General features: G+C 39.4%; 4 protein-coding genes and 1 non-coding gene across 5 annotated transcripts; 2 read left to right on the forward strand and 3 right to left on the reverse strand.

Moving 5' to 3' along the window:
• Positions 1–16587: 16587 nt before the first annotated feature.
• On the forward strand, positions 16588–27563 carry LOC103723612 (cyclin-P3-1-like). Its single transcript, XM_008814574.3, has 3 exons — positions 16588–16946; positions 17829–18249; positions 27181–27563. The coding sequence occupies exons 2-3, from the start codon at positions 17849–17851 to the stop codon at positions 27446–27448; spliced, it is 669 nt and encodes a 222-aa protein (XP_008812796.2). The 5' UTR covers positions 16588–16946; positions 17829–17848; the 3' UTR covers positions 27449–27563.
• A 1371-nt stretch (positions 27564–28934) lies between these two features.
• Positions 28935–34036, reverse strand: LOC103723611 (kinesin-like protein KIN-14J). The gene is made up of 13 exons (XM_026800168.2): positions 33822–34036; positions 33690–33740; positions 33313–33377; positions 33108–33195; positions 32638–33009; positions 31973–32252; positions 31684–31845; positions 31098–31313; positions 30979–31016; positions 30635–30798; positions 30440–30553; positions 30182–30223; positions 28935–30024 (listed from the first exon to the last, which is right to left on the reverse strand). The coding sequence occupies exons 1-13, from the start codon at positions 33919–33921 to the stop codon at positions 29194–29196; spliced, it is 2523 nt and encodes an 840-aa protein (XP_026655969.2). The 5' UTR covers positions 33922–34036; the 3' UTR covers positions 28935–29193.
• Positions 34037–38998: 4962 nt separating this feature from the next.
• On the reverse strand, positions 38999–52061 carry LOC103723610 (elongation factor Tu, mitochondrial-like). Its single transcript, XM_008814572.4, has 12 exons — positions 51746–52061; positions 49875–49950; positions 49595–49687; positions 49406–49480; positions 48170–48274; positions 47944–48034; positions 47637–47842; positions 45881–45964; positions 43410–43475; positions 43277–43339; positions 40517–40757; positions 38999–39370 (listed from the first exon to the last, which is right to left on the reverse strand). The coding sequence occupies exons 1-12, from the start codon at positions 51952–51954 to the stop codon at positions 39300–39302; spliced, it is 1380 nt and encodes a 459-aa protein (XP_008812794.2). The 5' UTR covers positions 51955–52061; the 3' UTR covers positions 38999–39299.
• Positions 52062–59723: 7662 nt separating this feature from the next.
• Positions 59724–68002, reverse strand: LOC103723609 (GDSL esterase/lipase At1g54790). The gene is made up of 5 exons (XM_039132857.1): positions 67548–68002; positions 65848–66048; positions 61505–61671; positions 60880–61150; positions 59724–60128 (listed from the first exon to the last, which is right to left on the reverse strand). Exons 1-5 carry the CDS (start codon positions 67792–67794, stop codon positions 59860–59862), a joined length of 1155 nt encoding a protein of 384 aa, XP_038988785.1. The 5' UTR covers positions 67795–68002; the 3' UTR covers positions 59724–59859.
• A 1046-nt stretch (positions 68003–69048) lies between these two features.
• On the forward strand, positions 69049–69121 carry TRNAR-CCU. Its single transcript has one exon. It is a non-coding gene; the product is annotated as a tRNA-Arg (tRNA).
• The last annotated feature ends 2968 nt before the right edge of the window (positions 69122–72089 follow it).

A 72089-nucleotide genomic window follows, 5' to 3' on the forward strand; every position in this document is an offset into this window, starting at 1 on the left:
AGGATCCGATCTTATTTGGTTGGAGAAATATATTCAAGAAAATAAATTTCAGCAATTTTTTATGAATGACAGGCAAAGTTATCTTTCTAGAGTTGTCAAAAATGGCAGGTACTAGATTTAGCTTGAACTTGATGTGAATCATAACATTAATCTATAAATATATAATTAGGGTCAGTGACATCCCATGAAGTTGGTCATTATTACGATGTCTTTAATCTATCAACCAACATGCAATTCTTCTCAAAAGAATATGATAATGAGTTGATCTACTCGTACTCTTAAAAATGTGCAACACATTGCAATTAATAGTCAAAGCCATCGGCTGTAATTGAATTATAAAAAAGTAAACATTGATAATTCAAAAATCAAAATGTATGTAGAAAATAAAACATTGAGCAATAGAGTGTTACCTTTTGAATAGTATCTAACTCATGCAGCAATACATATTTAGATTGCTTTGGCATTCAACAAAGAGGGATCGAAACAATTAGTATCACCATTGGGTCACACTGGTTGTATGCTCATTGGGAATTATTGAAAACGAGTGATAAGATTTGAGTATTCCTTGTAGCTAGCAAGTGCACAACTTAGCAACCGAAACATCCCATTCCTCTACCTAGTTAATGGCATCTTCATCAGTCATTCACGAAAAAATATAAGCAAAGCACCAAGCTCTGTAACAACCCCTTCATACTCGTGAATGCCATTTTTTTCTTTTAAAAAAGCTACACCATAACTACTCATCACAGAATAAGAGAATGTCAATTTCTTTCTCTTTTTTTTTTTGAAAAAAGGTTCATCTCAAGCTACCACCATAAGAATCCACTCAAATAGGAGAATGCCAATGTTATGGGGAAAGCAAAAGGAAGGGTCTAAGACATCTAGATAGCTAATGAAGCATATAGCATTCATCATTGTTTAAATAGTTTTTCTTAAGCTTCTCACCGTCATGGAAGAAAACTTTTGAATAGTTGATAAATTTGTTTAGCAAACTCTGAGCACTGATATGGTACATTGCATGAACCATAGTTGTATAGGACATCAATATAAGATGCAATGTAGCAAGGCTTCTTTCATCAAGTGATTACTGACCACTGGCAATGATAGTTGCTAATATATCAAAAGCAAGTTGCCTTTTTTTTTTGGATTTGAGCGTCATATCCTTTAATTCTTCACTTATAGTTTTGTCCAATCAAATAAAAAAAAGGAAATAATAGCATCATAGAAAGTTATTTGACTATTATTCGAAAATGAACTTTGGAAGATTGCAAACATGAAGTTAATAAATTTATTTCCAACACTTATTACATGAGAAGAGTGATAATAATTTGCAGTTAGTAAGTGTCTACAGTTGAGAAGAGTAATAAAGGTGTCCAATAATTATTCTGTAAGGGCACTACCAAATAGAATTATTTGAGTCTAAAACACAGAATTATACCACCAAGATTGAAACACAGAATCTCCTATCTTATAGACGGTTGCAATTACTAAACTACATAGTAGTAGTTCATAGAATGATTAATTATTCATAAGAAGAAAATGTTAGTGCTTATTATCTTTCTTTATATATATTCTTTTAATATTGATCTAAAAACATTAACCAAGATTTTGTGTCCTGAAAGCATCTCTTCATCATTTATACGAATATGCATTGTTTTATAACCATGCTTGGTTCGATCCTCTTAGTTTTTGTCATTCCTAAATGCACTTTGATGGGGGGCGAAATGGATCATCCAGTCCACAACAAAAGGCCACCCAATTTTGGCCTAATAAACGCCAACCTCGACCGGTTGAATCCTCGGTCCGGCCTAGAATCAGCTTGGCCTCAGACTCTGCCCAAAGTTCCATCGGCCTCGGATATTCGCCGACTCGCCCGACCAAGTTCGGAGCGTCTCCAATATTTGCCGACCCATCCCGACCGAGCTCGGGTCGCCCACTTCGGTAGTACGCCTCGACCCTTGAGCTCGGGGCGCTCTAATGAGCACACCTCAAAATCCGAGGAGCCGAGCTATCCTCAGCACCCGTCTAGCCGACCTCGCCAAACGCATGATATAACCTCTCAACGGGTTCGAACTCGCCAACAGCCGCACTCATGTGTGCGCCCACGCCCTCCTACGTGGCCGTACATTGCAACGCCACCGCGCCATGCTTCGATAGCTGGCCCTCGACAGTCAAAAAACAACACCATGACTACTCCGGCCATATCCTGCTACGACTGTCAACACCTTGCCGTTCTTAAGAACAGACAACACCACACGCCACCGGCCAGCCTTAGCTGCGCGCCATTCGACTCAAAGTCACCCTTTTCTCATGATGAGGGCGGACAATGCCTCTGCCACCTGGGCCTCTCCACCGGAACTATAAATAGTCCGATCAGGTAACTTCTAAGGGACTTTTGGCTGGACCCAATTGACCCCACTCTAACTTGATCGTCGGAGGACCCTCACCGGAAACACCGGTGAGGCTTTGTGCAGGTCTGCCATCGCCGCCGCGTAGAAGGTGGCCCCTGTCTTCATCCTTCAAACGACTGGCAGCTTTCTCGACTCCTCCGGCGTGGTGACCCTCGGGCCAGATTTGAACCACAACACACTTGATTTCAAGCAAGAACTGTATTAACTATTTCGGACTTATACTCTTCTCAAATAAATCCTCTATACATAAATAGGCAATATTTCACAGCTTCTTCAATTCAAATACCATCTCCAGTGTTTTTTTTCACATGATGTGGTCATATGGGTAATGCATGAACTCTTTGTTTGTTGCAATTGAATCACCTTTTTCTTTTTGTAATCGAAGTTGTGATATTTGTTGTTATCTTTAGAAGAAAGAGCTTATTTTGTAGAAAAAATCAAGAAAAAAATGTTAAGAGGGGAATATCATGAGATTAGATAAGCGCATCTTATAACCTAAAATATTATCCAAGTCAATTTCATTGAAGAAATTTAGGTAAGATATGGATAGATCAAACTTTGACTCGAAAACCTTGATATTCCAAAATAGTCCTCTATGTGTAATAAGTCAAAAAAAACTTGTAGGTTGTCAATCCCTGGCTTACTCTTTGTTAAGAAAAACTATAATATTACAATTAAACCACTATCATATTACTTCTTTCTTTTTAAAGTTTATCATACCTCTTTATCAAAAGAGAAGTTCATCACACCCTGTGTAATGTCCGGGCCCACAACCTACTAGGCCCAATAAGAAATAGGCCCAGTTAAGGGTTTGGGCCCAAATTTCACTGTGGGCAGTATTATTATAATGGTTATTATAATGGTTAAAAAAAAAAAAACGAAGGGATAAGACCGACAGGGAAGGGTTACCTCACCCCCTGCTGGCAGCCGATGCCGGCGCGCCGGAGACAGGGGGGGCGGCGGCCAGTCTCGGAGCAGGGAGGAATGGAGAGGATGGGACCTCTCAGAGGGGGGGGGTCTCATCCTCTAAACAAATTATTTAAGCCTCTGCCGGCAACCCCAAGTGACAGACCCCCTAGAATACTGAACGAGAGAGTGAGAGAGCCGAAGCCTTGGAGCCGAAGGCAAAGGAGCCCTGAAGCTCCAAGAGGAAGGAGGGACTACCAGGGGGAGAACTGCCCAACGGTAACCAGCAAAAATCCAGGTAAGTGGCCCCTTTTAATAAAATTTTAGGGAGTGGAGAAATCCTCTGTGGGGTATTCTCCCCTCTGTTTCAACTATGGGACAGAGAGGAGGAGACCGGCAGAAGGGAGAAGGGTCACGGGCCGGACCCATAGACCCCGGACCGGCCTGAGAATGGCCGCGGCCCAAGACCAGGCCTGATGACCACTCGGGCCGAGCCGCCTGCAGGGCACCGCAGCCTGGCTGCGGCTACGCTAGGGCTCGGGGGGCAGCCCGAGCCGCCGGATCTGGCCGAGCCGGCAACAGAGGTGGCCACAAGGCCACCAGCCCCGGCCGGACCGCCACCTCTTCTCCGGCAAGAGGTGGTGGCGCCGGAAGGAAGGACCAAAGAAAAGAAAAGGAAGAAGGGAAGAAAAGAAAGAAAAAAAAAGAAAAGGGGAACTCACCGGACCTTAACGCTTCTTCCCCTCCGGCCATGCCCTGCCGTGGACGGAACGGATGGAGGCTCTCGGGTATAGCCCGGACTCCGACCCATCTCCGAGCCCCTTCCCCTCTCCGGCATCACTTCGGAGAGAGGAAGGGCCGGCCTTCCTTTTCGCCGGTGCACCGGGGGGAAACCCCCGCCTCGGTCGGTGGATCGGGGGGGGGGAGCCTCGTCTCCCCGGTCGCCTGCGGGAGAAGAAGGGGAGGAGACAGTGGGTTCCGGTGGGGGGGCGAAGGGTCGGAAGCTAGGGTTCAGCGAAAACAAAGAAGAAAGAAAGAAAGACAAAGAAAGGAAGAAAGAGGGAAAGAGAAAGAAAGAGAGGGAGTGACGGAGGAAGAGAGGCCGTGGATTCGGCCGGAGAAGAAGAAGAAGGCCGAGGAATCGGCCGAAACACCCACGATTCCGGCGAGGGCGAAGAAGAGAAGAGAGAGGAAGAGCGTCGGAGGAGAGAGGGGTCGCGGAAGGTGAAGAGGCGGAAGCCTCTGGAAGGGGGGAGAAGGAAAAAACATGAGCACGGGTTCGCGGGTCGGGTCCGAACCCGAACCCGAACCCGCAACCCGTTAAGTTTAAATAAATATATATATATATATATATATATGTATATATGTGTGTGTATATATATATAATTAGAATGGGTTAGGTGAACCCAATAAAACCAGACCCAGTCTATTTGGATGAATCCGGATGAGGGATGGGCTAAACTTCAGGTAGAAAAGGAAATAACATATTATTGTTATGACATGATTGTAGGTGACTTAGGACTCGTCACCAGGACGCGGGAGACCTAGGAAAAAGGCAAATTACTGTAAGTAACTTGTTTTAATCTTGTTGTGAATCATGTATGTAAGTAGCCTGCCCTAATCTTTATGGATCATACATAAAATTTAACATGTTATGCATGTACTGTAGGCTAAGAACGATATGTGTATCTGACATGCTCTAGTTACACAAGATATGAGTTATGAAATATGAACATGGGTGGTACATGTCAGTCACATAATTCATAGTTGTGCACATATTATGTTTTCATTGCTCTTGTGATACATGCAAAATGAATTGAATTCCATATTATGATTTTTATTAGCATGAGTGTAAAGAATGATAATGATTTGCTCTAGCGGCATATTGCTTGTAAAGGGGTACCTAAGAACTCCTATTGCTACGGGCCGAATGCAACTGAGCCGGCCTTGCCAGTGGCCGATAATGACTGAGCCAGCCCCGCCAGTGGCCGACTAATAACTGAGCAGGCCCCGCCAGTGACCAATAATGAATTCGCCGTAGCATCTATGAGGTACTACCTATACGAAGCATTATTTATGAACTCTTAAGAGCTACTGACCCAATGTAACTGAGCCGGCCTTGCCAGTGGCCGAGAATGACTGAGCCAGCCCCGCCAGTGGCCGCCTAATAACTGAGCCGGTCTTGCCAGTGGCCAAGAATGACTTCGCAGTAGCATTTAAGAGCACGACCACGGCATGCCGGTGGCACGATTTTTCCTACATGTGCATATTACATGATTTCTTGACATTGTAGGATACTGTTTTATTTACTCAGCATGGATATTTTATTATGATGATTGATTTAGTAGCATACATGTCAGCTTCTCAAACCCTGATAAGCATGGTTAGCATTTTTAGTCGATTCGACAAGATTATGCAGGATTACTTACTGAGCCGTGTAGCTCATATCCGTTCATTTACTTTTTGATGTAATGTTCGGGCCCACAACCTACTAGGCCCAATAAGAAATAGGCCCAGTTAAGGGTTTGGGCCCAAATTTCACTGTGGGCAGTATTATTATAATGGTTATTATAATGGTTAAAAAAAAAAAACGAAGGGATAAGACCGACAGGGAAGGGTTACCTCACCCCCTGCTGGCAGCCGATGCCGGCGCGCCGGAGACAGGGGGGCGGCGGCCAGTCCCGGAGCAGGGAGGAATGGAGAGGATGGGACCTCTCAGAGGGGGGGGTCTCATCCTCTAAACAAATTATTTAAGCCTCTGCCGGCAACCCCAAGTGACAGACCCCCTAGAATACTGAACGAGAGAGTGAGAGAGCCGAAGCCTTGGAGCCGAAGGTAAAGGAGCCCTGAAGCTCCAAGAGGAAGGAGGGACTACCAGGGGGAGAACTGCCCAACGGTAACCAGCAAAAATCCAGGTAAGTGGCCCCTTTTAATAAAATTTTAGGGAGCGGAGAAACCCTCTATGGGGTATTCTCCCCTCTGTTTCAACTATGGGACAGAGAGGAGGAGACCGGCAGAAGGGAGAAGGGTCACGGGCCGGACCCATAGACCCCGGACCGGCCTGAGAATGGCCGCGACCCAAGACCAGGCCCGATGACCACTCGGGCCGAGCCGCCTGCAGGGCACCGCAGCCTCGGCTGCGGCTACGCTAGGGCTCGGGGGGCAGCCCGGGCCGCCGGATCTGGCCGAGCCGGCAACAGAGGTGGCCACAAGGCCACCAGCCCCGGCCGGACCGCCACCTCTTCTCCGGCAAGAGGTGGTGGCGCCGGAAGGAAGGACCAAAGAAAAGAAAAGGAAGAAGGGAAGAAAAGAATGAAAAAAAAAGAAAAGGGGAACTCACCGGACCTTAAGGCTTCTTACCCTCCGGCCATGCCTTGCCGTGGACGGAGCGGGTGGAGGCTCTCGGGTATAGCCGGATCCCGACCCATCTCCGAGCCCTTCCCCTCTCCGGCATCACTTCGAAGGGAGGAAGGGCTGGCCTTCCCTTCCGCCGGTGCACCGGGGGGGAACCCCCACCTCGGTCGGTGGATCGGGGGAGCCTCGTCTCCCCGGTTGCCGCAGGAGAAGAAGAAGGCCGAAGGACCGGCCGGAGCAACCGAGGTCGTCGGTAGAGACGAAGGAGAGAAGAGGGAGATACGAGATGTCACGCCCCGGATCCGGATCCGTGACACGGCCGTGCTATTGTCGACTACCGCCCACAATAGCACGCAGCCTCATACCTGGGTAACAGGGTAGTCAAACCAACCGAATCTTTTCATATGAAAGCATTCTTAGTACAACATGCTGGTCAGTACCCAAATACAGAGCTTCTATGTAGTTTATGTACACAAAAGTATACTTGCTTTACCCCAAAAGAAAGAAGCCCTGATACCAAATTAACGTGTCTCTGGCAGCTACCAGTGGTAAGGATCTGAAAGAAAAAGTAAATGAACGGATATGAGCTACACGGCTCAGTAAGTAATCATACATAATCTTACCGGATCGAACATAACAGTAACCATGTTTATGCAGGGTTTGAGAAGCTGACATGCATATTTATCTAATCATCATCATGGCATAATATGTATGCAATTTAAAGGAGATAGCGGTTATAGCAAAATACAACATTTCATAAGGATATATTCAAAAACCCGTTGTAAAACAATGTATGCTTTGGCCAAGCACGTTCATAAATGTCACGGCCCGCCTGCGCAGGGCACGTGACTATCGGGCCCACATGAGGGGGAAACACGGGGCTCCCCTGCCAGATGTTGGCCGATTCCGGGGCTTCACGCAAGCGTCCTTCACCCCTCACCGATTTTGCTTCTCCCCAAAAACGCATCTGCAGGATTTGGAAGCACCCGCCTCATATACCCAGGCTCTGAAACGAGCCTCATGATCATGCTTCAAATATCATTTTCATAAAGTATGCATATGAAACCATGCCCCCGGCATGCCGTGGTCCATTTTCTCGGATGCTACTGCGAAGTCCATTCGGCCACTGGCGGGGCCAGCTAGTCATTCTCGGCCACTAGCAAGGCCAGCGAAGTTATTCTCGGCCACTAGCAAGGCCAGCTCAGTTGCATTCGATCAGTAGCATCTTTGAGCCCATTATAGTGCCTCTTGGCTAGCTAAGACTTTATAAACTTACATGCATGATTAAAATATCAGCATCATCATGTTGCATACATAGCCATAGCTTCTGAGATCATGCAAGTTACTTATGCATTGTAACATATCATGCATGAAACATATATACTTAAAATAAATGCTTAGGAAACATTAATAACATGACATGATCCATAACAGGATTAGAACAGGTTACTTACTTTCTTCACAAATCATGTATACAATTCAAATTGTATGAAAAACACTGGTTCATCTTATAAAACGTAATACAAGATCTACGATAAGATTAAGATAGATTACTTACAGTGATTCGTTTTCTCTCAAGTTTCTTACGTCTTGGTGACGGATCCTGAGTCACCTAAAATCACATTATAATAAGCATATTATTTTCTTTTTACTTGTTTGGATCCTACCCGAAATTTAGCCCAAGTCTAATGTGTTCATATTGGAGCCTTGATTGGGTCCATATGGTTTAATTGGCCTTCTAATTGGTCATTAGGCTTAATCCCAAGTTTAATTGGGTCTGCTGGAATTAACTCCACTCAACTGGGTTCGGACCCAAATCAATTTGGGCCTAATTTGGTTCGAATTTGACCCAATTTGTAATTTGGGCTCGTCCAGACTTAGCCCAATTAAATTGGGCTCGGGTTCAGGTTCAATTGGGTTCAGATCCCACTCAATCCCTCATCCGGGTTCACCCAACTAGATTGGGTCCGGTTTAATTGGGTTTACTTAACCCATTTCAATTTTTAGGCTTAACGGGTTGCGGGTTCGGATGCGGATCCGACCCGCGAACCCGCTATCCGGGTTTTCCCCCCCTTCCAGAGGCTTCGCCTCTTCGTTTCCCGGCTCCCCTCTCTCTCTTCCGGCCGCTCTCTCTCTCCCTCTTCTCTCCTTCGTCTCTACCGACGACCTCGGTTGCTCCGGCCGGTCCTTCGGCCTTCTTCTTCTCCTCCGGCCGGATCTACGGCCTCTTCCTCCTTCCGACCTTTCCCTCTCCTTCTCTCTCTGTCTTTCTTTCTTTCTTCTTTGTTTTCGCCGAACCCTAGTTTCCGGCCCTTCGTCCCCCTCCGAAACCCACTCTCCTCCCCTTCTTCTCCTGCGGCAACCGGGGAGACGAGGCTCCCCCCGATCCACCGACCGAGGTGGGGGTTCCCCCCCCGGTGCACCGGCGGAAGGGAAGGCCAGCCCTTCCTCCCTCCGAAGTGATGCCGGAGAGGGGAAGGGCTCGGAGATGGGTCGGGATCCGGCTATACCCGAGAGCCTCCACCCGCTCCGTCCACGGCAAGGCATGGCCGGAGGGGATGAAGCCTCAAGGTCCGGTGAGTTCATTTTTCTCTTTTTCTTCTTCCCTTCTTCCTTTTCTTTTCTTTGGTCCTTCCCTCCGGCACCACCGCCTCTTGCCGGAGAGGAGGCAGTGGTCCGGCTGGGGCTGGCGGCCTTGTGGCCACGCCGGTTGCCGGCTCGACCTGACCAGCGGCCCGGGGCTGCCCCCCGAGCCCTAGAGTAGCCGCAGCCGAGGCTGCGGTGCCCTGCAGGCGGCTCGGCCCGAGTGGTCATCGGGCCTGGCCTTGGGCCGCGGCCGTTCTCAGGCCGGTCCGGGGTCTATGGGTCCGGCCCGTGACCCTTCTCCCTTCTGCCGGTCTCCTCCTCTCTGTCCCATAGTTGAAACAGAGGGGAGAATACCCTACAGAGGGTTTCTCCACTCCCTAAAATTTTATTAAAAGGGGCCACTTACCTGGATTTTTGCTGGTTACCGTTGGGCAGTTCTCCCCCTGGTAGTCCCTCCTTCCTCTTGGAGCTTCAGGGCTCCTTCGCCTTCGGCTCCAGGGCTTCGGCTCTCTCTCTCGTTCAGTGTTCTAGGGGGTCTGTGACTTGGGGTTGCCGGCAGAGGCTTAAATAATTTATTTAGAGGATGAGACCCCCCCTCTGAGAGGTCCCATCCTCTCCATTCCTCCCTGCTCCGGGACTGGCCGCCGCCCCCCCTGTCTCCGGCGCGCCGGCATCGGCTGCCAGCAGGGGGTGAGGTAACCCTTCCCTGTCGGTCTTATCCCTTCGTTTTTTTTAACCATTATAATAACCATTATAATAATACTGCCCACCGTGAAATTTGGGCCCAAACCCTTAACTGGGCCTATTTCTTATTGGGCCTAGTAGGTTGTGGGCCCGGACATTACATCCTACCCCCCTTAAAATAAATTTCGTCCGCGAAATTATACATACCTTAGGTGGACCGATGTATAGAGGACTCAATTTGCCGTATCGCCCGAATCGGGCAACACTCTTCGAAAAGGACATTTTTAGGTAGACAAAGTTTTCCTCCAAAAATTTCAGTTCTCATAGCTTAACAAGAATCGCCCGGTAGGGGGCCTTGATGATGGGTCGCTCTCCTAAGATCGATGGTGAATTCGATTTCTCAACCAGGGGTAATTCCGGTAATTCATCAGGGTAAATGTCTGAGTATTCCCTATTTCTTATAGCTACCTAGCAGTCAAGAGTTTAGGGTGAAACTGAAATAAATTGCTTTCTTCGACTAAGGTATTATGACAATCTTAACATATTATGATACTCTTAACTACCCGTTACCCCAAATTTTTTTTTTTTACGGTTATAGTCTTGTTAAACCTAGAGCTCTGATACCACGAGATGTCACACCCCGGATCCGGATCCGTGACACGGCCGTGCTATTGTCGACTACCGCCCACAATAGCACGCAGCCTCATACCTGGGTAACAGGGTAGTCAAACCAACCGAATCTTTTCATATGAAAGCATTCTTAGTACAACATGCTGGTCAGTACCCAAATACAGAGCTTCTATGTAGTTTATGTACACAAAAGTATACTTGCTTTACCCCAAAAGAAAGAAGCCCTGATACCAAATTAACGTGTCTCTGGCAGCTATCAGTGGTAAGGATCTGAAAGAAAAAGTAAATGAACGGATATGAGCTACACGGCTCAGTAAGTAATCATACATAATCTTACCGGATCGAACATAACGGTAACCATGTTTATGCAGGGTTTGAGAAGCTGACATGCATATTTATCTAATCATCATCATGGCATAATATGTATGCAATTTAAAGGAGATAGCGGTTATAGCAAAATACAACATTTCATAAGGATATATTCAAAAACCCGTTGTAAAACAATGTATGCTTTGGCCAGGCACGTTCATGGATGTCACGGCCCGCCTGCGCAGGGCACGTGACTATCGGGCCCACATGAGGGGGAAACACGGGGCTCCCCTGCCAGATGTTGGCCGGTTCCGGGGCTTCACGCAAGCGTCCTTCACCCCTCACCGATTTTGCTTCTCCCCAAAAACGCATCTGCAGGATTTGGAAGCACCCCCCTCATATACCCAGGCTCTGAAACGAGCCTCATGATCATGCTTCAAATATCATTTTCATAAAGTATGCATATGAAACCATGCCCCCGGCATGCCGTGGTCCATTCTCTCGGATGCTACTGCGAAGTCCATTCGGCCACTGGCGGGGCCAGCTAGTCATTCTCGGCCACTAGCAAGGCCAGCAAAGTTATTCTCGGCCACTAGCAAGGCCAGCTCAGTTGCATTCGATCAGTAGCATCTTTGAGCCCATTATAGTGCCTCTTGGCTAGCTAAGACTTTATAAACTTATATGCATGATTAAAATATCAGCATCATCATGTTGCATACATAGCCATAGCTTCTGAGATCATGCAAGTTACTTATGCATTGTAACATATCATGCATGAAACATATATACTTAAAATAAATGCTTAGGAAACATTAATAACATGACATGATCCATAACAGGACTAGAACAGGTTACTTACTTTCTTCACAAATCATGTATACAATTCAAATTGTATGAAAAATACTGGTTCATCTTATAAAACGTAATACAAGATCTACGATAAGATTAAGATAGATTACTTACAGTGATTCGTTTTCTCCCAAGTTTCTTACGTCCTGGTGACGGATCCTGAGTCACCTAAAATCACATTATAATAAGCATATTATTTCCTTTTTACTTGTTTGGATCCTACCCGAAATTTAGCCCAAGTCTAATGTGTTCATATTGGAGCCTTGATTGGGTCCATATAGTTTAATTGGCCTTCTAATTGGTCATTAGGCTTAATCCCAAGTTTAATTGGGTCTGCTGGAATTAACTCCACTCAACTGGGTTCGGACCCAAATCAATTTGGGCCTAATTTGGTTGGTTTGACTACCCTGTTACCCAGGTATGAGGCTGCGTGCTATTGTGGGCGATAGTCGGCAATAGCATGGCCGTGTCACGGATCCGGGTCCGGGGCGTGACATCTAGTGGTATCAGAGCTCTAGGTTTAACAAAACTATAACCGTAAAAAAATTTGGGGTAATGGGTAGTTGGGAGTATCATAATATGTTAAGATTGTCATAATACCTTAGTCGAAGAAAGCAATTTATTTCAGTTTCATCCTAAACTCTTGGCTGCTAGGTAGCTATAAGAAATAAAGAATACTCAGACATTTACCCTGATGAATTACCAGGAATTACCCCTGGTTGAGAAATCGAATTCACCATCGATCTTAGGAAAGGGACCCATCTTCAAGGCCCCCTACCGGGCGATTCTTGTTAAGCTATGAGAACTGAAATTTTTGGAGGGAAACTTTGTCTACCTAAAAATGTTCTTTTTAAGGGTGTTGCCCGATTTGGGCGATACGGCAAAATGAGTCCTCGCTACATCGGTCCACTTGAGGTGTATAATTTCGCGGACGAAATTTATTTTAAGGGGGGTAGGATGTAATGTCCGGGCCCACAACCTACTAGGCCCAATAAGAAATAGGCCCAGTTAAGGGTTTGGGCCCAAATTTCACTGTGGGCAGTATTATTATAATGGTTATTATAATGGTTAAAAAAAAAAAAAAACGAAGGGATAAGACCGACAGGGAAGGGTTACCTCACCCCCTGCTGGCAGCCGATGCCGGCGCGCCGGAGACAGGGGGGCGGCGGCCAGTCCCGGAGCAGGGAGGAATGGAGAGGATGGAACCTCTCAGAGGGGGGGGGGGTCTCATCCTCTAAACAAATTATTTAAGCCTCTGCCGGCAACCCCAAGTGACAGACCCCCTAGAATACTGAACGAGAGAGTGAGAGAGCCGAAGCCTTGGAGCCGAAGGCAAAGGAGCCCTGAAGCTCCAAGAGGAAGGAGGGACTACCAGGGGGAGAACTGCCCAACGGTAACCAGCAAAAATCCAGGTAAGTGGCCCCTTTTAATAAAATTTTAGGGAGTGGAGAAACCCTCTGTGGGGTATTCTCCCCTCTGTTTCAACTATGGGACAGAGAGGAGGAGACCGGCAGAAGGGAGAAGGGTCACGGGCCGGACCCATAGACCCCGGACCGGCCTGAGAATGGCCGCGGCCCAAGACCAGGCCCGATGACCACTCGGGCCGAGCCGCCTGCAGGGCACCGCAGCCTCGGCTGCGGCTACGCTAGGGCTCGGGGGGCAGCCCGGGCCGCCGGATCTGGCCGAGCCGGCAACAGAGGTGGCCACAAGGCCACCAGCCCCGGCCGGACCGCCACCTCTTCTCCGGCAAGAGGTGGTGGCGCCGGAAGGAAGGACCAAAGAAAAGAAAAGGAAGAAGGGAAGAAAAGAAAGAAAAAAAAAGAAAAGGGGAACTCACCGGACCTTAAGGCTTCTTCCCCTCCGGCCATGCCCTGCCGTGGACGGAACGGATGGAGGCTCTCGGGTATAGCCCGGACTCCGACCCATCTCCGAGCCCCTTCCCCTCTCCGGCATCACTTCGGAGAGAGGAAGGGCCGGCCTTCCTTTTCGCCGGTGCACCGGGGGAAAACCCCCGCCTCGGTCGGTGGATCGGGGGGGAGCCTCGTCTCCCCGGTCGCCTGCGGGAGAAGAAGGGGAGGAGACAGTGGGTTCCGGTGGGGGGGCGAAGGGTCGGAAGCTAGGGTTCGGCGAAAACAAAGAAGAAAGAAAGAAAGACAAAGAAAGGAAGAAAGAGGGAAAGAGAAAGAAAGAGAGGGAGTGACGGAGGAAGAGAGGCCGTGGATTCGGCCGGAGAAGAAGAAGAAGGCCGAGGAATCGGCCGAAACACCCACGATTCCGGCGAGGGCGAAGAAGAGAAGAGAGAGGAAGAGCGTCGGAGGAGAGAGGGGTCGCGGAAGGTGAAGAGGCGGAAGCCTCTGGAAGGGGGGAGAAGGAAAAAACATGAGCACGGGTTCGCGGGTCGGGTCCGAACCCGAACCCGAACCCGCAACCCGTTAAGCTTAAATAAATAAATATATATATGTATATATGTGTGTGTATATATATATATAATTTGAATGGGTTAGGTGAACCCAATAAAACCAGACCCAGTCTATTTGGATGAACCCGGATGAGGGATGGGCTAAACTTCAGGTAGAAAAGGAAATAACATATTATTATTATGACATGATTGTAGGTGACTTAGGACTCGTCACCAGGACGCGGGAGACCTAGGAAAAAGGCAAATTACTGTAAGTAACTTGTTTTAATCTTGTTGTGAATCATGTATGTAAGTAGCCTGCCCTAATCTTTATGGATCATACATGAAATTTAACATGTTATGCATGTACTGTAGGCTAAGAACGATATGTGTATCTGACATGCTCTAGTTACACAAGATATGAGTTATGAAATATGAACATGGGTGGTACATGTCAGTCACATAATTCATAGTTGTGCACATATTATGTTTTCATTGCTCTTGTGATACATGCAAAATGAATTGAATTCCATATTATGATTTTTATTAGCATGAGTGTAAAGAATGATAATGATTTGCTCTAGCGGCATATTGCTTGTAAAGGGGTACCTAAGAACTCCTATTGCTACGGGCCGAATGCAACTGAGCCGGCCTTGCCAGTGGCCGATAATGACTGAGCCAGCCCCGCCAGTGGCCGACTAATAACTGAGCAGGCCCCGCCAGTGACCAATAATGAATTCGCCGTAGCATCTATGAGGTACTACCTATACGAAGCATTATTTATGAACTCTTAAGAGCTACTGACCCAATGTAACTGAGCCGGCCTTGCCAGTGGCCGAGAATGACTGAGCCAGCCCCGCCAGTGGCCGCCTAATAACTGAGCCGGTCTCGCCAGTGGCCAAGAATGACTTCGCAGTAGCATTTAAGAGCACGACCACGGCATGCCGGTGGCACGATTTTTCCTACATGTGCATATTACATGATTTCTTGACATTGTAGGATACTGTTTTATTTACTCAGCATGGATATTTTATTATGATGATTGATTTAGTAGCATACATGTCAGCTTCTCAAACCCTGATAAGCATGGTTAGCATTTTTAGTCGATTCGACAAGATTATGCAGGATTACTTACTGAGCCGTGTAGCTCATATCCGTTCATTTACTTTTTCTTTCAGATCCTTACCACTGATAGCTGCCAGAGACACGTTAATTTGGTATCAGGGCTTCTTTCTTTTGGGGTAAAGCAAGTATACTTTTGTGTACATAAACTACATAGAAGCTCTGTATTTGGGTACTGACCAGCATGTTGTACTAAGAATGCTTTCATATGAAAAGATTTGGTTGGTTTGACTACCCTGTTACCCAGGTATGAGGCTGCGTGCTATTGTGGGCGATAGTCGGCAATAGCATGGCCGTGTCACGGATCCGGGTCCGGGGCGTGACACCCTGCTCCTTATATTCTTATCTACCTTTTTGGGATGTTAATTCAATTCTTTTACTTATTCTTCCCTCTCAGATAAGTTATAGTGCAGAGCTCATAAATTAAGATCTGTCAACAGCCAAACTAAGTAGTTAGATATTAAACAAGGAGGGGATTTTCTACTCCAAGATGACTAAAAAAAAATCTCAATCTATTAATCTCCAAGGGCCTCCCATAGAATTTGTGAAGATCCGTACAAGTATATATTTAGTCCTACATCAGCTATTCGTAAGATAAATTTTATGTATTTATACAGAATCAAAAAATTCAAATAATATTTTTCAGCTAATTTTTTTAAATGAGATTTTGGGTCATTAAAAATGATAGTAGCCAAATCTTAGTATGATGAACATAAATGGAAGGAGTACATGAAAACATGTACAAGCATGCAGTTTTTTTGGATGAGATTCTTGAGTTGTTATATAATTTTTTTTATTCTTTTAAATGATGGAGAAAAAAAAAAACCTGTCCCCCCAATTTTACAACAATTATACTCCTCTTTTTCACCTTCCAAAATCTCACTCCCTCTCAGCTTGCGATTTCTCCGTTGAACAGAAGAACCGTTGACCACAAGCTCTTCCACGATTACGCAACGATCCATCCGTCCAGCTGGCGAGCACCAGAGAGAGAGATGCCATCTACTTTTATATAATAATAAAGTCATTACTGTTTAATTATTATAACTTGGAACAGCCAGCGAAACAGTGGACCGACCCGACCAACACCAAACAGCTGTCTAATATTCCTTTCCCGAGACTCAATCTGTGGGACCCACCTCACTACTAACTTCGTCAATGCAATTCTCATCAGGAAGCGGCAAAGCCTGTTCAGGAATTTAGAGCGGATCGAGTTAGGTGGGGGATCGGAAATAGGTGGGTCCCACTCACGTGTACACCCTGTAGCGAAAGCCATTGCTGACCAGCTCAGTCCCCACGACGATGCCGACACTTCATGGCATTTAGCAAACACCGACGCCAGCACCCGCACAGCCCGGCACTCTTCTTCTCTCTCGTCTGGAAATTTATAATAATATATGAGGAGGAGGAGGGAAGGAGGTCCCAAGGAATAAAGTGCGTGAGTGCTTTGAATGCTCTTTTTTGTTTTTCTGGTTCTTTTCTTGGTCTTGGATAAAGAATTACCAAGATAAGCCAGCATCCTAAAAGGAGTCTTCTGCTGCTGCTGCTGCTGCTTCTTGTGACAATACCAATGTTTGAAGAAAGGGGGTAATGGCAGCAGAGCAGAGATCTTCTATGAGGACCTCGCCAGCCATTTCAGTAGTGGAGCAGATTTAGAGGAGGCGGAGAAATAAAGAAGAAAAGTTTCTCAAGATTTCTGCGTAAGCTGCACGCGTTTTTGATCTTTTTGTTATTTTTGGTTCTGCTTGTTGCTTGTTTTGATTTGGAAGTTATGTGGCTTTTTTTTTTTCCTTCTATGGCTCTGTAGTTGGTGCTCTTATCAACTCCGTGACTTAGATCTTATGTTGTGTATTGGCGCCGCATTTTGCTTATGTCCAGCTTTGGGCGCCCCATTCGGCCAAATTTTATTTGGCTACAGATCTCAGGGAATCATTTGACATGTCTTACCAATGATGTCTCGATTTCTTGCCCATGCGTTCTGGTGTTTTACGTGGATCCTCCTCCAGATCTGGTTGTTTGTTTCCTTTTGCATGCATAAATCCACTTCGCCATGTGTTATAGTGTTTTACGTGCGTCCTAAATGAAGTGAAAATGGTAGCTCTCGAATTATGTCACTTGTTAAAACATGAGACATGAAAAGAGATGTTTCACATTCGGGTAAGTTACAAAATAAGTAGCTTTTTTCTGAAAGAAGTTGCATGGTTTCTCACCTTGTCCTCTGAACTGAGGTTCCTCAAATTAAAGTTTGATCATGGGCCCACACTCTTCTCTGCTAGATTTTGATGCTGCAGGACTCCAATTGCTGCAGTTTAAGAAAAATATGTATAGAATTGACAGGATATGCCATTTGCTTCGGCACAATTCGGTTCTCATTTGTTTGTATGCTAGCTTTCATGGTATTCTTACATGTATGATGCTCGTATGCTGATTCTTGTTATTAACATTCACTTTTCATGTTTGCTGTTGTATAGAAAAGTCTAATAATGCTGAAAGCAGATTGTTATTATCAGTGTTCTTCATTCGGATGTTTGTTAGTGTTGTTGTATTAAGTCACTCAGTGTCTCAACAATCTACTTGTTTAGGGAACTTGTGCTGATTTAATATGGGGTCATTGGCATCCGAGACAGAGACCGTGCACCCGGAGATCTACATATCATTGGGTCTGAAGGCATCAGGCAGAGGAATTGCTGAATTTCCAAGGATATTGTCTCTTCTGTCATCACTTCTTGAGAGAGCTGTTCAGAAGAATGAAAAGTTACTAGATTCAAAGAAAATTAAAGAAATTGTCACCATTTTTCATGGTTTGAGAGCCCCAAACCTTAGCATACAGAAGTATGTAGAGCGTATCTTCAAGTATTCGAAATGTAGCCCATCCTGCTTTGTCCTTGCACATATATACATCAACAAATTTCTTCAGCAACCAGGCATTCATCTGACTTCTCTCAATGTTCACCGCTTGATGATTACAAGTGTCGTGGTAGCAGCAAAATTCATTGATGATGCGTAAGTGTTAGATGTAATGCCTATTGTACTATTGAAAGAATATTTTTTGACTCTTTGCGAAAACTTTATTTCTCATATTTCCATATAATATAACCTAGTCACCGTCTGACACATAATATACATTTTTTCATAAACTTGAGCTTACTCCTAGATTATGTTTTTTATGTAACTGCAAGTTCATGATTTTTTTGCATGTAACAATAATGATTGTTGTTTGTCTTTGACATTGACATACAACATTCACCTCTTATCTAACATGTTTCTTTTGCTCCAAGGATTTTCTCTATAATGCTTTTATAATAACCCAGTACACTTGGTGAACGTATTTTTCACACATGTGTGTGTGTGTGTGTAGACATATCATATCTTACTTTTTGAAAATGTTTCATAAAGGTGTATCTACATCATGCTTAACTGCTTGTCCAATATTCATTTTTGTGCTTCCTATAATTGACCCCTTTACTTGGCAAGTGCTTGGATTATCGAGTTATAGACTGCCTAACAATTTATGGATCCATATTTCCTTCAAAAAGTGACTTATAGTTTCTAAATCTACTTCTAGCATTCAAAATATTCCTCCAAGCAATTGATTAGGCGAGATATGCTGACAATATATATAAATATAAAACCGTGACATATGTAGTGCTAGAGGTCATACAAAAACAATAAGAGCCTATAAGACAAATTATTTTAAAATGAATGTACAATATAATAGGTATGATTCAAACGAAGAAAATAACCAACTTAATAGAAAATTGGCTTGAGATTATGGTGTGTATTTGCTATCTATGCTGACAATATACAAATATAAAACCATGACATATTTAGTGATAGAGGTGATGCAAACAAAAATAAGAGTCTATATGACAAATTATTTTAAAATGGATATTTAGGATGTTAGATATGATTTAGACGATGGAAATAATACGACTAAAAGAAATTGGCTTGAGATTAAGGTGTGTATTTCCTGTCTAGAACTATTATTGCCTCCATCAATATGGATATTGCTTTTTATAATAGTCTCTTAATTAAAGAAATCCAAAGCTTATGGCCGGGCCCTTTCATATTTTTGATCACAAGGAAGCAAGGTCAAACTAATTTGCATATTTTATTTGCCCAAAATGAACAAAAGGTTCTAGAAGAGAGGAGAAAAAGAAAAGGAAAATACCTTCTTAGGTGTAGAGATGATAATGGGAGGAGGAAGTTGATCTAGAAAGGAATGCTAAATATACTGGCTTTTAATTTTCGATTTGATTTCATTCATCTTAGATCACCATGCCTTAAAGAGCCAATCCACTTAGGTGTGTTGGGTAAGAAGCCTATAGACAATGGCTCTTGATCTTTAATTTAGATTAATCTGTAGTAGAATACTGTGCTTTGGGCCTATTCAGTTAGTTGTCTTAGCCTATTTATAAACAATCAAGGTCTTGATGTGCACAAATAGGCCTATAAGTTGGTCACACTTTGACTATATCAGGATTAAGGAGTGATCTCTGTTTGATCTGTTATCTGAAATCAGTGGCCAACTCCAGCTTGATGATAATCTAACAGAGCTAAGGTGAAGTTAGACTTTAGTTAAGGGGGACCATGTTGGGATGAGAGCTAAGGTGAAGGTGAATCTAACAAAGACAAGATGGAAGTGGGGGATGGAAGAATTCGGTTAAAGACTAAGGGGGACCATGTTGGGATGAGAGTTGAATGGGGGCACAATAATGTTGTCGCGCCCCCGGCCTGAGATCGCGAGCCGGGGGTCGCGCCAACCGCCGCACACCCGTAGGAAACCCTCCCCACGAGCATGCAAGGCATCTTAATCAAATCTCAAAAATGTAACTAAAATAATTCAGCTGAAATAAATGCAATCTTATTCTATTGACTGACACAAATTATAAAGTCTCACAGTTCTAAATACGCAGCGGAACAATAAATTACTAGCATGTAAAACTTGGTTCTTTAAATAACAAAACCTTGCAATGTCTCACACTTCTAACAATAGTCTAAGATAAAACATTAATATAAATAAACCCTAATCTAAGATAACTTGTGCTTCAGTTCTTCTAGTCGCTCTCCCATTTTGAAACCCCGATAGGTTAGTTCTCGGAATCTGTAAAACAACAAGAAATTGTATAATGAGCTAGACAGCCCAATAAGTAATAAACACTTTAACTAGTCAATTCATATAATAACATAAAATATAAATACAAATTACGACGAATGAACATAATAACATAATCAATTTCTTTTCAAACACAAATTCATTGAAATCCGTATCTTTCAAATATCCATATACATAATCATAAATCTGATTCGAAACAAATCACATTCATCTCAACAGCCTTTAACTACGACCATACTTATACCCTGTGGCTAGGCTAAAAACAGAACCGCACTTATACCCTGCGAAGTGGGCCAGAATACCGCACTTATATCCTGCAAAGTGGGCCAGAATACCACACTTATACCCTGCGGAGTGGGCCAGAATACCACACTTATACCCTGTGGTGGGGCCAGAATTGCCAATGCATAACCCCCAATTGGCAGGATCCAGAACATAGTCGGGCTGAGAGTTCCAAATCTGATGCACATCAAAATTCTTTTTTTGTAACATAATAGATATATCATAGTCCAATCTAAATATGCATATACAATGCAAGAACAGTAAATATATCCGAAAAATATTATTCCAATTCACATATCTATTTTTCATTCGAATCATCATCTCGTAAAATTCATAAATCACATATAAATTCATCAACAATTTATTCGATGCAAAAATAATATTATATAAATGAAGAGTCTAGAGAAAGCAGTTCATTACTTACCTTGAACACGATCCACAACAAATCCAATTAATCTTACAAATCCCTCGCAGAACCTAATATCCAAAAATCATATTTTTTTAAAAAAATTCATCACAATATATATAAAACTTAAATTTTAACATTATCTCAGGGCCGATCCTGCAGAAGTGTCTAGCACCCCGGGTTCGGGTTCGGATTCGGGTTCATACCCGTAAACCACCCTCCTTTTATTTTATTTTATTATTATTATTTTCTTTCTTTCTTTCTTTTCTTTTTCTTTCTTTTCTTTTCTTTTCTTTCTTTTCTTTTCTTTTCTTTCTTTTCTTTTCTTTTCTTTCCTTTTCCTTTTTCCTTCTTCTCCCGAAGCTTCCTCTCCTTCCTTTTTTTTCGTTTTCTTCTCTTCCCCTCTTCTTCCGTGTCCATGGAGGGGGAGGTGCGACCCCATGCCGAGGCTCGGAAGGGGCGGCGGCCTGAGGCCGGCGGCGCCTGCGGCCGGTCGGGGGTGCCCGCGACTCGCGATGGCCGGCTCTCTCTCGTCCCGTGGAGAAGAGAGGGCTCGGGAGGACGGCAACCGACCCTCTGTTCTTCCCCTAGAGGAGAGGGAGGGCTCAAGAGAGGAAGTGCCCGCGGTGGGGATCAGTAGCGTCGGCGATGCTCGCGGCCGCACACGGGTAAGTCCCCTCTTCCCTCCTCTTCTTTCTTTCTTTCTTTTTTCTTTTTTTTTTCAAATGGTATAGCAAAGAGGTCAAGGTTAGGAATCCTTACCTCAACCTCGGTAAAGATCCGGCGGCACTCTCTCTCCGGCGGCAAACAGAGGAGGAGAACCCGTGCCGAAGAAGATCCACTTTTTTAATGGCTCTCTCTCTCTCCCTCTCTCTCGGCCGGCAGCACGAGGAAGATCGCCCCAAACTAGAGGGGACTCAGGGTCTGGCGGCTCCTCTTTCGGTGGTCTCAAAGGGGAGGATGGAGCCCTAAAAACAGGGAAGCCGGCTTCTTCGGGATGGCTCCCTCCTCATCACGTGCTCGTCGCACGTGATACCGAAATCCTTGGGGCTGGGCCGGTCAATGGACCGGGCCCAGTTTTAGGGTCACATTCTTCTCCCCTTAAAAGAAATTTTGTCCACGAAATTTTCGTACATGTAGTTCAAGAGTAGAGAATACTTCTTCCAAATCAAGTCATAACACTCTTCAAATTAAAGTCATCTTGTCTGACCAATGTCAAATAATTTCATTCACCACACTAACGTCCCAATGTTCCTAGTGTCTACCCACCTACACTCATGCCATGTCAGATTTTGTTATCTTAGAATTTATCCATTTATGCTCTGATACCACTTAAGTTGTCACGCTCCCGGCCCGAGATCGCGAGCTGGGGGTCGCGCCAACCGCCGCACACCCGTAGGAAACCCTCCGCACACCCGTATGAAACCCTCCCCACGAGCATGCAAGGCATATTAACCAAATCTTAAAAATGTAACTAAAATAAGTCAGCTGAAATAAATGCAATCTTATTCCATTGACTGACACAAATTATAAAGTCTCACAGTTCTAAATACGCAGCGGAACAATAAATTACTAGCATGTAAAACTTGGTTCTTTAAATAACAAAATCTTGCAATGTCTCACACTTCTAAGAATAGTCTAAGATAAAACATCAATTTAAATAAACCCTAATCTAAGATAACTTGTGCTTCAGTTCTTCTAGTCGCTCTCCCATTTTGAAACCCCGATAGGTTAGTTCTCAGAAGCTGTAAAACAACAAGAAATTATATAATGAGCTAGACAGCCCAGTAAGTAATAAACACCTTAACTAGTCAATTCATATAATAACATAAAATATAAATACAAATTACGACGAATCAACATAATAACATAATCAATTCCTTTTCAAACACAAATTTATCGAAATCCGTATCTTTCAAATATCCATATACATAATTATAAATCTGATTCGAAACAAATCACATTCATCTCAACAGCCTTTAACTACGACCACACTTATACCCTGTGGCTAGGCCAGAAATAGAACCGCACTTATACCCTGCGGAGTGGGCCAAAATATCGCACTTATACCCTGTGGAGTGGGCCAGAATACCGCATTTATACCCTGTGGAGTGGACCAGAATACCACACTTATACCCTGTGGTGGGGCCAGAATTGCCAATGCATAACCCCCAATTGGCAGGGTCCAGAACATAATCAAGCTGAGAGTTCCAAATCTGATGCACATCAAAATTCTTTTTTTTTGTAACATAATAGATATATCATAGTCCGATCTAAATATGCATATACGATGCAAGAACAGTAAATATATCCGAAAAATATTATTCCAATTCACATATCTATTTTTCATTCAAATCATCATCTCGTAAAATTCATAAATCACATATAAATTCATTAACAATTTATTCGATGCAAAAATAATATTATATAAATGAAGAGTCTAGAGAAAGCAGTTCATTACTTACCTTGAACACGATCCACAACAAATCCAATTAATCTTACAAATCCCTCGCAGAACCTAATATCCAAAAATCATATTTTTCTTTTAAAATTCATCACAATATATATAAAACTTAAATTTTAATATTCTTCCAGGGCCGACCCTGCAGAAGTATCTAGCACCCCGAGTTCGGGTTCGGATTCGGGTTCATACCCGTAAACCGCCCTCCTTCTTTTATTTTATTTTATTATTATTATTTTTTTCTTTCTTTCTTTTCCTTTTCTTTCTTTTCTTTTCTTTCCTTTCCTTTTCCTTTTTCCTTCTTCTGCCGAAGCTTCCTCTCCTTCCTTTTTTTTTTTCTCGTTTTCTTCTCTTCCCCTCTTCTCCCGTGTCCATGGAGGGGGAGGCGCGACCCCATGCCGAGGCTCGGAAGGGGCGGCGGCCTGAGGCCGGCGGCGCCTGCGGCCGGTTGGCGGTGCCCGCGACTCGCGATGGCCGGCCCTCTCTCCGTCCCGTGGAGAAGAGAGGGCTCGGGAGGGCGGCAACCGACCCTCTGTTCTTCCCTTAGAGGAGAGGGAGAGCTCAAGAGAGGAAGTGCCCGCGGTGGGGATCAGTGGCGTCGGCGATGCTCGCGGCCGCACACGGGTAAGTCCTCTCTTCCCTCTCTTCTTCTTTCTTTCTTTCTTTTTTTTCAAATGGTATAACAAAGAGGTCAAGGTTAGGAATCCTTACCTCAGCCCAGGTGAAGATCCGGCGGCACTCTTTCTCTCCGGCGGCAAACAGAGGAGGAGAACCCGTGCCGAAGAAGACCCACCTTTTTAATGGCTCTCTCTCTCTCTCCCTCTCTCTCGGCCGGCAGCACGAGGAAGAAGATCGCCCCAAACTAGAGGGGACTCAGGGTCTGGCGGCTCCTCTTCCGGTGGTCTCAAAGGGGAGGATGGAGCCCTAAAAACAGGGGAGCCGGCTTCTTCGGGATGGCTCCCCCCTCATCACGCGCCCTCACGTGCGACGCGCGTGAGGCCGAAATCCTTGGGGCTGGGCCGGTCAATGGACCGGGCCCAGTTTCAGGGTCTCACAAATGTAGTACCGGGGATTGAGGGTTGAGGCGGGCAAACGAGTTAGAGTTGAGTCCTGCACAGGGGAAGTGGGGGTTAAAGGAGCAGGTCAAGGGCTTGAGGAGCATAAAAGAGAGGCATTGCGATTTTCTCGAGAGAGGGGGCGTGATGGTGATGGAGTGGTAGTTGAGGTCTTGAGGGTGAATGTTGTACAGAGGAGAGAGAGAGAGAGAGGAAGAGAGAGAGAGAGAGAGAGCTCTAGCTATCAAGGCCTATCGTGGCCTTTTGGGGCTTCACATTAACCATCTTGAGCAAGGCTGGATTGAGCCTACTTATGCATAGAAGCGTGGGAGGTGAGCAGTGGGGATGGCAAGGAGATATATATGGAGAATCGGGATACAAGGAGGTCAGATATATATTGAATATTTATAATGATATCACAAGGACAGAAATGTACCCTTCTAGTCTAGGGATGGCAGTTGGTCAAGTATGGGTCAGATAGGCCATTATCCATACCTACCCCGTACTTGCCTCGGGGCGAAGTGGGACGATGCTTGAAGAGTCTTGGGGGGTAGGGTGGTGTAGGTAAAGTCTCAAGGCAGAGTGGGGCAAGTAGAGTTAGACGGTGCAGGTTGGACGGATTATGTTGGGTAATGCTACAATAATCAATTTTTTCCTTTTTCTTCATATAAATCATTTTTTACCTCAAGGAGGGGATTTATGAAGACATATATATATATATATATATGTATATATATATATATGTATATATATGTATATATATGTATATATGTATATATATGTATATATGTATATATATGTATATATGTATATATATATGTATATATGTATATATATATATGTATATATGTATATATATATGTATATATGTATATATATATATGTATATATATATGTATATATATGTATATATATGTATATATATGTATATGTATATATATGTATATGTATATGTATATATATATATATGTATATATATGTATATATATATATATATATATATATATATGTATATATATGTATATATATATATATATATATATGGTTCAGGGTGGGTTTTACTATTACCCGCACCTCTCAGATCTGCTGTATGTCTTGTAAAACCTGCCCATTAGGGTTGGGTTAGGTCTTGTAAAACCTGCCCATTAGGGTTGGGTCAGATACTCAATGGGGTGGAGTAAATTGCCACCCCTATTCTATTCGGGCCGGATCAACCTCAACAATTATCCAATTTATTAGTTATTGGGTAGTTGGTGGGGCCATCATACTAGAGCCTAAGGGAAAGGTTTGACGGGTAGAGGAGAGAATGGCTGCACAGTGAAAGAGAGCGACCTAGGGATATTAGTCTCAAAATGGATTGGCTAGCTTCACCTAGTGATATCTTTCAGAATTTCATTTTTCTACCAGTACCAACATTGATGTTAGTTACACTTGCAGCAATTTCGAATCATAAATCTCATTCCTAAAGGAGGATTGATCATATTGCCTTCTCTTTGGTAGTCTACTGAATTCTTATGTTTGCTGAATCCACAACTGTTGGTTGTGTAACTCGAATTGAAATTCTTTAAAAAGTTTTCCAGTGAATCAATCTGAGGATCAGCTATTAACATCAAGATGCCACATTAGTACTCCTCTAGTTAATAGTGCATCTTAATTGAAAGGAAATTCCAAGCACATTCGTTCACCAATGGCTTTTAACTACATCACAATTAGCATAGGCTAAAGATGTTTAGCAAAATTATAGACCTTAGACAAAAGCTACATTCTCACATGCTCAATGCTATTTCAAATAAGATCATCTTTTGTTTTTTTCTTCTTCTTTTTCTTGTTCTTGCCCACGGACAGATGCTAGTAGCAAGCCTGCTGTCTCTTTCGACATTAAATGTCAGTTGACTTCTAACATTGTGTAGCGGCTCTGTCAGAGTCAACCATCATTGACCTCAAGGGATCAGCATCAGTACTATCTCAATCGCTTAGCTCATATCGGAAATGAAAAATGTGAACATTTTATATTTTGACATACACAGCACCATTTTACTGGGTATCATGTATTAAGCCAGAGATGATGTCTGTAGACTCTGTACACTGCCAGACTCTACTTAATAGAGTTGTGGCAGCACTAATGTCACATAGCATGATTGTTACTCACTCTAAAGCTACTGTTGCACATTAACCTTAGAGAACACTCTGGTGGCAAATGTTGATTCTATCAACACAATGTTTTGGTTCCTGTCTTGTTGAGTTCCTTTATTTATTTATTATTTTTTTTTGGGGTGGGGGGGGGGGGGGAGGTGCATGGTCAAACAAAAGCTTAAATTAAATTCATCCTTGGTACATATTCTCACAAGCTTAGTTACTGAAGCAAAGGGGACAATTACATAACCATAACAATCTGGACCATCTTTGCAAAGCACCTATCTTTTTTTTGCTTGTTATATATTTTGCCTTCAGTAGTCTACATTGTGAAATGTCAGTTGCACTTCCTATTCATTTGAACACAGATGATCGTTTTCATATACATTTTGATATTTTCTTATGTAATTGTTCTCTCTCTCTATTGACATCTGCTTGGACCTCCGCAAGTGACACTTTCTTTATCTATCTCTGACTGCAGATTTTTCAACAATGCATATTACGCCAAGGTAGGAGGAATCAGTACTGTAGAGATGAACAGACTGGAGCTAAATTTCTTATTTAGCTTAGATTTTAGACTTCAAGTGGATTTAGAGACATTTGGAAAGTATTGTTTACAGTTGGAGAAAGAAGCCACAGTATGCACCATAGAACGGCCAATGCAGGTCTGCAGGCTAGATGACTGGACTTCTGTGGAAGATTCCAAAAGCCAACCAGCAGTCCAAAGGTACAGTTGTGGGGCTGTCTAAGGGCTTTTGTAGTTTTCCTATATGCACTCTACAACACTCATGAACTTCTTGTGAATGACAATTGCCTCCTTGCTCTATTGATGTTTCCATATCTTTGTGAAAGCCTGTTTTCCAACAGACTTGCTGAATGTTGTTATGCGCATGGAGTCTTGGTAGGTGGAGTGAAAAAATGATGGAAAATTGTACATGGCTAACTAGCATCATAAGCTAGAACTGGAAATTATTCAAGTCGACAAACAGGTAAACAAAAAGGACACTTTGAGTGGAAGGAAGTTGAAGGGCAGGAGAGGTCAATGAAAAGAAACATGTCAGGTAAAAACAGAAATCCATAGATTGTATGCGGGAACCAAAGCAGGATTTGGGAAATTCATAGCATTACCACTGAAGAGGGCTCTAAAATGTAGATATCCTAATGAATTCTTGTCTCATTTTGCCCAAGCCTTCATTCTAGAAGGAGATGTCTTCATCATAGGCTGCAATGGGGAGGTTTTGATTGCCGCCTGCGTGCTCAAACTTTCTAAGTTCGATAATATTTGGAAGCCGAAAAATGAATTAAAGGTGTCATAACAAAATCATGAAGCCCAAATCACTTGAATTTCCATACTCAGGGAGGATTATGATTCTTCCCTTTCTCAAAAATGCAGGTCGAGGTATTTTGGGAATGTAGATCAAAATCTATTTGAAGGAAGCAGGCTAGTTATAAGTACTGAGTTTTCTCCAAGCAGCTTCCAGTAGCTTAAACTAAACAAGACAACCCAATATTCTTTTATTTTTCATCCTAGACTTTGATCGACATTTTGTGAGTGATTCCTTCTTCTACTGGTTGTTCTCTTCTCCATTTGGATTTTTCTGAACTGCTATAAATGTAAAAGTCAGTTGGTGAACCTTTTTCCTTTTTTCTTCTTTTGTTCACTGCTCCTTGCAGTACAAGAACTCGATCATGTAATTTTATCCTCTATAAAAAGAACTCATTCATCTATTGGTTTCATTGAGAGCACTTCCCCGCAACAAATTCAATGGTAGAGCATATCAGCGGAAGTGTAAACCATGTTTGCACCTGCGTTACATGTATTAGAGTAATGGAGGAAAAGCACCACCCAGCCAGTGGAATGGAAGAGGAATACCTGACTAATAACTGATAACAACATGAACGGGAATTTATTAAGAACCAGTAACTTCGTGGGCTACAGAAGAAATGTCTGCAGAAAGAATGGATATAAAAATAAAAATATAAAAAAAGGAAATATGGCAGCGTGAACAATAACTTAGAGTTAGAAAAAGTGTAAGACCATGTAACCAATATCAATCTTTTCATCCCCTGTGGTTGCATCGTTCATGGCAAAAGATAGGCTGCTGGTAAAGACTACACCAAACATTGCAGTAAAAAGGCAAATCATGTCGTGGGTGTCCTCAGTGGTCGCATGGCAAAACTCAATCAAAATTTAAGGAGGTCGTCGTTTGAAATCTTTTCTACATATACTGCAAGTAACTCTAACCAAATCTCACTACTATCATTAATCAAACATACATGGCACCTCGAATCCAAAGTGAAGGGCGGCTTAAAAGTTATCAAGCTAAATTAGACAACTGAAAGAATGCTGGAAGTATGCTTCTTGTAACATTTACATCATACAAGCCAAAACGCTCATGCACAAGTATCCGAAAGAGAGCTGCAGGCTTTTTGGTTCAGTTAACAGTAGTATCAGCTGGAGAAGAAAATCTTCATGCTAACTGTAAGAACTGCTTTAGATAACAGACTTTCTTCTGTTCTTGCACAAAACTCTTTGAGCAGTCCCCAGTCTACCAACAATTTCCTTTTCCCGTGGAGCTTGGTGAAAGATAAATGATCCTGGAAGCATGGCATGCTTTGGTTGAGCTGGCGAGCCAACAACCACTCTTTTCTGCACGCTAAAACACAACTTGCTGACCGCTTGCTGGGCACTATTTAAACTGCCGGGATTGGCAGGGCTTGAAATAAGTCGAAGCCTTTGCCGAGGAGAACAAATGGTTGGGATCTTTGATTTCCACAGTGCCTGCACATGAGGTGGTGGGCTTGCGTACTTGCTGCTGGATGCAGTGCCACCAAATTTCCATTTTGCTTCTGGAGTGGCTGCTGCTTGTGGTGTTCCTGGAAACAAAGTAAATGCTGCCACTGATCTTCTCCTTGGGAGTCTCAGCTGAGAAGCTTGAATGGTGCCACTTATCTGATCCTGTCGTGCTTCAGGCAATGCTTGATGTCTTTCGGCTTCATTTGGCAAGGTAGCAATGGAGGCCCTCCTCTTGGTCTGCACTGGTATATGACGGACTACAGGGGCCAATGATATCCTCCTTGCTTTGTTGAGAGGTTTTGTTTGGTCCATACCAGAGGCCTTACATGTTGAAAGAACGTTCTCTTTATCTTGCACTCGGACAGTCATTGCGGTGCTATTTTTGCGAGGTCCTGAAGGTGGTAAGCGGTTTGTGATTCTGCTCAAAGGTGGTCGCTGCTTGATGGGAGCAAGTGGTGGCTTGGAGAATTTAGCAGCATCTCTGGAAGCTTTCCTCTCATCAGCTAGTTGGTTCTCGAGGTCTCTCACCTGCCACCATTAAGAAACTTACATTTTTTTGGAGCAAGAATTATATAATATAACGTGTCGAGCCCAAGAATTTCTTATTGAGAAACTTGTAAACAGCATAAGATTGCACATATGAAGTTCTTTTTTCTAATGACCGGTTTTCATGTCAGTATTATACCTTTTGTTGATAATTCCTGCATGTTTGCTCGGTATCTCTGATCTGCAGATCGAAATATTTAAAGGCTGTCATTAGCACATTTACACAGGAAAAAAACAAACTTAATTGTGTGTCCATTACAAGGCACCAAAACACCAAGTTAATAAAAGATAAACGAGATTCACTTCAAGTGATCCTTCCATTAGTAGTTCAGAAGGTTGACATGGTAACATTTAAAACAACTTGAAATTAAATTTGGTTCTTAAATTGTAAAATTACTTTTTCTTGAAGAGTTTTAAAGACATTCTCCCGTGATGCATATTTGAGCTGCATCAACTGCAAGCTTTCCTTTAATCTTGCTGATTCCTTTTCTTCCTGTCGGAGCTTCTCTGCCTGTACAAAAACAATTCAGATCAGTTACCCTACCTTAAAGCCAATCCCTCCTCTCAATTCATTATAACATATAAGAACTACCATCTGTTTAAGCTTGAAACTTTCTGCTGGATCTGATTGTTTACGGGCAGGGCCATGCTCAACTCCCCGGACTCGACTGGCAAAGTTTAATGAACAGAGTGTTTCTCCCAAATCTGCTGAGCTTGGGCTGATCTGTGCAAACATAAGAGTCTTGCAATCTCCTCCTGTTGTAATTTACATGGTCATTATATTCGATGTGTGTGCATTATTTTGTCATGCCAAAATGAAAAATGAATAACAGAAGAGGATACGTGCAAATGCATTGTAAGTGAAAGTATGTTCCTACAAACTGGCCATATTAATAGCTGTTGGTAACAAGATTTTAAGAAAGATAAATGTCTTACCTAGAGAGCTTTGGAGCAGATGGGTAAGCTTGGAGTTCCTGCATTTTTGAACAAGAGAGCAATGAGTTAAATCAGAGCTACAGAGAGATATAGAGAGAGAGTGGGAGAGAGAGAGAGACCTGTATGGAATATGGGGGTTCTTTGAGGCAAGAGCAGAGATAACGTCTCCTAATGCTGAGAGTGACTTATTGATGAACTGTGACTCCTTCAGCCTCTCTCCCTCGACTTCAATTTTTGCAGCACGTTCACTTCCAGCTAAATCCACGAGCCACATGTGGCTCCTGCTCCTCTGCCCACTCACCAAATTCTCACTCTTGATTGTCACCCGAACCAGGCTGCAACGAAGGTAATGCGGTCATGATGAGAATACTTCTGATGAGAGCTAGGGTGCAACACAGCCTTTTCCTCTAGAAATAGTCATAAACAACAGGCCTAGTTTCTGCATGAATCTTCACTTTCAATCAGTAAGAAAGAAAATTTAGGTATGTATGCCATACTACACCATACCGGTTCGGTACCAATATGTAGTATGGAGGGATGCATTGACACTCGGTATGCAAAACCGGCTCTAGACCGGGCACATTGACACAGTAATAGAGCGGCACCGGCATAGAGCCTAGTACCGAGACGGCATATCTTGGTACAAAAACTAGGCCTATTGATGGATGTGCAAAGTAGATTTCAGAAAAATCAGCAGAATACTACCAGTGAGAACGGCTACTGAGCTCATTGGCATTGGTTGATCCAACCGATCTGTTTCTTGCTCCAGTTTTAAGCTTCTCCCACACCTCATCTATGCTGCAGATCTGAGCTTCAACCAACCCAGGCACATCCTGTGTTCCGTCTGCCACTTGCTTGGTCTCCAATCTTCATGCAATTTATAGAAAATTAACCTCAATTAAATTATAATCCTGTTTTCAGTTATTAGAGAATTAATCCAGGTAAAATCAAGCACTCCTTAGTATTTTCAAGCACAAGAAAAGAATTTTTTTACTTCTTTGCATGTTGATCTGCATTGTCTGCTAGAAGATCTCTGATTTTCTCATTATAGACCTCCAACATGCTCACAGAAAATTGGTATCTGCTCAAGGAGCTTCTTTCCTTGGAACTCCTAAACAATTCCTCCAAAGCTCTGTAGTTGACGCCCCTGTTCTCTGTAGTTCCTTCCATCGTAAAGGTCTTCCCAGTACCAGTTTGCCCATATGCAAAAATGCACACATTGTACCCATCTAGTACTGATTTCACAATAGGCAATGTCTCCGCGAAGACAGCCTCTGCACACACAACAATATCAACCATCAGATTAAAATTCTAAACTGAACATTAAAACTAAATAGAAGATCATGGATTTATTTCTGCATAAAAAACTCAGTTTGAAGATTTAGGTTGTTATTCAATGAATCGATTTAGCATAACTTTTCTTTCTTCTTACTAATCTTTTTCATACAAAATAACGAATTAAGGAATGGCTATAATAACCAATCAATCTCTACTGGAAAAAAAACAAAAACATGGAAACTAAACATGAAGCATGCATTAAGCAATGGTCCAAAAGAAATTCTACAATTATTCTCAATTTATTCTTCCATTATAGGCATCCATATGAATCCTGTGATACATACAAACATGGCATTAAATCATCTAGATAACACTCATTACCTTGGTCATCTTTAGGTCCAAAAATATGATCAAATTTAAACTGCTTCTTGGAGTAATCCGAACAGATGATCTGCAACTCAGTATCCTGCGATGGGTCGATCTCTATCACAGAAGAATAACCTTTAGAGATCTCTTCCAAGCTCAGAGGCCTGCATCTGCAAAAGACCCTGATGTTGCCCTTCAGCACGATCATTTCATTGTACAGGCGCTTCCTTTCAGCGCATTCCTCTGTGTACTTCTTCTTCAAGGTTTCATATTTAGGCTCACACTCCTCAAGGCACTTATTCCTTAGCATTTCACAATTATCCCGTAGTTTTTCAAGTTCTTCAATCTGCCCTTGGTGTTTCTTCATCAGACCATTGTACTTGGTCCCTATACAAGAGAGAAAATTAGAATTTGTACCAATTAGTAGGTGATCATCCAAAACTTTACTAGTCCTTCAAGAAAAAGAATAGCGGTGGCCGGCATACCAAGAAACTGAAGAGCAGAAGAGAGATCAGGACCAGAAATTCCCTTCAGAATAGGAGATGGAATGAGGCGGTCATCATCCTTAAGTGTCTGGAATGAGAGAAAGAATTTTAAAAGAGTACTCAAGAACCAAGATATATGTATACATAGAAAAAGGGAAAATGAGATATACGTGACAGAGGTAACTAAGGACAGGAGATCAATCACCTGGATAATGTTGCTTAATTCTTGTTCCATCTCTTTGGAGTCAGTTGAGGGATTCGTCTCCCGATCTGAGAGAAAGAGCAAGAAACCATCAAAATTATAATTGGAAAGGTATCCTTTGACAAGAACAGATCTTTCTCTCGAATTTTTCGCTTTCCAAAATGAAGGAGGTCTGTCCTAGGGTTTGAACTTCCGATGTCAGAAAATTTAAATATAAGAAACAAAAGACCGCAAAATCCAAACTTTACTCCATAAAAAGAGGAGAAAGACAGGGGTTTTCTAGGGTTCGACCTGGAAAGGATCTCAGGCAACTCAGATCTAAACTACTTCTGAAAAAATGCGGTTTTTCTAATTGGAAAGGAAAGGGAGATACATCATACCTTGATCCGGGCGATCAACGCTGGAATCAGAGTGGTTTTCTAGGGTTTGATCTGAAGGAGATCACAAGAATCTCAGATCAGTCCAAGAACAAGAAAATAAAGAAAGGACATAAGAAAGTGATGGATCGAAACCTTGGACTTCTTGAAGGGGTTTGGAGTTCTCTTCCACTGTTTTCTGCGCTGCTTCGAAGGGTCGCACGGGGGACATCGCCGGCAAAGCTTCTTCTCCCATCCTTATGGTTCGAAAAATCCTCGGATATTTCCAAGGGGCAGAGGAAAACCCTCCTCAGAGCTTAGAAACGAGAGCAAGAGCAGAGAGAGAGAGAGAGAGAGCGAAAGGGAGAGTACTAACGGTCAAATGGGGAGCGGGGGCCTTACCGTCTTAATACCGTTTCGATTTTTGAATTTTTTGATTGGAAGGGACCGTTGGATTTGCGTATCTCAACCGACGGCTGAGATTTAGTATTCGTTGATTCAGTTCCAGAAAGCCTGCGTCTTTCCTTTTTCCTCTCTTTTCCGAGTGTTGTAATAATCTTTACAAACATACCAGTAAAACGAAATTGGAGAGCATTCTTTTTAAAATCATTTTTTTTAAAAAAAATCCTTATACAGAATTGAAGACCGCGAGTAGATCTTTGATTTAAGTAAGATTTTTGGATAAGAAAAGTGAGTTTTAATTTTTTAAATTTATGGAGAAAGGCTAACGAAATTTTTTGGAATAAATACAAGAAATGAAGAAGACAACCTTGAACAGCATTTTTTAGCAGGGGCCGTAAATTACATGAGGATATAGCATAATAATATTACTGGAAAGAGGAAAGAAGTTTTTTTATTTTTTTTAACTTTATCTGAGAGAAAAAAAATTTCTTTTCTGATCCTTTCACTTTGCCCCTTTTTCTTCCATGCTAAAGCTGTAACCCTCCTAGATCACATCTCCTTCATTAGATAACATATATCTTTAAAAAATTTGTATTATGCCCTTGAGCTTCAAGAAAATAAATATTTCCTAACATATTTCAATTTTTTATTTTTTTTAAGGTAACTATTTTTAAATAGGAAAGGTTGTGCTTCCAATTTTCAAATAAAAATGTCTCTTACCAGAATATGGGTAAAAGAGAGGAAGCGAGATGAGAATACATAGATATATAAAATAAAATATAAAGAAAAAAAATATAAGAAAGGGAGAGAGAAAGAACGCCTCATGACCCCCTTCTCTCTTACTATCCACGACCACCATTATCGACCTTCATCACCACTTATTGTCATCGATCTCTACCACCATACCAACATCATTGCTCTCCACCACTGCCTCACTATCAGCAAGAATCTCTACCATCACTCATTACCACCATTGTTGATCTCCACCAAAAATTATCGAAAGATTTGTATCACAACTCATCATCATCAACTATCATCATTGTCGATCTCTACTACTATCCACAATTCTTGAAAATCTTTATTATAGCTTATCACCACTATCATCACCGTAGGAGCGGCTCAATGTTTTTAGGAGCCTAAGGCCATTTTGTCTTTAAGGCTTTCCCTGCAGTGGGCTGGCTTAAGGTGAACTCACAGGGGGCCTTTATTCTTTCCATTTTGTTTTTGAGGCCTTTCTTGTGGTGGGACTTCTTTGGGCCGGGGCCTTAGGCAATCGCCTCAGTCGCCCAAGGATTGGGCCGGCCCTAATCACCGTCCACCATTGTTGAAAATTTGTACCACAATTGCCAACAATCTTCACCACTACCAACCACCTCTAATAATTTCCAACATCATCCACCAACATCAACGCTCTCCATTAGAATCTATCATTACCTAAATCAACCACTGCCTACAACTGTATACAATGGTGGTGGACCATCCATTGCCATCCACCACTATTTTATCAATCTCCACCAGTACCTACCATTTTCAAAGAACTCTATCCTCGTCCGCTATCATAGATGCTGCTATTTGCCGCCGTCCACCACCATCAATGATTTTCATTGCTAATCAACATTGTCACTAATCTTCACCTGCCCACTACCATTGACTCTTCACTACCCACCACCGCCTACCACTATCCACCACCACCAGCAATCTTCACCACTTGCAACTATCCATGGTGGTGGTGGAGACTACTAATGCGCATGTTTTAAAATGGCAATACACATATTGGATGATAGCTGGTGCACACATTCCAAATTGATGATGCATATATCTTAAAAAGCTGATGCTCTGGAATTTGATGTACACCTTTTAAGAAGGCGATACACATATTATAAACAATTCATATACTTCAAATGGATGATAACATGCTCAATTACTAGCCATATATTTTAGATATATAATACAACCTTTTGAAATAAGTGATGCACTCATTGAACTAATAGCTGATTAGTGCCTTATAAGTTTTAAAAAGTTAGATTTAAATATTTTAAACAATTGATACATGTGACTTACAAAAACACTCATTAGATAATAGCTAATGCATATATTTCAAATTGGTAAGAGATCTTAAATAGCCGATGCACATGTTTTAAAAGTAAATGCACAAATTATTAGTTATTCATGTATATTTTGAATAGATGATCTCCACATGCTCAATTATTGGTGCACACGTTTTAAACATGCAATGCATATATTTTAAATGGTCATGCACTCCTTGGATGGCAATTGATGCGAACATATTTTAAATATCTAATACCCATTCAAAAAAATAGTTTAGACATTATAAATTGTTGATGTGAATTGTTAAAATAGGTGGTTTACACATGCCTAATCGTTGGTTCACATACTCCAATAAAAGATGATATCATTTGCACAATCTTAAATATAACAAACAAATCTTATAGTAAAATTAAGCATGTGTGGAATATGCACCGTACCTTATGTATGTGAATCGTTTTCTTATAATACTAGCAACATATTTTTGTGCATTAGTTACTTAACATATTTGCATCACCTTTTTTTAATTTGTGCACCAATGACCTCCACCACCAATGTCCATACTCGTGGAGAGTGGTGGAGATTGTTAATATTCATGGGTAATGCCGAAAATTGGTGATAGTGAGGGGTAGTAAAGATTATTGATGGTGGTGGAGATTATAGATATGCATAATGGTGGAGATTGTTGATGATGGTGGGTAGTTATGAAAATTATCGAAGATGATAGGTGATAGAAGAGTTTATTGATAGTGGTAGATAGTGGTGGAGATCATTGGAGGTGGTGCATTGTGGATAAAGTTCATCAAAAATTACAATGATGGCAAAGATCGTTGGTGTGGTAGGTGGTAATAAAGATCGTTAGTGATGGTAGTGTAGTGGGTGGTAACGGAGATTGTCGTTAGTAATGGATGGTTAGTAATAATGGAGATCATCAGCGGTAATTGGTCGTGAGTAGTGCTAGAAATTATTGATAGTGGTAGGTGGTGGTGGAAATCGTCGATAATAGTAGAGATCATCAAAGATGATGGGTGATGGTGGTGCAGATCGTCAACAGTAGTTAGCCGAGGTAAAAATTGTCAAAGGAGGTAGGCAATGGCTGGTGAGAAACATCCTAAGCTATGGTCGACAATAGTACAGAGATCAACAACAGTAGTTAGCAAAGGTAAAAATTGTTGGAGGTGGTAGGCAATGGCTGGTGAGAAACATCCTGAGGAGCCCTAGGTCAACTTTGATAGATGTGTGCTTAATGGTGGCAGAGGCGGTGCAGGCTTCGTTATCAGAGGCTTGAACTTGAGGGTGGTTGCTACTGGCGGGTGCTAGATCTTCGACACCTCTGTTTCGGAGGTGGAGTTGAGATCGGCGTGGGTTGGTTTGGGTTATGCACGGCGTATTCTGCGGGCTAGAGCAGTGTTGCTGGAGGGTGACTTAGCCACAGTGATCGGTTGGATCAATGGGGCACCATTGGTCGTGGATGGGCGCCACCCTCTGCTTTGGAACATCCGGCCCATGGTGAGAGGCGATGTGTTCCAGGCCAGGCACATTTACAGAGAGGCTAATGGGCCTCGAATTAGGTGGTCTCGTATGTGGCCGATCACTCCGAAGGGATTCTGTGGGTCGAATAAAGAGAGCTGTCTAGAGCACTCCATGATATGTTGTTTTTTGAATTTTTTGGATGTATCCATACTAGAAGGATATGAGTTATCCACTATAGCAAAAAAAAAAAAAAAAAATCTAGCGCAATGGTGGAAGAGATTGGAGATAGGAGGGGAGTGTTGGAAATTGATGACTATGGTGGTGAACAATAATTAATATCAACAACGATGGGGATGGTTGACGGTGGTTGGGGAGAGAGAGAAGAAGATCGAGAGATTCTCCTTCTCTCTTCCTTTCTTATCTTTTAAGATATATTTTTTTAAATTTTCTCATGCACACTGCATATTATCATGCCATCTCCTCTTACCGACACATATTTTTCTTTTGCATTTTTCCTTATCATCTCATTCCTTCTTTTTATATCCGCATTTTAAGATGATGTGGCGAGGGATATTTCGGTTTGCAAAAAAAGGATTGGCTGCTCCTGCAAAACCCAAAAGAAAAGAAAAGATCACTCTTGTAGAAAGGACAACTGAAGTCGCCATTTTTGAAAGCGCCCATCACAAGAGTGGTTGAAGCAGTTAACATGATTGGTACTCCATAAACATGCCCATTAGATGAGCAAATGATTGGCTCACAAAGGCATTGAGCCACACACGAGAAAATTGTCATTCTAAGCATCATATATTTGCACCTGGAAATTCACTACATGCAGCTCTTTATGGCAATCTCATTATTCCTAGGCTGCAGCGTGCAAGTTTTCTAGGGTTTTGGATCAATGTGGAAGTATTTGTTTTAAGGGCGCCTGGGCCGAAAGTCCAAACCATAGCACTCTAGGCCATTTTGGGTGGCTGAGTTTTGAGTATCATTTCAAGTTGGCCATGAAATGGATATTCAGTCAACTCAACACATATCAGCTCTTGAAGTTAGCAGAGCCATTATCTTCTCATGCAGGATTCCTTCCAAAATTCCATATTAAGGTAGTTAGGTTCAAACCAACCAGTCTTTTGGCAATCTTATTATCAACAAAATTAACCATGGGTGTGTAAATGGACCGATCAATTCATAAGTTTATCATAATACTCATTATTAATCAAAGTTTGGACAGAATAAAATAGGCAAAACTGAAAACAAACAACCTATACTTACAAACATGCTTCTGGTACTGGTATGTTCTATGGATAATCTTACTCGCACCAGCATAAACTAGCTGCAGAAACAAATCGATGTGTTTGAAGGTCTGAAACGAACCCACCATTGATCATAAGTCAATGTAGAATGTGACTTCATCATTTCAAATTTCAATGAAGGCAGCTTCTGGGAACATCATTGAGCATGAAGGTGATCATTATGATACAATTAGGCAAAGACGTATCAGAAACCATGTTAAATATGTGGGATTCCACAAAATTTGAGCTGCTAGCTATATTTCATTTCCCCAAGGCTTTTCAATGAATACTCTGGAAAAGGAAATAAAACAAACGAGAGAATCATTTGCCATGCTGCATGTTACTGTTTAAGTGTCAGTTCTATTCCTATAAACCTTTTTTTTTTTCGAAGCAGCAGCAGACTAACTAGAGCTGGGAGGAAAATTCAGCTGATCACTTTAGAAACAACTCCTGCACCAACAGTCCTTCCCCCTTCCCGCAAAGCAAATCTTTGTCCTGTCCAGAACCAGAGAAGTTTAAATATTCATGCCCATATTTTTCGAATTATACATATATTCTTGCTTTTATGATGATCATGGCCTAGAGCAGTGGTGTTGAATACTGAAGCAATGTAACTGAAATGAAACTTCTTCAACAGGAAAGCAGGAAAAGAAAAGGATGACTTATCAGCAGTGCAAGAGCAGCAGTAGAAAGAGAGACATTTTCCCACAGAAAAAGGATTTGAGCATGCTCATTGTACATGTAAATATATAGAATCGTAAATAACCAAAATGAGTTACCACGGCCGAACCCATATAGTTCGACAAGTTTAGATGGCTAGTATCACAGTTACATGGACAACAAGAATAATAAGAATACAACATAAGTCTAAAAGCTTTAAAATAAAAGAAAACAGAAAACAGTAGAAGAAAACAATGAATAAAATTGAAAAATGATTTCTGGTTAACTAAAGCAGATGTCTGCCGATGGTCCAAAAATAAATCTAAACATTGTTCCATAGGGCCACAAAAGAAAATCAGAAAATCATTAAAAGGTTAAACATATCTGATCATAAAGCATGACTTCCTAGGCTTTTTTCAAGGAAGATAAGCTTCTTAAAGCATAGGTAGATGCGCCATATGAAGAAATTAAATAGCTGCAGCCAATGCACAATAAATTTGTATAATGTAAACCACTTAATTGCATATTATAGTGGAGCGGAACACCAAGCATGTATAGACTATTGACTTCTACCTAAAAATCTTGGACAAAATAAACTTGAGAGAATACCAAAAGACTACACCAGCAAAGTTCTCCAGCAGAATTTGTAGATTGCAATAGCAAAGTTCTACTCCAGCAAAGTGCACATAGAAAATGTGGAGCATTGATGTCAAGCAGCTGGTCTGAAAAGGCAGAGAGTACTAGGGAGTCCCAAAAGGTTGGGACAGCCTTTGTTGGTTATATTTAGCATCCTAATCATGGATGTCTTAATTAGTTATTAACTTATTATTTGTTCCCTTGTAGATATTAAACTATTCTCTTTAAGCAACAAATGGATATGTAAAATTTGAAAGATGTTGGACCAAGGTTCATAACAAATATTCTAATATTCAGGTGGCATTGTTAGTGATTTCACAACCACTCTAAACCTGTATTCATTACCTGGTTCAAGTGGAACAGGTGATATCAATTCAAATGTTGCAGTCACGTTATCACCAGGCATCACCATCTTTACATTTTCTGGGAGTTCTACCTTCCCAGTGACATCAGCAGTTCTCATGTAGAATTGAGGGCTGTAGTTTGAAAAAAAGGCAGTGTGGCGACCACCTTCATCCTTTGTTAGCACATATATCTCCGCTTCAAACTTCTTATATGTCTTTACAGAACCAGGCTTGCAAATTACCTACAATCATTAAATAAGCATAAATATAAAATCACATGGGAAAATAAAAAGACCTATGTTTATAATTATACAAGAGGAACCTCCAACCTAGGAAGAACAAATATAAAATTGCATGCCCTCTCAATATCTCATACATATTGGATACAAAATTATTGACATTTGTTGTATACAGCTAGGATACATATCGGATACTTATTCTAAGCATCCATTCTTCTTCTTCTTCTTCTTGAAAAAAAATATCCTTTGAATACTTCTGAGATATGCCCAACATGATTTCCTATCATACCGACCCCGTACTGGTACCATGCTAGAATAGTGTTGGTACACCTGGTACATGGTTCTGTTTGGCATACCGAGACTCGATATGCTCCTTGTACCGAGCTTTGGTTAGGTACTGGTACACTTGGTATGGCGTTGTATGCATTGATACGGCGAACCTTATCTAGCATACATGTTCAATACCTCAAGGGATGAGGGAGAAGGCTTTCTTTTTTCCTTTATTAATGAATGTTGACCATTTAACAATAGATGGTTAGTTAAGAATGCTAACTAGTTCAGTTGGTAAAGCCTCTGTGGATTTGTACCAAGGACCTAGGTTTGTGTCCCCCATTAATCGGCAGGGATTTCTTGTGATACCCAACCCGGCTTAGCTATGGCCGGGCCGACCCAACCGAGCCAGGGCTCGCTTGATAAGGCGGTGCCCATGTTTATCTCGAGACCGAAACAAGGGATTCACCCTTGTTCCGCTCGATACTGCATACCAGAGCCCCCCACTTGCTTCTTTCTCCCTTTCATCGCCTTTCTCTCCCCTCTCTCTCACCCAACATTCTCCCTCCTCCTTTTCTTCTTATTATTATTCTTTTTTTTCTTCTCTCCCTCTTTCTCTCCATGCTCGTCGCCACCGTCCCTTCTCCTCTTCCACCTCGACTCAAGTAAGCCCTACGCTAACTTTTCCTTTCTTCCTTTCTTGTTATTTCTCTATCTTGAAGCCCCTCCTTGTTGTTGCGCAGCCAACTAGGGGATGGCATAGCCATCCCTTGCTCCGCCAAAAGAGGGCTAACTCTCTACCTCTCCTTTTCTCTCTTGGCAACAGGTTGACTCAAGTATAGCTAGTCATGGGCAGGAGTGTGACCGTGAACAATCCAAATGTCGAAAAAGTCAGATCTGATCTGCAGTAATCATATTAGGATAATAATAATAATAATGATGATGATAATGATAATGATAATGATAACAATAATGATAATAATAGCTAAAATAAAGATATTAACAGCAGTAATAGTAGTTAAAGTAAAATTCTGATTAAATGGAATTGCTAATTTAGTAATTTACGATGCTAATTTAATCATTTACGATAAGCTTATCAGAGCTGCTATTTTGGTGGAATACTGCATACATTTGAGATGTCATACTATTGAAGCTTGATGAACATACTGGTATCCTTATTGGGATTGTCATATGGATGCTCGATTATTAATTGTTGAGATATAAATCATTATTTTCTCAGCAGATATATACTTATTAGAGAACTGATATCATTTTCATGCTAGTGTATGTGCTTAGAAATCCTTACCGAGCTGTTAGTTCAGCTTATCCCTTCCAGTTTTTTCAGATTCGTAGAACACCTAGCTAAATGGGGCCGCTTCGGAGCTTTTGGTGAGAAATAGTAATAGTTAGACTTTTGTATTTGATATCGGATGTATATAAACCTTGTATTTTGGATAACTCTAATTTTTGGTAAATAATACAATATTTTGTTTACCTTAATTGCTTATATCTCAGATTATCAGGCCTTGCATATACTCTAGAATTATACTCTAGAAGAATATGCGGTCGTGTCACGTGGCTGACCCAAGTGTGGGGTTTGGGGCATGACATTTGTCCTGTCCTAGTTCTACAAAAAAAAAAAAAAAAAAAGATGGTTCGTTATAGAGCTTGCGATCTTGATGTTCATGTGTAAAGTATGGCTTGTAATCTAAGGTTTTGAGTGGCAACTAAATGGTGCAATTATGTTGATGTTATTGGACAATGCCGTTACAATAACACATTACAATTTTTGGATGCCATATTACATATATATGAAAATATATTTATTTGTATCCTAACCGTACTATATATTTTTTTAAAAAAGAAAAAGATTTGCTGCATCATCTTTTCCATATCATGCCATATCTGCATTACTATATCCATGCTCATGCTTCATAGAACCAACCAAATCAAATGATAAATTCTCCAAAAGTTAGCAAATGATGAATGCCAACAAAAAGAAAACAGCTGCATCTGAAATGGGGGCACATGAAGAGAAAAATCATATTGGGGTTTAATGTTCAAATCTTCCGGCTATCACTCACTTCCACTTGTAGTGAAAGAACTTGAAATTGAAGAGAATTACATTAAAAGAAAACCTAATATTAGCTAAATTATTCTTTAGTGTTGGAAGACCGATAAACTAATCACTAATACAAAAGCCATCAGGAGCCCAAACAAGAATTGATGACTGCAAGATTCAGATTCCTCACCTGCCCTCGTTGCACATCTCCACGTTTCAAACCACGTAGTAAGAGGCCAACATTGTCACCAGCCTACAGGAAAAAAACCTAGCTATTCATTTAGGCAATTTGGATAAAAGAAAAGACTAAATTGTCTACCTACCTGTCCACGGTCCAAGATCTTCTTGAACATCTCAACACCAGTAACGGTAGTCTTCAGTGGTCCACCCTATCATAAGGATATATGAGAAAAATATAATCATTTTTCCACTATTGCCCATAAACGAAAAGAAGAAGAAGAAGAAGACGAAGAAAAGGAAAAAAATGGCATGCTTCATGTTCTCTTATGAAATATTATGTTTCAAAATCATCACTAAGAAGCTCTGTAGAAATCAGTATATTTCACAAATTGTAATATGAACAATTCCTATTTCACCAATTTAAGGATAGATTTAGGTTCAGTTCCTAACAACATAAGAGCCAATAGAATTCCATTTTCAATTAGATAATACTATAAAAACAACTGTGGATCTTTCCATTTTATACATATATTTGAGAAGAAACAAAACCATTCAACTATCTTTAGAAAAGCAGTGGGCATAGTCAAGATGCACCATTTCATGAAATTTACCCTTTCTCAAACAATAATAAAAAATGAAAAAATGTGAGAATGGAACAAACTAAAGCATATTTATGTTGCATTTCCATTCGTGATATCAGAATGTGCAAAAATATGACACAGCATATTCGAGATGTCAACAAACATTTTAAAGAAAAAATATTTGAAGTTGCCAGTGCTTCTCATCTTCTGGACATACTAATCAATCCTTTTGATGACTGCAACTGAGTTAATATATTTCAATGATTTCTTTCTGTGCTCATAATTATTAGTGACTATTTGCACAAGAAACAAATATTTTTGGACTCCCTACTTAATATGTCCATCAATGATTTGAATGCCTTGAATAGCATAATTCTTGCCTGCATTTACAGTTTTATCAACTTTCAACCAATTTCCAAAGCTCTCTTGTCTAAGTTCTTCAATAAACCATGATTTACCTATTCTTCTAAAACATCACGCTACAAACACTTCATATTCACTTAGTTCCAGATCTTCACAACCAATCCTTGGTTCAAAGTTTCGAAAGCACACCCTTCTAGAGTTAACTAAAAGGCCATTTACCTGGACCCTAAAATACCTAGACCCGACACTTAAACACGGCTATTGGTATGACACTCAAACACAAGCTTTGTATGAAGAAATTCTTAGATATGGAAAGGATACAACACTTAAAAACCCACAAACACCCGATACAAACCCAAGTCCATATAGAATAGATGAGAGGCAATTTGCAACTTTTGTAAACAATTCATGGCTTTATACAAATAAGTTACGAACTTCTAAGACTATATAATTCATTTATCATTCCTGTTCTTCAGGATATTTCAGGTATTCTTGATTATATTTCTACCAAATTTCATTTTAATCTTCTAAATTTTCTCTCCTCTCCCAATTTTTCTTTTTTTCTCCAAATCATGAACTTTTGCCTTTGATATATTATTTTTAAACCCTAAGATTGTCGCTGCATTGACTCTACTCCACAAGTAAATGATTAACTCCATGTCCAAACTCTAGAGTAAAGCCCAATTTAGGTCAGCCTGGGTTTTAGTCTAGATTTATATTTGCATGACGATTCAGATCAGTTTAAGGTCCCAGATAAAGAACCTCGAGCTGAAACAAATTCGGCTTCCAGATCTCGCCAACAAACACTCACCTCAATCACTTCTCTTTCTTTTTCCTTTTCTTTTCTTTTTTGTTTTTTTTTTTCATTTGCAAAATATGTAACCAAAATGCAAACATGCATACATATGCTTGCTCTAGAAAGGCTTCTAGACAAATGTTGATTTTTGGTTGTGAATGCACGTAGTATGTACATACGGTGTTTTTCACATCCCCAAATATAGTGTGCATCAGCACATACGTGTCATGACTAATAATCTCATTGTTTTGATATAAAGGCAAAGAACACAAGATAAATCATAGTTGTGGCTTTGAATGGCACAATTTGAAACTCTTTTATGCACTGAATCCACTTATAAAATAAGAAAATGACCAAACAAGTGCATGTTATTTAAAGAAGAAAACAAAAGGAAGAACTTGTATGCTGTGTTTGCTTGTAGAGAAAACAGAAAAAAATCATCAAGAAAGATAATGAAACACAATCAAGGAAAGATTATTCTATCATGAGATCATATTAAAGAATATGCTCAAGGGAAAAAGGCATTAATGATGGTATACCAACGATTGTGTTGGAAGTAGTAATGATGGTATCTAATAATATTAGTTCTTTTTATTTCTAAAAATCAAAATAATGGAATTCTTTTGATATGGTAAAAACATAGGTGTAATAGGTTTTTTTCTGCTTTTATTTCATTTTCACTTCTTCCGACAACAAAAGAATGAAAATAGATTCATCTCATTTTTCCTTCTGTTTTTGCTCTTCTTGTAGCCAAACACAATCAAGGATGATTTACTTTTTCCAATATCTGCTGACTTGAATAATGCATATGATAATGAATCATGAGCGCATGCCACAATATGATTAAATATGTAAAGTTTAAGTTTTGTAGTACCTGCGTCAACCCTAGAATCTCAACATCTTCTCCAGTTTTAATTGTACCTTGTTCAACACGGCCAGTTACAACAGTGCCTCGTCCCTGTAAATATTTTAGCCATCAAAAACAAACTGCATCTCAATGACTGGCTAGCTACATTTAAAAGATTTAAAAGAAATGGCAAAGAAGTATCAGTTAGTAAACAATTTCAGAATAAATTTTCAAAGAGATCATTCAAAAGAGGCCATGAAAACTAAATTATCTTCAAGAATTTATTACTCTGATCATGAAATTTAACTGTTAGATATGTAACTAAATAATCATTTAAAAAATTCAGAACTTGTTTCTAGAGCCACGTGTCAGCTACTGTAAGTTGTGAGCTCTTTATGCAACCCTAATATTTTGGATCTCCTGCTATTGTTAATATCATGGGTTTTTTGCATGGATACCCTTCTAAATATTGGATTTTATATGAATATCCTTCCAAAATTAATATTTGTATGTATACCCTCGTAAAACTTTGTTATTGTACAAATGCCCGTAATATAACGGTTGTTCTAACGGTGTTAAGAAAAATCATATTTATATTGATTAAAAATAAAATAAAATTTTAAAATTACGCTATTGTCCCTGTCTTCTTCTTCTGTTATCGGGATCGCGATCTATTTGCATGTCTACCCATTAAAGGTATTTTAATCATTTTAATTTAAAATCGTTAATTTTTTAACATCGTTAAATAGTATGGGTACATATGCAAAATTAAAAATAAAAAAGGATAGAATGGCAAAACAAGTGTTTTACGAAGGTATACATGCAAATATCAATTTTGAAAGGGTATTTATGCAAAATTCGATGCTTAGGAGGGTATTCATACAAAAAACCCTAATATCATTAACTATAACTCTGATGCTGTCAAGTAATTCTTACAGATGGTTTTCTACCTATTAAGTGTTTCTTTCAAGTTTCAACAATTATTAGGAAAGGAAATTCTGAATTGCTTGAAATTTGATGTATATATAAATTTCAGCAATCAACTTGATATAACTTCTTTTCTTCAATTTAGCACTTTGTGTCATGAGTAGGAATTTGGTAGACTGGCATTGATAAAACAAAAAACAGTACAGCTGAGGGGTTATTACCAAACTTAATCAATGAAATATTCAAGAAAGCTACAATGAAGGACCCCAGCAGACGAAGGTTTTCGGGCAAAAGATTCTTTACTTTGTCACAAATGAGATTGTGGAAATCCAACCTGATCAATTTCAGCACACCAATAAAAGACGAGGATATACTAAAGACGAGTTTTCATTGTTTAGCTGATTATGACCAAACTTGACAACAAAACCCATAAAGATATCCGTTAGACAAAAGACATGTAGGACATGAATATTCATAAAGGCATTTAACTTTCTTAAGCAATTGTCATATACCAAATGCTCAAATGCTAAAATAACATCCATTTCATGAACATTCATGGAAATTTTATAAAATTCAACAAACTAATAAATAATTTATGAATGATCTATTTAATCTAAAATAGTTTGGAGAATCTTTTGTCTAATGATAATTGTGCAAATTACTTGTGACTTATTTAATCATTTGGAGAGCATTGTCACAACTAGCAGAAAGATTTGATTCACCAATCATTTTGAACTATCATGTACTCCTAGAAATGACTTTAAAAGATAAATAAAATCCCATAACAGCTAGTCTCAACAATGTATGGCAACTTCTCATTTGGACGTTTAATTGGGATATAGTAACACCAGATCACCTGTATTGAGAAGACATCTTCAATTGGCATAAGGAAAGGCTTCTCAAGCTGGCGTATGGGGTCAGGTATATATTGATCAACTGCATCCATTAATTTTAAAATTGCATTCTTTCCTATTTCTTCAGTATTTCCCTGTAAAGCTGACAAAGCGGAGCCCCGAATGATTGGAATTTCATCCCCAGGGAACTTGTAAAAGTTAAGCAGCTCTGCATAAATAGATAAAAAGGAGCCACTACCAAATTAACCTTATAAAGTCATGAATGGCTAAAACGTTTTGTAAAATCAATATAATCACATGACTACATGCCTCGGAGTTCCATTTCAACAAGTTCTAACAATTCTGGATCATCAACAGCATCAACCTTGTTGAGAAAGCATACAAGCGATGGCACACCCACCTAAATGGCATAAAAGAAATAAGCTAAGTGCAACTAGAAAAATACCAAAGCTGATATTCTGGAACATGCTTTAGATGAATTTTGGTTTATCAAGAAGAACATCGTGAAGAGATGACAACAGAAATGGCTATCCACCTGGCGAGCTAGCAGAATATGTTCCTTTGTTTGTGGCATTGGTCCATCTGGAGCAGATACAACAAGAATACCACCATCCATTTGCGCAGCTCCAGTGATCATGTTCTGTGTTTTTTAACAATAAATCAGGGTTAAAAAGATCAACAAATATCTATATGCCCCCTCAAAAAAATGTAGAATAATGGACTCAAGCAAGATCAAATAAACCTGAACCAATGTTCAGGAACAAGCTCGAGAAAATTTAGATGTAGAGAGTTGCAACATGGGTTCTTGTTTAAGCATTAAATAGATGCCACACATCAAAGATAATAAGAAAATGTGACTCACAAAAAAAGACGGAAAATAATGTCAACAAAAAGATTTATTTGATAGAATTGCTCTCAAAAAATTGAATTTTGCTATATAGATCAGAAGGAAGTGGTCCCTCTTAAGCATCAACATAGTACTTCTGGTGATCTTTAACGTTTTACTTCCTAACTTCAAATACAGATATGAGCACCTTTGTGCCATGTATGCCTGCTTTTGTGTTCATAAATTGATGCTATCAGCCCACATCAACATGAATTATTTTGATTGCATAGCTATTAGGACTTCCAACCTCTTTTAGTGCATAAAACATGAATCCTACCATCTTGGACAACTTCTGCTTTTGCAAAAATGATCTGGAACTCTTTCTTGTGGATGTATTTTATTTCACAATGAGAACTTAAATATCAAATTTATTATCTGAACATGATAACTTCCCCCTTTCTCTAATGAGCAAAAACATTTAAAAACATATCTAAATTCAACTACATTTAAGGTATCCAACTAATAATATAAGTGGATTTGTTCATCACCATTGTCTCTAGCCTCCATTGCCCATGTCCTAGCCATCCCCATCAATAATTTAAAAACTTTAATCTCTAAAAATTCTGGTCCAATCTTTCTTAAAGTATGTTTGTTTGTAACATTTTTTTCAAAGGGAAATATTAATATTCACTAAGCCAAAATTGGCAATAAGTCCTGCCTGCTGCACCCCTGGCAGGATGGAATAGTCAAAATAAAAAATACTCATGTTGATGTCTACCCTTTTACAATTATTAGCAGTCAAAACATGCCTATTTTTTCAAATGTGATGAGTAAGCCAGGTAGTGCCTCATGACTAAGCTAGGTATTGTCTCATGACCACAAGGTTAGTCATTCATTTGATTATGTGATAACATTTTTTCCCAACAGGAAACTTTCTCAACTTACTTTAACATAGTCTGCATGTCCTGGGCAATCAACATGGGCATAGTGCCTCTTAGCAGTCTCATACTCCACATGGGCCTGCATAATGTGTTATTCAAAACTTCGGGAGAAGGCCAAAAAAGAAAAAAATTGATCATGATCTCATATATTACTTAATGAAGAAATAAATCAGAAAAGTAAAAATGCCCAAACCGTTGCAATGGTAATCCCTCTAGCTTTCTCCTCCGGGGCTTTGTCAATCTCATCAAAAGCAACAGCCTTAGCTTTTCCCTCTTCAGCTAACACCTGAAAGAAAAATTGCATGTATGAGTCAATTGTACCTATTTCACATTTCAATCCAAATGTCAATACCAAAAGATCATAAGTTAAGAAATGCAGGAAAATAGCATTATACCTAATAGAAATAACAATTCCAAAATAGAAATACTAATCATTTTACAAGAATTATTAAATTCTTAAAGCAAGGTTCTACCTTGGTGATAGCTGCTGTCAATGTAGTTTTTCCATGGTCAACATGCCCTATAGTGCCCACATTTACATGAGGTTTCCTGAAGCGATAGGAGGCCATAATAAGATTACAGTTGTAGCCATAATAAACAGTCAAACTTAAGTTATTCTTTCCTACATACAGAAATGACTGGAGTATTCAACAAATAGGCTAAGAATTAAAAAGAAAGAACTGATTTCAACAAAAGGTGAGAGAACATAATAGTTAAAGAAAGGGGTGACATTCAACAAGATTAAAATTGAAAACTTGACAACACCAACTTCATGCCCTAAGCAAGAGTTGGTGTCCCTTCTTACACCTCTTCACTTCTCTTGTTTTCATGTATAGCCAACTATTTAAAATCTAACTCCCAAACAAATTTATATTCTTGAGTTTGTTAAAGATGCTTAACATATTAATAAGTGCAAAATGAAGTGACAGCATTCTGAACAAGAATTGAGTATTCCACTATTAAAATCAGAATAAACATCCTTTAAAAGGAGAAAAAATGATAGCTAAAAAATCAAACTAAACCTCCTTTAAAAGGATAAAAAAATGAGAGCTAAAACAACAAGATGCTACTGTTACCTTTTAAGGAATATAAAATACTGAACCCAACAACATTGGCATATGCATCAGTCGAATGGGAAAAACACACTCCAACTACTTCACGGTTCTGAAAAGAGATAAGGAAAGCTTGCTTCATGCTGGTTGATGACCTCTCAGTGCTGTGTTTGCTTGCCCACTACCAGATATGATCATATAGGTAGCCATATAATTATAACCCTTCACATGGGCTTGAAAGGAAGTTCACTCTTAGAAAGATCAACTTGTGGCTCTTGTAATTTTTAGAAACATCAACAATCGAAGAGCATAACTGATATTGGCTTCATATTTAAAACCTATTCAGAGACTAAGGCAAGGGAGCTTGTTTGAGCTTGATGTATGTAGATGCATTCACACTATACTCCTATAGCCACAAAATTTTTTTATCAGCAACTCTGTCAGCCATAAACATTTGAAGTATAAATCACATCTTATTGTTAGGCCCTGTAAAAGAGCTGCACTTAAAAAAATTGATGGGCATGTCCAGGTGATATTGGCCGGACAAGATAGATATTAGGGTGCACCATCTCCTTTCAGTGCCAATAGCATGGCTAGATCTAGAACTTCAGGTAATTTATCAATTGATGTGTGCAACTCACATAAGAAGTCCATTTATCCTTCAAGATCATGATAATAAATGAGTCGTTATGGTTCTAATAGCAATTGCAAATGACAAGACATGACAGGAGTTTGGGGTCCAATGTGTCATAACTAGATTTATATATGGAAAATGAAGAGTAAGTTCGGAGCAATTAAAAAATATTTGTTATAGGTGTGTAGCAATCAGCATCATATTAGAAATATATGTGTCTTCTAGCATTTTTTTTTTTCTCAGAAAGATTCTGCATTCATATTTGCTCCAATCGAAAACTCCAGGTACCACAAGCAAGCAGCATGTTCTCCTTTGACATTCACAGACATGTCTAGGAGTTAGAATCGCTTGATCAGTCCAATGCCTTTAATGAGTTCAAAACCCCACTACTGATCACAGCCCTGCCGGCCCATGGCAAGTAGTGCACTAGCCGGTGCAACTGACCACCTTGATCATTTCAATGCCCCACAGATTGGATTTTTCTAAAACAACAACGATCGAAATATTTTGAAAACACTCCAAATCTCTCAAACGCTGAAAATTCCAGCCAAGAAACAAACTTTATGCCATTAAAAAAAAAAAAAATCTAAGACATAAAGCAGCGCAGAAATAGTTCATCAAAGATCATAAAAGTCCAACCAACTCATTAGCAACTTACGTTCGAGTGAAGGTGGCCATGGACCTCCTCGGCCAGAGCTCCGTGTCCAGACGGCTCGCCCCATTGGAGCCCAGCGAGGAGTGCGGCTCCCGGAAGGACAAAGGACCCAAGATCGCCCCGCGGAAGCATGAGTAGTACGGAGGGGAGGCGGAGGATAAGCCGAGGAGGCGCCTGGAATTAGGGTTTCTGAGAGCGGCGGAGACGGCCATGGAAGAAGAGGAGAAGGGAAAGTAGACGCCGCCGGTGAGAGAAGGGAGGTATTGGGTTTTAGGCCAGGGACTCGGAGGTGTTCACGCGAACGGGGATGCGGTCCGGCAGCGCCGGTTGGCCGGTTCGGTCTATTGGATCGGCAGACCGGCCTGAACCTCGGGTTGAGGGTATATCCGGGCCTAACCTAATGGATTGGGTCGGGCCGGATCAAATCCTAGAATTAAGACGGCAATGTCGCCCACAACCGGGCCGGCCCATCCTTATTTTTGGGCATCAAGTTTGTTGTCCGAGTCCAGGTTGATAGCAATATTAGGGCTGTCACTCTAATCCTCAAAGCCGTGGTACATGACCCAGTCCTGATGCGAACCCAATCCTGATCAGTTGATGAATGGGCACGGTTTGGGTCCAAAATTAGACTGATTGAAGGACAGAGGTTCATGCGAAAGAAGGATTCACCTTCTATCGCACGAGTCCACCATTGGATCTCGCAATGGCCACTTCGAGCGAGACCTATGTAAGTGGATGAATGAAGCTGTTGGAGTGCTTTGAGATTTGTGGAGGTATTATCTAATGGTTGATGTCATGAAAAAATACCAATTATTCTTCGCAAAGAAGATACAACTCAAACCCCTGATTGAAAATGTCCGATCAAGTGGGGGGATTTTAGACCCAATCCGACATGGTCCCAATTAATTACTTGGTGTATTTGTATACATATATGATACTAGTAAATGAACATGAAATATACACAAAAAATTATATTATATATGTTAGCCATTTGAATTATATATGGAGGTTTTTAATTTGGACCTGATGCATTTATTATTTTTAAATTTATATTTTTTTATGAATTAATAATTTTTGTGCAGGTGTTTGCTAGTGTAAAAGAGCATATAAAATAGGAGAAACATATGTTTGTAAGGAGAGAAATAAATTTTAAATTTCAAAAAAAAGGTACCCTAAATAGAGCTTTGTTAATTTAATGATTTTATAACTTTTATAAAAATTGCATTGCACAACCATACCCCATGTATAAAATCAAGATATCATTTTGAAACTATATTAAAACACAAATGTTCATCTCTGATTAAAACTAATACCCGTTGATTAAAGCACAACTAATAAAATGAAGATATTAAGACACAATAATATTTTGATATGTCACAAACATAATCAGTGAAAATAAATTATTTTATAATTTTGCAAGTGAGGTTTTAAGGTTTTGGTTCTGATCTAAGATGTGCTATAAACTCATGATGATTTATGGTTCAAAATTCTATTAATATTATTTTATTAGTATTATATTATATGATATGATATGCAATGCAACTTCCATGATAGCCAGCTTTGTTGATGAAGATGAATATATTAGTTCTTGATCAGTCTTTATCGCACCGGTCCCATCACCTAGCCTTCTTTTTTTTTTTTTTGGTTAAACATCACCTAGCCTTCTTTACCATGGACCTTCTCTCTAATTAGGTGTACATCTCTTTTAAATTCTTGTTTTGTGACCATTGCTTCAAATTGGATACCAAACCTTAAATGCCATATAGAATGAGAACAAAATGATACCCAAATTTTAGATAGAGCAAGACCAAGGCCCTATTGGCATTATATTTGGAGGACCAAAATGTACTTTTTCGAGGGGTAGAAGCTCTTTCATGTGATTTTGAGATGTTCGGTAAAAATTTGAAACAACTTTCTCGTTCTTTAAAAAGTTGGTTAAGGATTGTTAGGAAAAAGCTCCAATTTGAAGCTTTCGAATACAACTCCATTTGACTTACTTCAGGAAGCTAATTTTTTTACATAAAAGGCCTCGATTTGAGTGTTGTCAACAATTTTTTTTTAAAAATCAATTTAAAAATAATTTATAAGCTGACAATTTTCTATAATAACTATTTTTGATAGTTCAATATAATAATAATATAACAAAATATAAAAATATTGTAAAATGATACTATATTATACTAAATAATCATATTATAATATTATTATTATTATTATTATATAGTATTTGTAATTGAAACAATAATATCGTATTACTATATTATAATATATTTTTATACTTTTATAATAAAGTTTAAAAATATTATTTATTATATTATTGAGGTTAAATATCAAAATAAATAATTTATAAATTAAGAGTACTTTGTAATAAATAATTTTGATGATACAACCTGTTAGACAATTAAAAGTATTATGCAATATCCTTTAGGATTTTTTGCATGTATAGCCTCTTAAATATACAAAATTGCATGAATACGCTCATAAATTACTATTTGCATGTATATCCTTTTTTTTTTTTTGCATATGTACCTATACCATATAATGTAGTTAAAAAATAAATAGCTTAAAATTCAAATGACTGAAACACTCTTATAGGTAGACATACAAAAAAAATTATAAGGGTATACATATAAATAGCAACTTTGTGAATTTTCCATATTTAGACGAATATATATTCAAAAAATCTATTAAAAAATGATCAAAAATTGACTAAGATTTGCTGAGTCTTTCATGATTCAATTAGATCAACAAGTTAGAAAAAGGCCAAGTTATATTGTCAATTTTTTTAATTAAAGATCTTAACTTGGTCAAGTTGGAATATTAGGTGACCGTTTTGGTAATACTATTTTTCATTTGATTTTGATATAATTATCATTATTGAGCCTATGACGTCTATATATTCTTCATTATTTTTAAAAGATTAATTATAGATGCTTAGATTAGTAAAAATATTTTCTAGTGATTTATAAATGTTGAGTTGTTGCTTGTTTGTTGAGGCGAGAATTTTGTAAAAATAATATGATTTATTTTATAAGAGTTGATATTAACATGAGATCCTGCGACATAATAATATTAATCTTTTTTTGTCACTTTTTTTATTAAGAATGACGAAATTATCTTTACTAGATTTTGATCATTTTTTATTGAATTTTTTTTAAGTATATACCCTCCTAAATATGCGAAATTGCATGAATACTTTTGCAAAGTTGCTATTTGTATGTATATCTTTATAAAATTTTTATTTTGCATGTCTACCCATAAGAGTATTTGAGTTATTTTAGATTTAAACTTTTTTATTCTTTTAATAGTGTTAGATGGTATGATATATTAAAAAAAAAGAGAAAAAGAAGAGTATACATACAAAATAAGTATTTTATGAGGCTATACACGCAAATAGCAACTTTACGAGGGTATTCATGTAATTTTGCATATTTGGAAGGTATACATGCAAAAAAAACTTCTATTTTTTTGACACTAAAAATATTTACTCAGTTACCAAATAGATGTTAAAGTTCTACAATATTTTATAAATATAGTCACTAAATAATAAATAACTGTTTATTAATAGCCCTACTAGTGAAAGCTCTATTGCCTAAAGCCCTATAAATAGATGCTTTACTGTTTACGGCAATTCCAAATTGGGCCTAAATAGATAGGTGGGGGTGAGTATGGACCCTCATCTCTACCTCTGTTAGGCTTATTTACTCCAGAATGCCTTTTATGGTATTCTAGAATTTATTTTACCTGATTTTTGAAAGTCAATCCATCAATTCATTATTTTCTCTTCCTGGCTATTTCAAAATGGCCAATCTCTGGACCTGCCTTTTTCGAGCGATAGATCAGAAATCCAGTAGTCTTATGAAACATAAATAATAAAATATTTTTGAATGATTCTTTATAACAGATGTCTTGAAGTAACTTTATTTTGTTGACCATCAAGTTATGATGACAAAAAGAAGAAATATGCTGCAATATCAGTCTATTAGCTTAACTCCCCAACTTTAGAATCCCAAGTTGCTTTCAGGGATCTCCACTGCATTTCCATCTAGCTTGTCGCATCACAATCAGGTTATGAGTCCCCTAATTTTTCATGGCAAATCCTATCCAACTTTATGACACTGCAGTGTTGACTGATAAATGGAACATAAATAATGAAAATAACATTAGCATTATAAAGTTTCATTTGATCATTTATTTGTCAGCTTTATAAGTTTTTCTGTTTTCTGGAATTTTGTGATTGTCATTCCATCAACATATCAAGCTATTTTTTCTTCTGAAAAGGAGGATGACATTTTCACTTCCAAATTTGATAACAATTGGTAACTTTGATTGCAGAGCAAGGCAGATGCTTTCAAGTATGCTGATGGTACCCCACAATTGAAGAAGGTGATAACAAGGGAATAGTTGTACTGGTTACCACTCCCCACAATTTATTTCTTTTATGCCACTCGATTCATAGCGGCACGCCCACGCCATTTTCGTATGTAACAATGCATGATTACTTTAATCTACTAGCCTGCGAAGCAGAAGCTGATTACCATTACAAATCCACATGAAAGCAGATATTAAGTTGGATGCCTAGATCTTAATGTGTCAACTTGTGAAACCTTGATGGTCCTTGATTGAACTAAAAGTTTTATTCTGCTAAAAAATTTACGGAAGAATGGGAAAACAAAAGAAAAGAGAGAGAAGTGATTTTATTTCTCCGTTCCAACATATTCGGTACATCTCAGAGGTTGTATATACTCTTATACGGTCTCCATACAATAATATATGCTAGTATAGCACATGCTAATACAGAAAAATAATACTTACCAATACAAATTGTTATGTGATCTCTAAAATTACTCTAACGAGATCATGCTAACAAAAGAAAATAGTACTGATCGATATAGGATCATGCTAACAAAGAAAAATAATATATACTGATATAAGTTGTTACGTGATCCCTAAAATTATTCTAATATATTCTAAGCTCTTAAACTGACAACCTTTAACTCTTTGTACTTATAAATTTGAGTTCACACATCACACTGCAGTGTCTAAACCCACAATCTACCATCCAGTTGTGAGATGAAACCAAGACACAAACCTAAGTTGCATTCAGAGCCTAAAGCATATACACTTCATAGATCCAAATTTGGGATGCCCAGAGACTGCACGGTGCATAATTAATTAGATCCGCTAGGTTTTAAACTTTTCTTTTCACAGGCACATCTTTGTTTCTTTTCATGTCCACAGAGCTTAAACTGTAGTGCACACAAAGGTCAAAGCCCCCATCTCATTTTCTCATAGGAATGGAACAAGATGGCTGGAATGTCCCCCGCCGCCGAGACTTAAAACCTTTCCGGCATGCAATAGTTTCCTTGTTTTCCATCTTACTATACAATAAAATACTAGAAGCCACTAAATATTGGAACACTAAATAAAAATCATTACTCAGGGATAAGAGAGAAGAAATGAGGAATGCAACATCTTAAAATAATAAATTCATCTGCCCTAGTAAAACCTTTATAATTTGATGTAGTATTGCAACAGCCACAAATAATTGCATTTATTTTGGTACATTCTTGCAAGTTGTTCAACCATTAAATAGCTGCTAATTTCGAGTTCCATACCATAATATCAGTCATTTAAATCGCCCTATTACTGCAATGATACCTTCATTTACTTTTACAGATGAATCATATGAATAGCATCTGCCTCAAACATCATACGCTCCATGCCAGGAAAGCAATTAAACTTTTTTTTTTCCTTTTGGACCAAAAGATGGGATTGGAAGACAATTAATTGTGTCACCATAGCCTTTGCTATGTTATTTCTCACAACAATAGCTCCAACACTCCAACATAAAATTGTACTCATTGGTTTAAAGTAGACTGCAAATCCTCCTAGTATGACATCTCTTCCATGAAAATACCATCCAAATTGTTTTAGAGTATACTAATAATTTCTCAGACAATGATATCCTCTGTTTTCTCCCTGTATCCTTTTCTTTCTTGTTACTTTTGTTTCTTGATGTCTTGTTTCTTAAGCTTGTACTTTCATATGCTTAATGGAAATGATTAGGCCCTGCCTAACCTCTCTACATCTCTCTCAAAAGGAAAAAAAGGGTCTCCAACACACTTAAAATACAATGATAGGAAAGCAACATTAGCACTGACCTTTCCAAAATGATATTAACCTTTTCAGATCTTTCGTCTGATAACCCAAATCACAATGATTTTTGTGCTTCTTAGTTATTTGCAATCCTTTTCATCAACAATTGTTGGTTGGTGAAAAATACTCTCTGCACTAGAATATTGTTCGATATCTTCATACCATATTCAGCTTGCATGAACTCTTGCTAATTCAGAATCTATATGCTTGAGGCTACCTAGTGTAATTGTAATGCTGCTACACTGTCAAGAGAGATCTGATGCATTCAAAGATAAACTTTATTTATTTGTGCATATCTTTTAAACATATATTATTCTTATGTGCATGATTCTAAATCAACACTCATACTTTGAGAAGTTGTGCATATCAAATCTTCAAATGTTACCAAGAAATGTTGTTACATAAAACATGTGGTTCTAATACATAATTTCTGAAATATTGCTTCATTATCTGTTAGTAAAAGCTGTTAGTCATGGCCATCAAGCATATTGTGTATGTCTGTATTAGCTCTTTTTTTCTCTATATGGAAAATCAATTTTGTTGCTTTAAACCAGAAAATAATTAGTGGAAACAAGTTGATGGAAAATGTACTGCAATCAATATAAACACGTCCTTACTTATTTTTAACTATTTTGTTTTGCATATTTTTAAAAAATACAAAACATTCATATGGCATATTTCTAAATCAATACTCATTTTTTGAGATGCCGTAAATTTTTGAACTTCTAAATTGTTAACAGCCAATGCTCTCATTTATATAGACACTTGGTTGTAAACCAGAGTTTCCGAAATATGGTTTTATTCTCTATTTTTCTAAGGAATTAAGTTGTGCGCTATCTATAAAATCTATTAATCATGAACCATCAAGCATAATATATGTTTCTAGTATCTCTATTGCATATCTCTTGATGGAAAATCAATTATTCACAGTTGCATGCTTCAAAACTGAAAATAAGGAGTGCAACAACTTGATGGAAAAATACTGAGAATGACTAGCTGAAACATCTTCTCTCACTATTTAAGTTCTAGTCAGTGAAGTTTTTTTGCCTTTGTGCTTGCACTGCTAGCAACAGATGAGAAATAAAATAAATCTATGCTTAGTACTGCCAAAAACTAGTTGCTGCCATCGATGAGCTACCAGCTCCTGGTGGACCTACGTTTAAAGAAAACAAGTGTGAATTCAACGTCAAGACCAGGGAAGAGACTGAAGAGAAATGGAGGCAATTTACCCTTGTAGTTGGAGGCTGAAGTACTTTGTATGTGTAAGGCAATCATTGTTGATATTCTAATTTAAAGAAATTATTGACTAAAATATTAGTAGCCACATGGAATCCTGAATCATATTTATGCGTACTCTGTTCTTTTTTGGGGTTTGTATGCATGCAAGAAGCATAATGTGATTACATGAATTAAGGAGTGCCAATCCCTGATCCAACCTGTCAGTCCAACAGGAACTAGGCACAAAATTAGTGGATTTCGATTGGATATAATCTCTTTCTGGTCATAAAATGGGGGAACAAGACTACATGTTTATTAAATGCCCTGGTTCAGGTTTAGAGGCTGACCCACTTGATCCAGCTTGACCTAGCTTGACCCGTTTAATAATCAGGTTGAGTAACACAATTATAAACAGAATCTGAAAGTGACCCATTGTTAGACTGTTTAACTACATAAGGATAAAATTATACATTAAAGAGTTTCTAAAATATCGTATAGATCAACATGTTAATTGGATGTAATTAATGGATTAACATTGATCTACAGATTAACTAGGTTTAATGGATTAATAATCAGCAAGAATTTTGTATAGAGCTTTTGATCATAGAAAGAATTGAACGACATTTATTTCACTCGTAGAAACAAGGATTGCAACTTCATTTAATAACATTAATAACAATAATACATTTAACTCCTACATAGTGGCCTATTAGTAGATGGAGTTGAAAGTCAACTGGATCTCAAAACTTTAGTTTGAGAAGGAAAGGCATTTTGTCCGAGAATGGTGGGTCAGAGTACTTTCCAGTGAGTATTTGTGATGAAACATGAAGATTTGCAGCGTCGGTGTAATGTATTCCATCCCAATTAACATAATCAGTTGTATCATTGCACCCTTTCGCTGTTACTGAGCTCCCATTAAAAATCTTTGTTTGTCCACAAGAGATTCGACTATCATAGTTCAACGGTGGTCCCCCATATCCACAGCATGCCGTTATGGGATGTTCAAACCCTGCAAAACACACATCAGCAGATCATTATATATATTTCTTTGTTTACCTTCATTCTGAGGAAAGCAGACATAAAAGTATGAAAGCTGCATGCGATGCAATGGAAAATTGATCCCAGAACAATCGAGACCTTCCGACTTAGTGGCATTGATGACTTCAGCAGAATGCAACTACAAATTGCCTGAAATAATCATGTAGATAACTGATATATTTTTGTACTTGGCCACATTTTTACAGGGAGAAGCCTAAATGTTTGTTGTGGTTGTGTCATATTTACCCAACAGGCCAAAACTCTGGAAATAATATTGGTGTCAATGCTTTAAATCTTAATACTTGCAGCCTCTTACACCACTAATATCCATTTGATAATTAATGGATTCCAACTCTATAATGATGCAAGATATTATGTTATGTCAGAATGTAGAATATTCTGTCCTATTATTTGAACAGAAGAATCATTAGTGATAAAATAAAATTGTTTTCATGTATTGCACAAATTTGCATGGAATAACTTTTTTTTTTTCATTGTTAAGAGTTAATTAGTCTGCTTTATCAGTAGGACGTAACCATCTCACTTGGTTCGGTAAGAGGTTAGATTTAAAGATCATGACTCATCCACTTATGATTGAAGAAGTACCTCATTTACTTCTGTTCCAATATTATGCCAAGCATGACAAAGTTAAATCAAGTTTACGCTTACAAATCAACATAGTCTCTGGCTTCTATGAAATCATCAATGAAGTAGTTACCTACCATACCGAGAAAAATTTGCAATGAGGTTGTATTTTATGGAGAAGATGTCAATATAAGTAATATTTGCATCTGCAAATTCACCCTGCAATTTTGTGCAAAGTGCATGAAGCTGCAGATTGAAAAGCTTAGCAGCACGGTTCTGAGAGTTCACACATCCAAGCTCGTCCAGCTTTGATGGATCTTTGCCAAAAATGCCTATGTTCTGAGGTAAGCACCCAAGTGGACCAGTATTATGAATCCAAAATCTTCTTGCACCTTGGTCATATAATTGCTGGAAGTATAATGAAAAGAAAAGAAAAGAAAAGTCAGAATACAACTCTATGTCGCAAGGACCCCACTACAGACGAACTAAATAAACCACGACAGAAACTAAGAGGACTGAACTAAATATATTTAAAAGAAGAGAAAATAGGTTACTAGAACAGTAGAACATCTTATTCAGAAAATTAAGCATATATAATACACAAAGAAGTCAAACATTTATGTATTATTTTTGATCCAATAAGTCACTAAAGGTTGCATTATGGGGGTTAATTGTACCCAATCAAAATTTTAGAATTTCTCCTATAAATCATTTTTCAGATTACTTCAAAAACGTTGAATCTAAAGCAGAAGATTTTCAAACCTTAAGTCCGGTTTGAAACTCCACAAGTATTGTTGGGATAGAAGCAATAACTTGGTCATCTGTTTTGGAATAGAATGCACCAGCAAGGTCATTTTGTCCCATATCAAACATGTAAAGTCCTTGACTGAAGAAATCAACCTGAGGAATATATCTCTTATATTTGTTCCCTGCAGGAAAGCAAAGAAATTGTGCATGTCATACTCCAAAATGAACTACAATAAATGTATGCGGATGAATAACTAAAGAGTGTCACTATTAAAAACATCAAGATGAACAAGTTGGTTCAATAATTAGTCTTATTATTTTATGTGTGCGTATGAGTATTATACCATCGGGCACCTGATGATAATTTGGAGCTTTCCAGTTCTAAGCATTCTTCCGGCTCAAGCTGAAAGGTCTCACTGTCTTTGATCAAATATTTTCAAATACAAAAGCCAGACTTTCATGTACACAGTTCAAAGCAAGGTTCGTCATCTCGATACTACACCCTATACCGGTGCTACACTAGCACTATATCGTTACGGTACATAATCTTTTTGGTGTACCGAGTGTGGGTATGCCTCCCATGTTGGGTACTGGTACCGAACTGGTATGATACTGTACGCTCCGTACCGCCTGGTTCGGGCCGGTATGATGAACAATGGTTCAAAGCATTGATATTTTACAACATATAAGCTGGAACAAAGATGAGCATTATAGTTACAGTTCTGGCCAGTCCACCAACCAGTGAAGAAGACAGGTGGGTGCCAGTGGTTTAGCTTCAAATAAACCAAGTAATCAATTGATGATCTGATTTTTCTGCGATTTTTGTCAGAGTTAAATTAGATTCGAAACAGAGAATCTCAGGTAGATATGTTCCAACTTCTAGAAAGGTTTTGAACTAACTAAATCTTTTTTATTCTCGGAGCACAACGATAATCTACATCTAGATCTGCTGCCAGATGACCTGGAAAATGGTAAACTGTTCATCTAACATGATCAAACTACAATACCACTTCCTGCCTAAAACAGTTTACATCAACCACAAAACTATATTAACAATTTCACCTTTCTACTTCAGTTCGACCCAAATCCCATATTAATTTCAAAATTCTAACACCCACACTTTCTACTGCATTGTGCTAACCTTCCATTGAACCCTAAATCTCTTTTCCCCAATCTATCTTGCATCAAAATTTAGCTAACAGAGCTTCATCTTTTAGGTTTCCCGCATCAAATAACTTGCAACAATTTTGCAGTTATCAGGACAGAATACATAAGAAAGTAGCCAGACAAATCAGCATCTCTAATGGCTACCAAAGGAGTTCAGATAGAAGCAGGTCAGTAAGGAGGAAATAGGGCTAGGATGTCTTTTTAGGTTATACGGCATGTACAATATGCACATGGAAATCAATTTTTCTGGTTATTTTATTTTGCATTGAATGACATAACAAGCAGTTTTGTCTGACTGAGCTTAGTAATAACTTATAGTGTTCTCAAAGGATAAATGGTATGACAAGTTTTTACCATATTGGTAGTAGCGTTGTATTATAGTTTTCTTATTGCAAATGTGCACACGCATCTTACTCAGTTATCCACAAAAGGGAATGTAATGAGCCTACGGTACCAAAATATAAGAATTTACAAAGCTATGCTAGATTTCAAGCTTGTTTTGCAAAAGCTTTTACTTAGGTAATGAATGATCAGTTTCTGAAAAAAGCTTGATAGGGGATTTGCAAAGTTCCTACAAATAGGGATTGAATATGACTCCTCCAGTTGCGTTCGATGTATTTGCGTATAAAAGAGGTTTTTTTATTTTTTAAGTAAACAACGGAAATATCCATCAACAAACAAAAAGGAAGATGAATTTAGGGAACAAAATATGAAAAAAAGAGAAGATCTTTTAGAAGGATAACAAAAGGAGGATTTCAGCATATTATGATCCATTGATTTTGTTCCAAAGTGTACATACTTTCATGTGAGGTACACAGTGAAGCCAATCTTCTTGTAAATATTATGATGAATTGTGTTAAGGCATCGCATCCAAAAGGAAAACCATGCACTTGACTAAAATTCCACAGGTCCACATCCTTTTCCGGACAAGATCTTTTGGCTTTAAAAAGGTGGCAACATATCACTATTGGCAAAAATCTTGTCAACAACACAGATTATGATGTGATTGATATAGAAGCTTGTCATCAACTTCTAAGAAACCATGGCAACCCCAAATAGACAGTTTTATGACTAGATAGTCACCTCCGCTATCATTCAAATCCTACATTATTGCCCTTAAATAAACAAACCTTTTTGCCTCAAGAAGCTTCTTATGAGACTCAGCTGCCCTGAGGTCGCATTGTCAAGCATCTATTTATGTTCTTTTAACATAGCCAACTTTGAGACATAGATATTTTGTTATGCTTGGTGTCCAGTTGTCTGTCATCCAAGGTTTCAAGTGCCGGCCCATGCCAGCAGACACATACAGTGTCAAGCCAATATTGGCAACTGGTACAGGTCAGTACAGCACCTATTATTTTTAAAATGTTAAAGTATTGTTTAATTTAAAAATTTATTAAGTCTTTTTTTTATTTTGGCATGGTGTGGCACATCTGCCAGCACAACATTTTCTGTGCCTACTAGCGACTGGCACACCAAGCGGCACCAGCACTTGAGTCCTTACTATCATCAAATGTATGTAGGTCATGGTAATCATCAAATAACAATGTTCTATACTAATCATTTTGATCAATATTAGTTTACATTGCTATCTTTGCCTTACTTTATTCAGTTTTTGTCAACTTTGTCAACCAACACATCCCACAGCCAGACAACAAGGCCTGCAACTTCATTTTGCAGTACCGCATTGCTGAAATCACCAATGCCTCAGATATTTTGATTGTTCATATCAAAGTTCAGGGTATTTCTTGTGACTAGATTTTGTTTTTTGCTATTCTCAGTCACTTTATTGGTGCCCATCTCTTCATCGTTATATTAATATATTTCAACTTCATGTATCTGTTCTCTGGAGTTATGTCAATCAAACTTCAGAATTGTCTCGGCACTAGTATTGTACCTTCACAGTTTTGACTCATTAGCTATTTTGGTGCATCACTTCCTTGATTCCCTTATTGCTGGAATCATACTTTTTTTGGCTTAATATGTTGGGTCAACATCATAATCCATTAATCCCCACGCATCATGCGCCATTCTTGCTTCAACTATTGCGCTACCTCCTACAAGCTCCGCCTTCCCACCTTGATGCATTTTTTGTTCGCTGCATAGTCCATCCCATCTTTCTTGCAACAAACTCTTGGTGTATGATCCACCAAGGAGAATGAGGCATCAAAGATACTATAGCTGCCCACTATATTGTAGATACTCACAAAACATATATGACTCCTATATTTTCTCATATGTATTTTGTTTGTAGTTTGTTTATAATAAACTATACTTAAATAGTATATGTAAGTGTAGGATCTATATTTTGCACAGCCTTAGCATGATATCTTGCTCTTCACACTGTATCCGCATTAAATATTAAAACCTGTTCCTTAAGTGTTACACATTACAAATTTTATATGGTATAATTAGTATGGATCACATGCAAATTGATGTTCATGAAACTTTTCTTTGCTACATACTTAGTAACTCATCTTATAGCTCTTTCAGTTGATCAAGGCCTCTACATAAATAATGCAATTTTAGACATGAAGTTAGATTGTATGCACTAGTGTTTATCCATATACTTATGGTAGCAACTTGAGCACCTGGTTATTGGAACTCCATGTACTTAAACTCTTCTTACATGTGTTGGTGATATATAGAACATTTTCTCCACCATCTAGTTGATCTGATTATTAACAGAATAAAGAATTCATTATCCATTTGTATCCTCTTTCCTAACAAAAGTGATCAATTTGAACAGCATAAGAAATAATAAAAGAAACAAATGAGCCCTGATGAAACAAATGTTGATCAAACAAAGTCTAATTTTATGAGAAGAATAATATCTTTATAATTAAGGTTCGTCATCTCGGTACTGGATCCCGTACCGGTACAATGCTAGTACAATATCAGTATGGCCGGTAGGGAGCCAGTTTGGCATACATGGACTCAGTACACCTCCCATACTGAATTTTGGTTTGGTACTAGTATGGTACGATATGCCTGATATCAGACGGTACACACCAGTACAGCAAACCATGCTTGCAATATTGATTCGGATAATGGAGCTCCTAATTATCAACTCTAACATAAGCTTCACAACTTTTGAGAAAAGGTAAGATAGAATTCATTAGTATTAGAAGTTCAATTTTTGTCATATAATAAGCCTAAAGTTCCCCACTCCACCTGAAAAAAAAAATTACCTGTAGCTAGCAACTCAAGAACTCGGTCTTTAAATCGAAAGAACTGAGCCACCTGAATGCCAAAAGAAAACGGGCTGACAGATGATGCTGTTGCTGGAAGTATTGTAGACCCAGCTGCAGCAAAGTTGCAACCTTTCTGGAAACTTGGTGCACCAACAGAATCCAGATATGCATTAAGGAATGGCATATCCATAGCATCCGCTGCAACAATATATATATATATATATATATATATATATATATATATATATATATATTATATATATATATATATATATGGGGATAAGATGCTGCGTCAGATATTACATCAAAAAAAAAGAAAACAAAAAAAAAAAGAAAAAAAAAGAAAGATGATGCATCAGATATACAGTATACTAAGAATAACACAAATAAAACTACATTTTAAGAAAAATAAAGGTTAGAAAATAATTGCAAAAATATCAGACATAAATATTGTGAATAGCTCCCTGGCACAACAAGGACAACAAAAACAACAACGACAACAACAACGACAATGATGACGACGACGATGACGACAACGATGAAGCATTTGGCACCGGTATTGATGGTTTATAGCATTGTGCATTCTTCTTGCAATACATTGTATGATCCTGTTTGGTGGCAGATCAGGCAGTATACAATATCTTGGGTTTATCTTGTTGACTATGATAATAAAACCTTTTTGGTATGTGTTGCTTGATTTATGGTAAATAGATGTTTTGCATATTAGCATTATTCCTTTACTCTGAGTTCTAGCAACTTAGTCAAGTTCTTTCATTAAAAGTGTCATTCTATCCTTTTTCTTCTTAAGAAAATCTTCTTGAGATTTGAATGAACACCAAGAAGTTCAGAGAGGTCATTAAGCCGGCTACAAATGGAGGTACAACCAGATACAAATGAAAATGAGCAAGAAATGAGATTAAATAGAACAGGCATTCTTGCATGGTATAAGATGAGTAGACTTAGATAAGGAAGCATCAGAGTTTTATTCCTTCTAGAAATGTAAGACAATCAATTATCTCTTGAACAGCCCTTACTTTTAGATTGGAAAACCCTTTCATTTCCTTGAAGCCAGATCCACCACCAAATCGCCACAGACACCAGAACCCATCCAGCTCTCAACTCTTTAAAAAACATGTGCTCTGATCCAAGTGATCCATGTAGTTTCACTAAACGTCATTCTTAATAAACTCAATAACCAAACTTAAATCTACTTATAGTCCATTGGGGCACCGGTAGCCTCGTCGCTCAAGCTGCAGTCAAGGTAAGATCCAGCAATCTCGACCATAACATGGGTTACTACTTATTATGACTGAGGGGATTTTGGTAAGCTCAGTTGTACAATGTAAGCATTCCTTCTTGCAAACGTAAAAAATTTTGGATTCTCATCACATAATTCAAAGACATTGTTGAATTAATTCAAGTGAACCAATCACCATTACCAAGCCAAAGCAGTCGCATCAGTAACCACCATTCCACCTAACAGACTAGCACAAAACAACCACCATGACATTGACCCCTAAACTGCTTGTTAAAAGGCCTCATAACAGTACTCAAATTACTAAACTTATCAATATTTGTGCATTAAAGACTTCACTTTACCTTCAATTTTCAGACAAAATATCCGAAACCTAGCACTCAAATATACATGGAGAAGAGATAATTCCAGAGGGAATTAAAGTGGAGAAGGGAGAGATTACTGAGGAAGTCGATGATGAGTCGGCCATCGCAGAACCTTCCGGCCGGCCGGCGGAAGTAGGACCCACCGTTAGGCGGCTCGAGGCTCTCGAGGCCGGCGGCGATGCGCGCGCCGGTGTCGGAATTGGAGTCGCCGAAGTTGAAAATTGCTGGGTAGTTGAAACTGATATCAGCAAAGGCAAGAGGGATAAGTAGGAAGATGGAGGCGAGGAATTTTGCCATTGGAGCCATAGTTCTTAGCTGAACCATGAGAGGAAGACTTGGATGGTTTTCACTTGAACTGGATCTATAAATATTTGGATTTGGAGGTAGTGGGACGTAAAAGATAAATTGAGGTTGGTAGGAGCCCAGCAACTGCCACGGTCTTAAAAATCTTGCACTCTACTCCACAGGTGAGGCCATGCCACGCTTGCAAGAAAATAGGTGGGGCGACTCGGTAGCGAGTCGTTCACGGGAATTTGTTCTCTCTATTGCACGGATTTGGAGGATGAAGTAAGATGTTAGGGGAAAAATTTAGCAACACCCGTTGCTACGGTTGTCAAGCAAGCAAGTCGTTTTTGAGCATGCCATGTTGGATGCTAAAGATGTGATCAGACTTGCAACTTATCTGAATACTTTGGCTTGGATGCAGCAAGGATGATTAAGATTGTTAGCAAAAAGGAAAACAAAATTAAATGATGATTATGGTTGTTGCCTCGTTATTCGGACAGAGATAGAAGCGTAGTTTAAACGACCTTGAGGTCGGCTGGAGACGGGTTGAGTAGGCTAGTTGAGGCGTTGGGCGCTGGACTCTTTCTCTGGATGCCCTGCAAGAAATCCACTTTTCGAAGAATTTCTGGTGGGGATCCTCTAATGCTTAAGCTAGAATAACGAAAAAACGGTATGGAAGAGAGAGATTTCAGCAGAGTGAGGGTTCTGTGAGAAAGATAGCGTATTGCATGTATATTGCGTACCTGAGGTTTCTCGGGTTGCTCTTCTTAATAAAAGAAGCCAGTCTGTTGTTATCTGGACTGATGTGGCGTGCAATGATGGTTAGGCAGTGGTCGGTGATACGGTCGTGGCATGGGCGCCAATCTACGTAGGCGGTAGAGTGCGCTAGTAGGGCGCAGAATGTGATGCCGTTGCGGCTGCAGACTGCCAAGGCTGTCGGTTGTTGGGGTTGTTCGCTTTTATCAATGCGTGTTGATTGTTCTCCGCGGCTGGTGACTTCTCGGTTGGAGCCGAAGTCGTTCGCTTCGGTTTACATCCGAGAACAGGAAGGTCGGTCAAGTTTGAGATCGAGGTGTCCAGTATTTCTTCCATTAAAGGTCATAATCGATTTTATTGTGATCAGGATTACATAAGACTAAGCAAATGGATTTGGTTGGATATGAATTTAGAGGGTGAGTTTTATCACGATAATTAATTGGTTTTCAATTCTGAACATCAGGGGGGGTTAGTGGATGACGGGGTTTTCTTTGAGTTCAGATAAAAGTCGAGAAACGTTCGATCATTCCTGTTACTGCGCCTGTAGCTCAGTGGATAGAGCGTCTGTTTCCTAAGCAGAAAGTCGTAGGTTCGACCCCTACCTGGCGCGGTTTTTCCTTTTTCAAGATTTTTAAACATAGTTTTTTCCTAATAAAATGTGAAAGTTTTAAAAATAAATTTTTATAGATGGACGAATAGAAGCTTTACTTGAAGTGGATCTAGAGCTTTTATTGCGCTGTAGTACCTTGATTTTGGAATGTTACGAAACACATTACTCAATATCCTGCAAACTTGACTCTAAAATATTTCACAATCTAATGTACTATAACAACATATGGTCCTTTTCCTCTTCTAAATCATATTTTTAAAGTAAATAATTTTGTGAAGAATTTCACCATTTTAGATGGACTGAAATTTAATGAAATTAAAAAAAAGAAATTCCATATGGCCAGTTCAATGCCAATAACAATGGAAACTTTTATAAATATTCCGTTATGTCAACGGACTCATTTTCATAATACTGGCGGAATAGGCCTGACCAGCAAAATCTTCAGATCCGCCTCCTCCATTCGAACTCGATCGTGTGGAAGTATGGCACAGCGAACGAGCTCGCGAGCGACGCTGCCAGACTCAAGAGCCATGTCATCTTCGAACATTTACAACACTGAGGATAAATCATTGACGGAATATTGTATAAGAATTATAGCAGCACTATTTAAATACCAGCAACAATAATGGCTTGCAATTATAACACTTCTATTAAAATATCAAGCAATATAATATATTGCTAAAGTAATTCAATCAAAGTTCTTTGCCTTCCAAATGTATCCCACATAGTGTTTCGATAATATTAGGGTCAAGATTTTAAGCACTTGCAGCATGACTGAGTTTCCAATTTGAATTATTGAAATCCACTTTATCTCAGAAACATTCTTAAAAATACAACTATGCTTCCAAACTCAACTATTTACAGGCATATAGAAGAAAATATTTAAACTTATTGATATTCTAGCTCCTTTAGCTTGAGACCAAAATGCATACACTCACAGCCATCAGCTTGTTGCAATCGAACGCACATTTTCTTTCTTTTATGGCACGTTAAGTGTGATTCTTTCATATCCTAAATAAGTTTCAAGCTGGAATTGAGCACCCTAAGCAACAACCTTTCTGTAAAACAAACAAAACATCATGCAAATCAAGTACCCCCGTTGATGAATTATGATGATCCCTAGAATCACTGATAACATACATAAGAAAAAACCAAATGAGAAAAAATTTAAGGTAAGAAAGCAATTAATTGAATGTATATATAACATATTTGGAAGTGGTTCAACTTCATATACCTCTCCACTAAAACTTCTTTATTTGAATAAAATGGTGGAACCCCCACCACAACTTTTGAAATAATAAACGAAAATGAAGTATAGATTGAAGCCAAAAAGGAGAGAACAAAAAAGTAGAGGAAAAAGAAAAAATAAGCAAGAGAAGAGGAGCTCGAGCACAAGCAATGCAATAGATAAAAGCCCATAAAAAGAGCCTCGTCCAAGCAAGTCAAACTTAATACGGCCCAAACAAACAACCATTAGTCCAACTTAATTGGCACATTACATTTAAAAATTCAATTTTTTGAAAATTCTTGGTAGTGACCTCCTAACACCTTGACCTAAATGACCACGTTGTTGACTAGCTCGGTCTAGTCCAATCTAAAGCTTTGGACTAGCTTGTGTTGTCAATGCATGACTGGCTGGCCTCCACCACTCTGATGCCTTTTTTTTTTTTTTTTGGGGGGGGGGGGGGGGGGGGGGGGCGGGGGGGGGGGGGGTGGCATTTCATATAGCTCTCATGTGGGTACAAACCAGCTAAGTCAAGAAAAAAAATGGTACAAAGAAAGAGGAATATCAGCAGCCCTAGTCCAGATAAATTCTGCTGGAGTGCCGAGTAACGAAGGAGGCAACCCAATCTGCAGCTCTGTTTGCCTTCCGAAACACATATGCTACATGAAAGGACTCTATCTCCCTGACCAGTCTGCGAGTCTCGCTAATCAACAGGTGGCCATCCCCGAACGGTCCACTTCCCATATCCAATCAATCATCGTGAAGGAGTCCCCCTTGAGTGTACGCTATCTACTCCAAATAATCTCTCGCATAGGAGATGTCCTCCCATGCTGCCCGAAGCTTCGTCTCAATAGCGGTCAGGCGAGGGCTGCGCACGAACCCCCGCCACTACCAGCATGCCATGATGGTCTCTGATCATAAAATCCACTCTCTTGCACTCCATCTGCCGACATGCCGCTATCGAAATTAACTTTGAGATGACCAAGAAGTGGGGGGGTACCCAAAAAGAGGGCAAACCTAGCGTTGTGACAGCATAACGGGTATCCCAGATGTCCTCGCCATCTCAGAGGATCTCGATGCGGTAGTCGTGGTGATCTCCGCAGCATGACGAAAGGCCTTGTCCACCACCATCTTCGGCGCCGACCTACTGCCCTCAAAGATACGGGCATTTCTGTCTAACCAATGTGATAGATCAGGTATGCCCTCCCGATTTCTCCTCAACAGAACTCGGTTTCCTTTGCTGATGCCTTCGATGTTATCCTTAATATTGTGCTATCTCTTCGCCGAATTCCATATTCCCCAATACTCTTCCATAACATCTCCTTCATGGCCTATGTCATTGTTGTCTACTCATTCACTCTTCGACTCGGTACTTAAACTCGACCCCCGCCTCATTGTTGTGTTCCATTTGCTGCGGCCTCTACTTTCAACCTCATGGCCTATGCTCGTCGCCCATGCTTTCATGCATCTCCTCCCCTGAGGTTGTCGCTACACCTCCATGCACTGTCCTTGGCTACAGCCGTTGCCTTGATGGCAAAAAATCACCTCAGCCTCTAATTTATACCCAAACTCACCTTGATGTTACATCACCACCGGCACAGCCACTACACTCCAACCCTATCGTCGTGCACTCCACCATTGTATCTCAACTTTTGTTCATGATTTTGCTAGTTGTCGTGGCTTTACCACACCATCCCTAGCTGAAGCTTCACCACTCTGGCCTCCATGTTCATCCTTGGGCCA

This window comes from Phoenix dactylifera, chromosome 13, assembly GCF_009389715.1.
Source record: "Phoenix dactylifera cultivar Barhee BC4 chromosome 13, palm_55x_up_171113_PBpolish2nd_filt_p, whole genome shotgun sequence".
In the NCBI taxonomy this organism is placed as follows: Eukaryota; Viridiplantae; Streptophyta; class Magnoliopsida; order Arecales; family Arecaceae; genus Phoenix; species Phoenix dactylifera.

Excerpts from the sequence above, each read along its gene's own strand:
- LOC103723612 (XM_008814574.3), top strand. The coding sequence starts at position 17,849 with ATGGGGTCATTGGCATCCGAGACAGAGACCGTGCACCCGGAGATCTAC. Across the intron at positions 18,250-27,180 it reads GCAAAATTCATTGATGATGC|ATTTTTCAACAATGCATATT; the intron begins GTAAGTGTTAGA and ends CTCTGACTGCAG.
- LOC103723611 (XM_026800168.2), bottom strand. The coding sequence starts at position 33,921 with ATGGGAGAAGAAGCTTTGCCGGCGATGTCCCCCGTGCGACCCTTCGAA. Across the intron at positions 33,010-33,107 it reads TTCTGCTCTTCAGTTTCTTG|GGACCAAGTACAATGGTCTG; the intron begins GTATGCCGGCCA and ends TCTCTTGTATAG. Across the intron at positions 30,799-30,978 it reads TCTGCTCCAAAGCTCTCTAG|GAGGAGATTGCAAGACTCTT; the intron begins GTAAGACATTTA and ends AAATTACAACAG.
- LOC103723610 (XM_008814572.4), bottom strand. The coding sequence starts at position 51,954 with ATGGCCGTCTCCGCCGCTCTCAGAAACCCTAATTCCAGGCGCCTCCTC. Across the intron at positions 49,481-49,594 it reads GAGGGATTACCATTGCAACG|GCCCATGTGGAGTATGAGAC; the intron begins GTTTGGGCATTT and ends CACATTATGCAG. Across the intron at positions 40,758-43,276 it reads GAGATGTGCAACGAGGGCAG|GTAATTTGCAAGCCTGGTTC; the intron begins GTGAGGAATCTG and ends TAATGATTGTAG.
- LOC103723609 (XM_039132857.1), bottom strand. The coding sequence starts at position 67,794 with ATGGTTCAGCTAAGAACTATGGCTCCAATGGCAAAATTCCTCGCCTCC. Across the intron at positions 61,672-65,847 it reads TCTTGAGTTGCTAGCTACAG|GGAACAAATATAAGAGATAT; the intron begins GTAATTTTTTTT and ends GCTTTCCTGCAG. Across the intron at positions 61,151-61,504 it reads AGTTTCAAACCGGACTTAAG|CAATTATATGACCAAGGTGC; the intron begins GTTTGAAAATCT and ends TTATACTTCCAG.